The sequence below is a fragment of the Heterocephalus glaber genome, unplaced genomic scaffold, assembly GCF_053883595.1.
Source record: "Heterocephalus glaber isolate CG9 unplaced genomic scaffold, H.glaber_assembly_v1.0 deba00001532, whole genome shotgun sequence".
Taxonomy (NCBI): Eukaryota; Metazoa; Chordata; class Mammalia; order Rodentia; family Bathyergidae; genus Heterocephalus; species Heterocephalus glaber.
In genome coordinates, this window is record NW_028258330.1 from 30,465,737 (window position 1) to 30,537,825 (window position 72,089).

Below are 72,089 nucleotides of genomic sequence, written 5' to 3' on the forward strand. Positions count from 1 at the left end.
GACAGAGTGATAAGGTAATTCTGCAATGATAAGATTAAGCTTAAAAATTTTTGTGGTAGCTGTCTGTTATCTTCACAAGTATTTCTGAGGAGATTCTTGTACCTTAAGTGAGATACAAAAATTAGAGCACTGGAGGTTGGGAAATTTCTCTTCTTTCACGTAAGCTAAGGCTCTAGTAGAATCTTTCCCCTTGTCAGGGATTCCTTTCTTCCAAAAAATGCTCTGGCATATTTTGAAATGTGTAGTTTATCCCTCTTTCTTCCAGAAACCTAAGGATTTTCTCTTGCAAATTTACTATAGGAAACTGGTTGGTTCCTGGAAGTTAAGCACATGAGGGAGTGAAGGCCTCAGTAAGATGGCAATCTGAAGAAATCTCTCACTCTCAAGCCAGTGCGTGCTCTGTCCCCAGCAATTCGGCAAGATTACCATTTATGTGTTACTGTCCACTAATGGCTCCAGCTACCTCTGCTCCAGGAAGGCAAAAATCTTGGCTCTGTTTTTCTTTATTTACTTGTCTCTTCAGAACTCTTGCTGGTGGTTTGCCCTATGACTTCAATTCCCTGATGGATTCAATAGAACTTACTGATTTTTGGTTTGACTCCGAGATATTTACATGAGAGAGATAAAAGCTAGTTTTGTTTATACTAGTGTCAGTATTGTGTATTTTTTGCATCATTATATTTCTAATGTATTTAATGTCTTTGAATCTTTAGATTTGGATTTCTTGTAGTCAACATTTAGTTATATCTTGCTTTTCAACCAATTTGACAATCTTAGGCTTTTAATTGATATGTTTAAGTCATTTACATTTAATGTGTTTAGTAATATATTTCAGTTTAAATATACTGTTTTGCTCTTGTTTTCTATCTAATCTCTTCTGTTTTTCTTTGTTTTGCTTTTATGAATTAAGTACTCCATGATTTCATTTTATATCATTTAGGTGTTATCTATAATTTTTTGTAATCTCATGTTAGGAGTTGCTTCAGAGTTTATAGTTCTCCCCCTTAACTTACCTCAACCTACTTTCAAATGCTTAATAATAAGGAAATATTCTGACAAATGTATTGTTTTATAATTTTGTCATCATCCAAACATCAGAGTATACCTAGAAAAACTAAAATGTCTGTGATCTCAATAGGCAATATAATTTTATAAGATTACTATTTTCTATGCAGTTCATCATTGCCCCAATTGTCATGATGTGGCATATGACTGTAGCTTATTTATATGTATACAAACCTTAAAATTGTGTATTTCTATTTTGTTTCCCTGAGTCTTTGTGCTATTATGGTAATACATTTTAATTTTACATATAAACCATATTGCCTATTTGCAAGAACAATTACCTATGGAGCTGACTATTTTTGTATTATTTATTTATTTGTTTAAATTATATATGGTAGACAGAAGAACTGGTCTCCTAGCCTCCACTATGCCAATGTCCTATTTCCCAGGACTGTGAATATGTCAATTTACACAACAAAGAATCTTTTCAAATATGATTAAGGGTAAGGACCTTGTGATGAGTAGATTATGCTACATTATTCAGATAATCCCAACCTAATCACATAATTTCCTAAAAGCAAAGAATTTTCCTGGCTTAAGTCAGAGTCCAAAGCCAGAAGAAGATGTAATATAGGAAAATAATCATAGGATTACAACTTTACTGGCTTAGAAGATGAAAGACAGCATGAACCAAAGAATATGAGTTGCTCCTTGTAGGAGAAAAGGCAAGGAAACCATCTCCTTTAGCACCTTCAGAAAGAAGCAAGGCCTTGTCCACACCTAGATTTTAAGACCTATGCCAGACTGATGTAGAACTGTAATATGGCAAATTTGTATTCCTTTAAGCTACCAAGTTTGTAATAACTTGTTTCAGAAGAAATAGAAAATTGATATATGATTTATTATCAGTTACAGTATCACTCTCAAGATGGTGAAATTCATTCTTCAACATCAATAAAAATTATAATTTTTGTGTATGTGTGGTACTGAGGAATGAACCCAGGGCCTTCACACTGAGACATATCTCTATCTCATTTTTATTTTTCAACACAGGATAGCACTAAGTTGCTAATCAAAATATTACTTTTGTGTGTATAAATATTACTTTTTACATATAAAATACAAGTCTTCAGGAAGTTCATACGCAGATATGCAGTGTATCTCTGACATTAAAATTCTATGACGTGGAGGTGAGAGGAGCAGCTTGAAGCTACGCGGCCGTCCCGGGCCCCGCCCACGCCACTGTGAGGTCTGTTTAGCGGTGCTGCACCTTTCAAGTCCCAATCCCCCCCCCCCCCCCATGCGCCTCTGGCCTTCTGGCTTTTCTGCTACCTGGTCCCACACTACAGAGGCCCAGGACATTATAAAGACCCTTGTCCTGAGAGCCACAAGATAGAGCAGAAGTTAGCAACAGAAAGAGGGCTTCTCAGGCTCCTAGATGAACACTGAAGCTCAGGGGAAAAGTAAAGAGAATTTCTACAAAAAAGCCACAGCAGACCACTGTACTTGGTCTGCTGCTGGCTTGCAGAGACTCACTGACTCGTATATGCACATGGATTCCTACGTTGCCTACTGTGACAACAGAGACATGCCCTGAAGGAGGCCCATAATTTCTAGTGCTATTTGCAAAAAAGAAAAAAAAAATTTTTTTCTCCTATTTTCAATTCTTAATTTTTACTTTCTCTTTACTCTTCAAAGTTTTACTTTTCTTTCTTTTATCTTTTGTTCCCTCTCTCTCACTCATTCCCTTGCTGTCCCACATTGCTCCTCATCTCCAGATTTGTTCCTTTCTGCACTGAATTTGGATTTCTCCCTTATTGTTTTTTCTTCTCTTTTTCCTTCTCTTGATTATCATTAGGTTTAAAGAAAAGTAAATTTGGTATCTAGCCTCCCTGTTGCTGTTAGGTGATTTTGTTCACATCTTTGTTCTTTCATTCTGCCATTTTCTCTTGCCTTTAACAACTTCTTAGAGTTTATGTGATCTTTCTGTGTCTTCGGGCCTCACTGCTAATCTTACCTGTTCTTTCTACCTGTCCCTCCCTCCCCAACTCCTTTTAACTCCCCACCTGAAGGGGAAAGATGCTATATTGAAGAGCTTATTCATTATAAACTTATGTTAGGTTGGTCCTCGGTTTTAATTTAACTCACATAATTAAAATTGATAGATTAATAACTACCACAAATTGTCATTTTCTAAGCTGTGCTTGATGCTACGGTATTGTTGACTATGTCTTTTGGGCCAATATGTTGTGATTGATCTAATTAGTTTTCCTTCCTGGTATAAGGAAAATGAAATATCCTGAGTCATTTTCCTACCTGGTATAAGGAAAATAAAATAGCCAAACACAAGCTATATCTAGAAGACACCTCTGAAAAGCAATCATTACACAAGGGTTCCAAACACAAGCAAGCAAGATACCTACATTAAGCAATTTTGAAATATCAACTCAGGAATTAAACCAAGGACAGTACCAAAAACAAAAATGAGAAGACACTTAAGGAAGGTACAAATACAGGCTTCCACTCCACAAAAAGGAAATTCTGGGGGAAATGAGGTGGAAAAGTCTGATAAGCAACAACTAGAACACCTTGAACTGATAGCACAGGAAGTAACAAAACAGATGAATGAGGCTCTAGAAAAATTCAAAGCAGAAATAATCTCCCAGATAAATACAGACATGGTGAGCAGAATGAAAGACATCATTAGAACCTCTAGAACAGAAACAGATAAGAAAATAGATGAGATCAGAAACATGCTGGAAGCCAGGAATGCCCAACATAAGAAAGAAATGGAATCCATGAAACAGATTCAAACAGATATTCAGGAGATTAAAAACTCCATTGAAAGCATGCAGAGCAGACTAAGAGAATCTGAAGACAGAATATCAGATATAGAAGACAGAATTGTGGTTAAGGACCACGAAAACAGAGATTTCTTAAACACAGTAAGGCACCACGAGAAATCAATACAACAGCTGCTAGATGATGCAAAGAAGAATAACATAAGACTGATAGGAGTCCATGAAAAAACAGGAGAAAGTACAATTGACGTAAAAAACTGTTCACAGAAGTAATAGTAAAAAACTTCCCAGACAGAGGTAGAGAATTGGATGTACAGATAAGTGAGGCATATAGAACTCCAACCAGCCATAACCAAAAAAAATCTACACCTAGACATATAATAGTCAAGATCCCAGAAACTCAGCAGAAGAACAAAATTCTTCAGGCAGTTAGAGAAAAGAAACAAATCACCTACAAAGGAAAGCCAATCAGAATCACAGCAGATTTCTCAACACAAACCTTCAAATCAAGGAGAGCCTGGAGTGAAGTAATTTCAAGCCCTAAAAGAAAATAACTTCCAACCTAGACTGTTGTATCTGGCAAAATTATCTTTCAAAATCGATGGGGAAATTAGATACTTTCACGACAAAGAACACCTGAGAAATTTCATGAACACCAAACCAGCACTCCAAACAATTTTATGCAATATCCTAGAAAATGACAATGAAGGTCACAACTCCATGAGGGCCAACAGAGAGAAGACACCACGCAAGGTAAGGCTCTAAAGGGAAAGGGGGAAAAATAAGAAATAAAAGAGCCAACAACAATAAAACATCATGGCAAGAATGAGTCAATATCTCTCAATTATAACTATCAATGTTAATGGCCTCAATTCACCAATCAAAAGAAACAGACTGACAGAATGGATTAAGAAGCAAACCCCAGCAATATGCTATATACAAGAAACACACCTAACTCAAAAGGAAATTCATAGACTGAAAGTAAAAGGATGGAAAACAGTTCTCTATGCACCAGGAACCCAGAAAAAAGCAGGGGTAACAATCTTATTTGCAGACAAAGTAGATTTCAAACCAAAACTAATTAAGAGAGACAAAGATGGTCACTACATCCTTGTGAAAGGAACAATCCAAGAGGAAGAGATGACAATCCTAAATATATATGCACCAAATATTAATGCTCCCAACTATACAAAACAAATATTAATGGACATGAAAAACCAAATAAGCACTAATACAATTGTAGTGGGGGACCTCAACACACCCCTCTATCACAAATAGACAGATCAAGTAGAAAAAAAATTAGCAATGAAATTCTAGAACTGAACCAAGTTATTGAACAAATGGACTTAATAGATGTTTACAGAGTGTTCCACCCCACAAAACCAGAATACACATTCTTTTCAGCTGCACAGGGGTCATTCTCCAAAATAGATCACATGCTAGCTCATAGGACATATCTAAGTAAATGTAAAAGAATTGAAGTTATCCCCTGTATATTATCAGACCATAGTGCAATGTGGAGAGCTGCGTGTGCCGCGCCTTAAAGATGGCGCTGGTTTCCGCCTTCCGCCATCCCGACGGCAAGAGCTCTTTATGATAAACAACTCCTTATTTGGCTGTGATGTGTCTGATGCTCTGCCCCCTCTTACGTGTACCTATCCGCATTCGCCACATGACTATCCGTGATTGGTTGGTTCAGGGGTACTTATTCTAGGGACGGGTGCTCCCCAGGGGTAGAAGAAAAAGAATGTTAAGTTTTCCTGAATAAACTGCTAGAAGAAGAGCGTTGGTGTTGCGTCGTCATTGCTGGTCAAAGGCGAACGCGACAGTGTAATACAATTGGAAATCAATAACATAAGAAACTGCAAAACTTCCACAAATACCTGGAAATTGAACAACACCCTCCTGAACAACCAATGGGTGACAGAGGAAATTAAAGAAGAAATTAGACAGTTTCTACAAGTAAATGATAATGCCAGTACAACATACAGGAATCTGTGGGACACAATGAAAGCAGTTCTACGTGGGAAATTCATAGCAGTGAATTCCCATATTAGGACAACAGAGAGAACTCAGTTAAATAATCTAATGCAGAACCTCAAGCTCCTAGAAAAATAAGAGCATAACAAACCCAAAGCTCATACAAGAAAGGAAATTATAAAGATCTGAGCAGAAATCAATGCAATGGAGACTAAGAGAATGATACAAAAAAATTAATGAGTCAAAGAGTTGGTTTTTTGAAAGAATAAATAAAATTGATAAACCTTTAGCCAATCTTATCAAAAAAAGGAAAAGGCTCAAATCCATGCAATTAAGAATGAAAAAGGTGAAGCCACAACAAATCCAGCAGAAATTCAGAGAATCATCAATACCTATTTTGAGAATCTATACTCTAATAAAATGGAAAACACAGAAGAAATGGACAGATTCCTAGATACATACGAATTGCCAAAGTTAAATGAAGAAGATATAGAAATTCTAAACACCCCAATAACAATGAGTGAAATTGAAAATGTAATAAAAAACTTACCAACAAAGAAAAGCCTAGGTCCTGATGGCTTCACTGCTGAAATCTACAAGACATTTAAAGAGGAACTATCACCATTACTCTTTAAACTCATCAAGGAAATTGAAAGGGAAGCAAGGCTTCCAAATTCATTCCTGTAAGCAAGTGTTACTTTGATCCCCAAACCAGGGAAAGACCCAACCCATAAAGAGAACTACAGACCAATCTCCCTGATGAAGATAGATACAAAAATCCTCAACAAGATACTGGCAAGCAGAATACAGAGGGTCATCAAGAAGATCATACACCCTGACCAAGTTGGATTTATCCCAGGGATGCAAGGATGGTTCAATGTTGATAAATCAATAAATGTAATGCACTATATTAACAAAGTCAAGGACAAAAACCACATGATCATCTCAATAGATGAAGAAAAAGCATTTGACAAAATCCAACACCCATTCATAATAAAAACGCTACAGAAAATTGGAATAGAAGGTCTTTATCTCAACCTGATTAAGGTTATCTATGAAAAGTCAACAGCCAACATCATACTAAATGGTCAAAAACTGAAAACTTTCACACTAAAATCAGGAACAAGACAAGGATGCCCACTATCACCACTCCTGTTCAATATTGTTCTGGAAGCATTATCCATAGCAATTAGAAAAGGGAAAGAAATAAAAGGAATAAAGATAGGAAAGGAAGAAGTGAAATTGTCATTATTTGCTGATGATATGATACTTTACATAGAAGATCCAAAAAACTCAGTCAAAAGTCTGCTAGACTTAATTGACAGATTCACTAGAGTAGCTGGATACAAGGTCAATACTCAAAAAACAATAGCCTTTTCATACACAAATAGCAGACCCATTGAGAGAGAAATTCAGGAAATAACTCCTTTTACAATAGCATCTAAAAAAATGAAATATCTAGGAATCAACTGAACAAAGGAAGCAAAAGACTTCTACACTGAAAACTACAGCTCTCTGAAAAAGGAGATCGAAGAGGATATAAGAAAATGGAACAATATCCCTTGTCCTGGGTTGGAAGAACCAATATAGTGAAAATGGCCATACTTCCAAAACTACTATATAGATTCAATGCAATGCCAATTGAAATTCCAACAATGTACTTCACAGAACTAGAGGAAACAATCCAAAAATTCATTTGGAAGCAGAAGAAACCTAGAATAGCAAAAGTAATTCTAGGCAACAGAGACATGGCTGGGGGTTTCACAATCCCCAACTTGAAACTATACTACAAAACTACTGTGATAAAAACAGCATGGTACTGGCAAAGAAACAGACCTGAAGATCAGTGGAATAGATGAGAAGATGCAGAAACAACTCCAGGGATACTCAGCTACCTCATCTTTGACAAAGGAGCCAACCACCCTCATTGGAAGAAAGATAGACTATTTAATAAATGGTGTTGGAAAAACTGGATTTCAACCTGCCAAAGATTAAAACTAGACTCATACCTATCACCGTGCACTAAACTAAGATCGAAGTGGATTAAAGATCTAAATATTAAAACAGAAACACTAAACTTGCTGGAAGATAAGTTAGGTAGAGCTCTTAATGACATTGGCATAGGAAAAGACTTTATGAACAAATTTTCAGTAGCACGGGAGCTAGCACAAAGAATCAGCAACTGGGATCTCATCATATTAAAAAGCCTCTGCACTTCAAGAGAAACCACCAACAGAGCTAAGAGTCAACTTACAATGTGGGAAGAAACATTTAGCAGCTGTACCTCAGACAAAGGTCTACTATCGAGAATATGCAAAGAACTGGAAAAACTCAAACCTCCCAAATTCAAAGACCCAATTCAAAAATGGGCATCCAAAATGAACAGATATTTCTCGGACTAAGAAGTAAAAGCAGCAATTAAACATATGAAAAAATGTTCAACATCACTGGTCATTCGAGAGATGCAGATGAAAACAACACTGAGATTGCACCTCACCCCACAAAGATTGGCTGCTATCAAGAAATCAACCACTAATAAATGCTGGCAGGTGTGTGGAAAGAAAGGAACCCTTCTCCCTTGTTGGTGGGAATGTAGATTGGTGCAACCACTGTGGAAATCAGTATGGAGATACCTCAAAGAACTAGGACCAGAGGTCCCATTTGACCCAGCTATTCCCCTACTGGGAATCTTCCCCAAAGAATTAAAAGAATCATACCACAGTGATATATGTGCATCTATGTTTATAGCAGCACAGTTTGTAATAGCTAAAGCTTGGAAACAGCCCAAGTGCCCATCAACTGGAAACTGGATAAAGAAGATGTGGTTTTAAATAAAATGGAGTACTACTCAGCCATAAAGAATGAGAAACCAGAGACATTTATAGCTAAATGGATGCATATTGAGGTCATACTTTTAAGTGAAATAAATAGGACACACTTGTAAATACTGAATAGTTTCTCTAGTGTGAAAAACTGAAAGTGTAAATAAGGATTAAAATGATTAAAATGAATAATTGATATTTTGAAATAGGAAAAGGTACAAAGGTGTATGAGTGGTGGGAGGGGAAGGGGAAAGGGAAGAAGGGAAAGGAAAAATTATGAGAAAGAAAAAAAAATGGAATCAAACTCTGTGTAAATAGGGAAGGGTGGAGGGGGTAAAGGGTGCACAGATAATGGGAGAAAAAATAAATACTAAGATACAACATGTTCTGGTACAAACACCCAGTGATAAATGTAAATGTATTTTATACCTAAAATATACCAATAAATATATATATAAATATATATGATAAAAATTTTCTTCCAACAACAAAAAAAATTCTATGATGTGTTAATCAGGAAGAAAAGCCTAAAAAGACTCCTTAGGGGATTATAATAAGAAACAGTTAAAATACTTTGGTTTAAATGTATATTTCAATCTGAACCATTTTCCTTGTGCCTGAAATATTCCTGTTATTGTATCTTGTAGTATAACTTTATCATCTGCAGGTGGTAAATTTTTTCAATGTTTATATGCCTGAAAAAAATTTCATTCCGCTTTCATGCTTGAAGGATGTTTTTGTTGGGTATAGAACTCTGCACTGACAGTTTTCACCTTTTTAATTACTTCAAAAGTTTGTTCCGCTATCTTGTGTCTGTCATGTTTCTGTTATGAAATTTGCTGTTATTTTTATATTAGCTCTTCCGTGTTTAGCTCTTTGGTGTGGTTCCTTTTCTTAGTCTATTTTTAAAGCTCCTCTTAATTACTGATGTTGAAAAATTGACTCATATTTTGGCATAGTTCTTGTGTTTCATATTTTTGGTCCATACAGCTTCTGATATGTGTATATCAATAGTTTAGATCAAATTGGAAAAAAATTTTGGTTTTTAGTTTGTCAAATATGTATTTATTTTGGTAATGGGGATCAAATTTGAGGTAGAGGCAGGAGCCAGAACCACTGAGCTAAATCCCCAGCCCTTGTCAAATATTTTTTTTTTTCCTCTGCCACCTTCACTCTCTTTTTTGGATGCTCAAATTTGGTATATGTTGGGTCACTTGATATTGTCCTATAGGTCATTAATGCCTTCATGTTTTTTCTGAATTTTTTCTCTCTGTACTTTGTTTTATGGTTTTTATTGCTATGCCTTCAGGTGTACTAATTATTTTTAGTTGTGCCTAAACTTCAGGTATTGTAAATTTTTTCTCAAACACTTAAAGATTTATCTGTAAATATTTGTTTTATATTCATTTCTGTCCTTTCTCTACTTAGTCTTTAAAAATAGAAAAATGTTATTACTTTTAATGTCTGTGTCTGCTAATTTGGACATGTGTGTCAATTCTGGGAAGTTTTTATTGTTTTACTTTTATTATTTTGCTTAAAAATTTTTTTTCCACTGTGTAGTTCAGGCTGGCTTGTACTTACTATATGCCTTGAACTCGCAGAAATCCTCCTGCCTCAGCTTCCAGAATGTTGGTATTACAGGCATGTGCCACCACACCTAGCCTCAGCATTTTACTTTTTGTTCATATACCTGATAATTCGTGACTGCAATTGTGAAGTTTGTATTATTGGATGTTTGAGATATGTGTGTGTGTGTGTATTAAAAGTTGTTCTGAATTAAGTTACTGGAAAATAGTTTTGTTCTTTTCAATCTTGCTTTTGAGATTTGTTAAGCTTTAGGAGGAACTTGCACAGTGTTTATTCTAGGGCTAATCTCCCCGCAGTACTGAGGCAAGACCTCATGTTGAGAAGAATATTGAGGGCTTCTCTGAGTTTATCAGGAAAAAGTGTTATAATTAATCTACTGGGTATAAATAACTGATCATGCATGACATGAGAGCGACAGCACATGTATCCATCATTGCACACCATACTATGGAAATCAGTGTGATAAGGAGTCAAAAGTGGCTAACCCGGAGTTTCCTTAAGAAGCTGGGATACTCCAATGAGAACAGCAGGGAATGATAAACCGATATTATCATCCACATTTTAAAGAAAGTAAGGTTCAGAGAGGTTAAATGACTTATTTAAGATCAATCAGCTTTAAATTCAAGAACCACTATTTGAATCTCATTTAAGTTGATGTTAATCTCATTTTTAAATTGCCAATTTAATTGGAGAGATGGCAGTAAAATGACATAATTAATTGGATGTTCAGGGCTTTCCAGGAGAACTTCACTGTTTCTCAACTATATTATGTGCACTGTTGTATTACTTTCTCATTCTAGGTGAGGGCCATACCTATCAGAGGGTACTGAGAGAGTGAGTATCAGCATTGTGCAGGTCTGGTAGATATGTAGGAACTATCAAAGACAGACGGTTAGAGAAGTAGTGGAGATGCCTCAGCCTGTTGGAGTTGTTTCTGAGAACACATTTAGGCTCAAACAGAGTATCCTGCGTGATTAGCAGTATCTACTTTGAGCATAGTCTGAGGGTGGTAAGGTACTGTAAATGAAGCCCATTATATTAGCAACTTAGTCCTTCTTCCAAGGGGTCATGTTAGGATGGAATCATGGCCAGACGCATTTTTAATTTTTAAAAGTTTGCTTTTAGTCTGTAATCCCCTATGTGGAACCCTCTTCCTCCTATTCCAAGTGTTTTAGTAGTGAAGTTAATGTCGGTCTCCCAGCTTCTTACAGTGGGATGAACATAGAATCACAGAACCAGTACATATCCTTCTTTCAAATTAATATTCAGATGCAGAGATATAGAAATTCTTTATTTGATATACTGAACTATAAAAGCTGCAAAAATATTTTTAGGGCCAAACATAAGCATCTTTCCTAGTCTTATGCAGGAGGTTATGATGCAGTAAGTGTCTTCCATGAGCCACACCTGAAAGATAACGACTACATTTACTAATCTCTTAATTAAGTCATTCCTGAAACTAACATAAATTTTCTTGTTTTGTAGACCAAATAATTCCATTATGTTTTCAAATTAATGTCTTAGCTTGGGTTTTCACAGAAGCAGACTGAATCAAGGATTCAAGTGTAAGTACTTTATATTGGAGGTAACACTGGGAAACAATAGCATGGAGGAAGAGAAGTGAGACAAAGGAAGGAAGAAAGGCAATAAAAGTCTTGGTATTCAGAAAGCATCCACTGTGCATAACTGGAGTATTATCTCTTTGGAAAACTTTAAGGGCCAGTGTGAAAATATGTCTATATTAGAAGAGAAGGGCAAGGGGGGTTTTATACATTTTGTTCTTTTAGTCATTTACTGAGGCTTAATCCCAGGAGGTATTAATTCTTGGCAGTTCTGACCTGGTTCTGGGTGGTGACATGAGTTCAGGAAGCTGGAGACAGCCTGAAGGCAAAAGAGTACAGGACTAGCAAGATTAAGATGAGTAAATGTGATCTGAGGTGAAAGTGCAGACATAGGAGTGAAGCAAAGAAGGGGCCCACTGCAGGTTCACTGTGATGTGTTCTATCACCTGTGACAGAGAGTGCTAGAAGAATTCAATGCCCCTGACTTGGTCTCAGGTCTCTCCCACACTACAGCTTTGGAAATGGCAGCAATAACTCCTGTCATGAAGAGACACTATCACCACCAGGTGACACATGTAGGAGGCTCCAAGGTTTTGGGTGGCCGGAAGGGGCCTTGGCAGGCTGTCTGCAGAGAAAAAGCAACTAGTGTGGAGACCAGAGAAGGCATCATTGTGGGACACCTTACTATTTTTTACTTACTGATACCTACCTTCTCATGACTGTCCCTTCTGTGGGTTATGCCCTGCTTGATATTTTCTACTTATTTGTCTTGAGTGAGAATAAGCTCTGGCGTCCAGAATTTGTCCTCAGTGTCAGCCATTTTCTCTGCAGTAACTTTGCTGGCTGTATAGCTGGAGTCCTTTCCACACAATTGGGAAGACCTAGAAGCTTCTAGAAGGGCATCAGCCTCAAAAAGAAAAAAAGAAAAGAAAAACAAGTAGGAAAACAGCACAAAGTAAAGGAGAATGTCTGCAGTCTGTGACTATAGTTTTTTTTTTTAAGTTTATTGGTACATTTTAGGTATACAACATAATGACATTCATCATTGGAAATTTGCACCTTTACATAGTCTCTCTTGGTTCTTATTTTTCCCCCTTCCTCTGCCCTCCCTTCAAGCCCTCCATCCCTCCCTGTTTACAAAGACTTTATTTCCACTTTTTCATGTGACTATGGTTTTTGACTGGCCTAGATTTTGTTCTCATCCTTCATACTCTACTCACCCAAATCTATGACAATTGACTATGGAGAAGGATGGAAGGTAGGAAAGAAAGAAGGAAGGAAAGAAGGAAGTCAATTCAGTGTGAGTGGCATGTGGTGAATAAAAGGGAGGATGGTACATAACGTATGAGGTAATTGGGGGCCCACCCTACCTCCCTTTAGGTCTAAAGTCACCCATAGAAGGACATGGGGCATTACCACATGTATATGTCATCATCTCACTTTTTATAGGAATTCTTCTTACAAGCTCCCAAATTTGAAACTCAATTGGGGAAATGTAATTATAGCCCACAGCCTTTCTTCTTTCTTGCCTCAAACACTATCAGTGCCACAAGCTCCATCAGAATATGACAAATCTGAGAAAATTTGGTGTAGAGAATAAGAATTGGGGATGCATTGTTTAAAAGCTGTGTGATCTTTGCTAGCTTTGCTCATTGGAGATGGTTTTGAAGCATCCACTCTATTCCAGGGACATTTTTAGACACCTGCAATAAAATAATGAATAAGAAAGATAGTTCAAATTCTCTTAGAATTGTATTCTGGTCACATGGGCAGAAGGCAAATAATAAAAACAGTTATACAACCTTTCTGTCCTTAGTTTCCTCCATCATCTGTGAAATACAATTAGCATGTATTTCATGTAACAGTCAAATGACCAAAGATAGAATTGATGGAAGAGACTTAAAGTAATTTGGCATTGTTCCCTATGCATTCTCCATAGGAGAGGAGGCTGGATTCAAAAGGTCCAGCTCAAGAAAGTCCTGGATCTCAGTAGTCTGAAGCAATGGAGTTCTCTAAGCTGGCTCAAGACAGGGCATGTTCCTGTACTCTGAACAGAGTTCCCATAGCAGGGGTTTTCTAGGATGCATAGGAAGTCTTTATTCATTTTTGCCTTGCACATAAATGAAGGTAAGAGAAGCCTTGGGCCTAAGTTTTGTTATTCATCCAAAGCTCCTTGCTGGTCCTGTCCTCTCACCTCCTTTACCTTGAGGGCCTGGGAGCATTTCTCTCAGTGCCCCGTGGTGTCTGGATGTACCTCCAGTTTCAGACATTACTATCCCTGTTTTTGCTGCTTTTCATTTCCTTTCCTTGTCTGCTAGGCTTTTGAAATACATATTGCAGCCACTTGTTGCCCTGTTTTCTAAGCTGCCTTGAACTGCTGCCAGAGGCTGTTGCCAGAGGAGCTAATGACTAAGTCACTCTCTTTTCAGCCTCTGGCAAGACTTGGAATTCACTTGGAGATGAGGGCAGCAAAGGCCAAGCCATCCTGAACCAATCAGGAAACCACAATAAAGTGCTGACCAGGGCGTCAGTCATTCACCCTCAAAGCTCAGCGCTGAGCTCAGCTTGAAGGTGACAGCCAGGCTGGGGATGCTCTGGTTTGCTCCTACAGAACCACATCAGAGGCAGAGACTCAGGAGAAAAAGCTGGCTTGGCAGCCTTGGGGGTTGAGGTGGAACCTAGGGTCAACAGGGAAGACAAACTCACTGTGTTTCTGAGCCAGGAAAGACCAGAAAAGAGTACAGAAACACCAGGACATGAGTTAAAGCAGGCAAAGCCAGGTAAGGCAGATTATGAATGATGATAAGAAATAATGGCTAGCACCTGTTGAGAACTTATTTTGTGTCAAGCTTCGTCCAAACACTTCTAAGGTACTGCCTCATTCAGTCCTTTCAGTGCCCCTATGAGGTAGGTTCTATTATGAGACTTGGTTGCCAGGAGCCTGATTTTGCCCTTCTGAGTCTCTCTTCTGTGGGCAATTGTAATTCCCTTCATTGGTCATCTTACATTCTACATATTTTTCTAAGATGGTCAGCATCAGATTGTATCTCGTGCCTATTCTGGGAGCTCAGAATAGAGCAGAGGATAAAGCAATCATGTCTTTTCTCTGTTTTATTCCAATGACCGCAACATCTTTAGCTGCCCGCTTTGATACGTTCTTGTGTTTGCCTTTTCTTTGCAGTATTTATGAGTATTTATGCTGCAGTAGACTAGTTCCTATTTTCTGATCATCTTTCACACCTATTTCTCCATTGGATTTGCTATTACCTAGAAGGTGTTTCTCCCATTCTTTTGGGTCTTGCCTGTCCTCCAAGTATCTGCTATGGCTTCAAGTGTTGCCCCCCTCTTTAGTAAACTTTGCATTAGTTTTCCAAACATGTTTTTTCTTCCTTCTCTAAACTGGGGATAAGCAGCAAGTTTAGGAATTTTACCTCTGACTTCTTTGCATTGTCTGCTTTCTTTTAGACTACACAGAAGTGGCCATATCTTATTCTCTCTTAGTTTCTCCCATATATTATGAAAGCATGATTAAAATAGTTTATGGAATAAGGAAGCAATTTGGGAAAGAGAAAGTGGCAGCAGTTTCAAAGACAGTCCAACAATCCCCAGTATAGGGTTCACATCCTTCTGCAATCCCATCCCCTTGAGTGTGGGCAGAACCCCAGACTTGCTCCCAACTGATAGAATTACAACATTGATGGGGTGTCTCTTCCATGATCAGGTTATATGAGATTATGAATTTCATCTTGTTAAACTGTCTCCCTGACTTTTAAGCAAAAAGCTATGCTGAGGAGGTCTCCATGGAGATGAACTGAGTTGAGGCTGCAGTGAGTAAGAACCTTGAACCCTCGGTCATCTTTGCAGTTCTTGCAGAATAACATTCTGCCATCAATTACACAAGGCAGGAAGCAGATCCCTCCACAGTCCACCCTTCAGATGAGTCCTCAGCCCTGGGTGAAATTTGTTTGTATTTTGAGACATCCTGAAACAGGAGATCTGTCTAAACTGTGTCCAGTTCCTGGCCAACAGAAATTGTGAGATGATAAATTATGTTGTTTTAATCCACTAGGTTTGTAGTGATTTATAATGCAATGGCAGAGAGGTAGTTTAATGGCTGAGCAGGCAGAGACCTTTTAGAAGAACTAGAATTGATTGAAAAGTAGAATTATAAGAAGCAGGGGCCAGGGATTTAACTCAGTGGTTCTGCCACCTGCTTCACAAGCACAAGGTCCTGAGTTCGATGCCCAGTATCAAAATTTAAAAAAAAGTACCACAAGAAGCAAGAAAGTAAGTGATAACATTCCAGACTAGAGACATGGATGAGAAATGGCTGCATGAAAGGTTTATACCAGAGTTCCAAATAGAGCTGGAGAAGTAGACAGGGAGTTGGCTAGAACAGAGTTAAAGGAGATTGTCTTGCATCTTGCAAAGCAAAGAGAAAAGAAAAAACTGAGGATGAAAAGGATTATGAGATATTGAGAGAAATGCACCTTTATTAAAATAAAGAAGGAGTTAAAAAGAAGATACTACATTTATACCAGAAAATTGTGATCTTTAAAAAATCATACTGTCATGTTATCTGCTGAAAGCAAGACAGAAAGAGGAATAAATAAGTGAAAAAAGTATGTATGTATATATATATGTATATATATATATGATACAGTGGCATTTCAATACATGGGGTATGTACAATATGCCAAGTATAATGATCAAATCAGAGTAATTGGCGTATCTGTCATCTTAGACATGTACTATTTCTTTGTGTTGGAAACATTCAAAATCCTTTCTGTTACCTACTTAGAAGGTTTAATTAACTGTTGCCAACCACAGTTATCCTATTGTATATGTTACATGAGTCATTTCACTTGGGTCTCAATACTTCTTTATGAGTGGTTTTACTTCCATCCATGTTTTACAAATAAGGGGTAAAATATTCAGAGTGATTAAGTTATTTGCTAATTTTCATCAGTTCAGAAATAGCAGAATTTGGAAATGAACCTTGGTCCTAGTGTCATGATGTTATGCTGATGTTCTGGAAGAGTTTTTCAGCTGATGCCATAGGAAACAGGTACTCTCTGTTAGTGTTGTTTCATGGCTCTGCATCAAAAGTACTTAGGGCACTGTTGTAGAGGACATTAAGGATCCAGCCTTAGGTGGAGGAGGTTGTTTACCCTAGAAGCTAGATGTGGGCAGACACAGAATAATAGCAGGAAACTTGATCAATCTTAAGTCAAAAAGACAAGACTGTAGAATAGTTTGGGGTCTGCAGAATTGTTATGAAAGTTTACCAGAAAGGATACAAGGATTTTCTGTGAAAGAACAATGATATGTTCACCTGGCTTGTGAGGCCAGGGCAGGGAAGGTAAAATCCTAGGTTACTAAGAACCAGCCCCAATATGATACTATAAGAACCACTAATTTGGCAGCAACTATCTTTCTTTGAAATTTTCCATCTCAATGCATAACTCTGCTTGCCACTTAATAGGTAGTTTATAAATGTGTGTGGAATGAGTGAATCGATGCAGGCATGATTATGTATGGTCCTTGGTCGGTCTCTTTGTAGACTCTTAGGTAGATAAGCATTCTAAAGACTACCAGAAATTTGACAGCACATACACATCTCAGATGTTGAGGGTCTGAGAGGTCCACAGTCCACATATATTCTCTCCTCCTCTGGCTTCACTCCTCAGTTGCAGAGCAAACCAATCTCCTTTCCTCCTCCCACCCTGGGAAGTGGGAGGCCAACTCCAACAGCCTTGGCCCCAGTTTGCTTGTATAATTAATGTGGGATTTTTTCCTCCTGTAGTAAAAAATGACCTTGTCAAACCAGAGACAACAAAATCTTGGTTACTGAGCGATTGGGGGCTCCCTGCTGGGATGGCATCCCAGGCTCTGCAAAGAGAAATCTAATAAAATCGGTGTCAGGGGCTCCCTGGGTGCCAGGTCCCTTGCCGCCTGACCCCATGATCCCAATTTATTAGCCAAGCCCAAGCAAGCAGACAAACCTCACTGGCTCCAGACAGGAGACTTCCAAGCGAGAGCTAATGTGGGGGCTGGGGCCAGGTTTAGCAAAAATGACAAGGGGAATGACAGGAGGTGCCAGCCCAACCAGAGAGCCCGGGGAAGCCCTATTCAGAGCGTCTTGCTGCCTTGACAAGGCTGGTTTTAACTTGGTGGAGGAATGTGTTAGGATGGCCCATTGGGAATGTGTGTTGTTTTTTTTTTTTCTTTTTTTCTTTGCACTGTTATTAGTAGGGCCATTGACTGCATGCTTTGCATGAGCTGTATTCCTGGGAGTCAGCAGGAGTAAGTAGAGAATAGCCAAAGACTAATATTTGCATGGAGATTTTTCATCTTGTAAATTGAGCACAAATTCATGTGCAAGGGAGTTTTAAATGTGCAGTCACTATTTGCCCTCCCCTATAACCCAAACTCTCATTGATGGGAAGCACTGATTAACATTGTACATGAACCTCTCCTCTTGTTAGCTGAATGATCTGGGGCCAGTCACTTAATTTTTTCACCTGTGAAATGGGATAACAAAATTATTCTCATATGGTGAAAATTATAATATGAAAAAAACCAGAATCAATTCACAAAAACAACAACCTTTCTTTACACTGGAAAAAAATCAACTAGGAAAACAATAAGCAAGAATGCATTCCAAATAACAATGACAACTCTGAGGTGGAGGAATTAGCTTAACAAAGACAACACAAAACCAATGGAGAAAATGTTAAAAAGCCACTATATGTAAACTATAGTCTGAAGACTTGGGGGAACATTTATACTTGTGGGTGAGATGTCTTAATATTTAAAATTATCAATTGTTTTCAAAATATATTATGGATTCAATGCAAAGACAACCAAAATTCCAGTTAGATACACTGAAGTATTTAGAAATTTCAAGACATGAAAAATGTATATGAGCTCTCATGATCTACAAAATGAAGCCCCAGTTCTCCAGCCTGGCGTTGGAGACTCTACACTTCTCTTCTTATCTCCTTCCTCTCCCCTGCATGCTCTAGTGAGTAAGGTCCTCCTATGAGCCCACGGCACTGGTTCTTGCCTCTGTGCTCCCTTGGTCTGCAAGCCCTTCTCAGACTGTCACTCCTTCTCAGGGAGGATTAATGAATGGTCCATTTGAAATGTCCAGCTGAACTGTGTCAGCATGGTTCTATGCATGGAAGATCCACCTGTGTATTGCCAATGGCATAAAAGGAGAACAGGAGGGGAAGATTGTATGCTGCTGATTTCACAGGAGAAACTTTGTTGGAGCTGGTTTCCCCCATACGAACTTGTCTGCTCTTATTGGAGGTAGAACTCAGGTCCTCACTGTCTCCAGGGTTGGCCGCTATTCTCTTTGGGGGAGCTCTTGTCTTCTCCTTGAGCATTGCTTCCTGGCTCTAGTGCAGATCCCTCAGCCTCTAGCACAGATCCTTCACCCCACTGGCCCTGATTTTCTAGTTTCCAGAGTTGGCCCTTGGGCCTTCTCAGTGCAGATACTTGATAAAGACTTGCGTGAGACTTCGCTGTGGGCTCTAGGCCTTTGGTTGGACTCTGTAGGACAGTGCTGTGGGATCCAGGTCCTCACTGAATTCTTCGGGTCTCTAGAGCGTGGACAGATCTCTTGCACACTTCTGCATTTGACTTTTTGAGTGAATATTATAAAATAATCCTATAAAGTAAAAACAAATGTATATGAGTCCATAAATGAGTGAATTTTTGAAAAGAAAAGCAAAAAGAAGGGACATAGTTCATCAAATGTTGAGATATATTACAAAGACAGAGAAGTGAGGGCAATATAGCAGTGACTCTCAACACTGATAAACAGGTTAGTGCAATGGAAGAGGAAAAGCTCTTAGGCTGAGACATCCACATCTAAGCAGATGAGATTTAATAAAAGTAACAACAGAAATTGGTAGACAAAACTTTATCCATCAGCTCTGAGTGCTGAGAAATCTGATATTGCATGGATTACAGTGGAAATCCATTCACTGTAAATAAGAGCGCCCAGATGGATTAAAGACAAAAATATAAATGGTTACACTTTATGGTTAATCAAACAAAGTACTATTAATGTGATCTAGGACTGCAGAGGTATTTCTTAAATGTGCCTCAAAAAACATACATTATATGCCATCAAAATTAAGAAATCCAGATCACAAACATGGAATATATGATTAATAGAGAGTTGACAAATAGAGGGAAAATATTTGCAAGTTTTTGCAAGTTTTAGAACTGACATAGGACTAATGTCTAGAATATAGAAGAAATTTCTAAAATTCATCAATAAATGCCATAAAGGCAAAAGGTATGAGTAAGCAAGGCACAGAAGAGGTATTCCTAATGACCAATACATATCTAAAGTGATACAGAAACTCATTAGTAAACAGGAAGATAGAAGTTAAAAAGCAGTGAAATATTATATTACCCTAAACTATTGGCAAAAGCTAACATAGGTAACTGGGTTGGGATTTGGGTAAACAAAAGGGTTTGTTTTTGTTTATGAACAATAGTTAAGAGTATAGACTAACACAGTCAATCAGGGCAAAGCCCCAGATCTGCTGTATGGGCTAATGATTTTTCCATGTACCTTATGAGGTTGAAATTCTACTCTAGTTTATACATATATGTGATAGAGTATCTTGTACAATTCCACAAGGGGATATATAGAGAAGATTCATCACAGTATCATTTGAAGCAAATGTTGTCAAATTATGGCCCATGGGCCAAAACTGGACACACCCTTGTATTTGTGTACTGGCTGTGGCTGCTTTTATGCTATGACAGCAGAGTTGAATATATGCAACAAAAATCTTAACATGCACAAAGCAAAAAATATTTACTACCCTGCTATTTACAGAAAATATTTGCTGATTCCTGGTTTAAAACATAAGGAAACTGTAAGAAATTTAGGACTCCCATTGCTGAGAGGAAAGCTAAACAAAATATGGACACATACTAATGGGATAGCATATTGCTGCTATAAGTCACAGTGAGTTGTATACTCACAAACATGGAAATAGCTTATAAAAGAATATTGAATGTAAGACAGGAAGAAAGAAAACCAAGTATATGGTTCTAAAAATTTTATGAAATTAAGAATAACTACATAATGCCACCACAATATGTTTTGCAAGAAGATCAACAAGATCATAGTATCATATCAAAGACACTGTAATTAATTTTTATTATTAATTTTATTGGTACATTTTAGGTATACAGTATAATGACATTCATCATTGGAGATTTGTAACTTTACATAATATATCTTGATTCTTATTTTTTCCCACTTGCCCTGCCCTCCCTCCCACCCTGCCATCCCTCCCACCCTGCCATCCCTCCCACCCTGCCATCCCTCCCTATTTACAAAGACTTTGTTTCCATTTTTCATTTTCTCTTATTAATTCCATTCCCCTCTTTCCTTTCCCTTTCCCCTTTGTACCTTTTCTTCCTATTTCACATTATCTATTATTCATTTTGATCCTTATTTACCCTTTCAGTTTCTCACACCAGAGAAATTATTCGATATTTACACGTGTGTCCTATTTATTTCACTTAAGAGTATTGCCTCAATGTGCATCCATTTAGCTATAAATGCCTCTGATTTCTCATTCTTTATGGCTAAGTAGCACTCCATTTATAAATAAAAGCCAAATTTTCTTTATCCAGTCTTCAGTTTATGGGCAATTGTGCTATTTCCATGTTTTATTACAAACTGTGCCGCTATGAACATGGGTGCACATATAGCACTGTGGTATGATTCTTTTAATTCTTTGGGGAAGATACCCATCAGAGGAATAGCTAGGTCAAATGAGACTTCCAGTCCTAGTTCTTTGAGGTATCTCCATACTGATTTCCACAGTGGTTGCACCAGTCTACACTCCCACCAGCAGTGGAGCAGGATTCCTTTTTCCCCACAGCCCCACCAGCATTTGTTATTGGTTGATTTCATAATAGCAGCCATTTTTTCTGGGTTGAGGTGGCATCTCAGCATTGTTTTCATCTGCATCTCTTGCATGACCAGTGATGTTGAACACTTTTTCATATGTTTATTTGCTATTTCTACTTCTTTGTTTGAGAAATGTCTGTTCATTTCAGATGCCCATTTTTGGATTGTATGTTTAAATTTGGGAGATCTGATTTTTTTTAAAGTTCTTTATGTATTCTAGATAGTGGACCTTTGTCTGAGGAACAGCCAGTAAAACTTTTTTCCCACATTGTAGGTTATTTCTTTACGCTGTTGGTGGTTTCTCTTGCTGTGCAGAAGCTTTTTAATAAGAAATCTCACTTGTTTATTCTTTCTGATAGTTCACATGCAACTGAGGTTTTGTTCATGAAATCTTTTCCTATGCCAACGTCTTCAAGAGTTGTACCTAACCTCTCTTCCAGCCGGTTTAGTGTCTCTGTTTTAATATTTATCTTTAATCCACTTCAATTTTAGTTTAGTGTATGGTGAGAGATGTAGGTTTAGTTTTAATCTTTGGCAAGTTGAAACCCAGTTTTTCCAGCACCATTTATTAAAGAGGTTATCTTTCCTCCAGTGAGGGCGTTTGGCTCCTTTGTCGAAGATGAACTGGCTGAATGTGCCTGGTGTTGTTTCTGCATCTTCTAATCTGTTCCATTGGTCCTTGGGTCTGTTTTTTTGTCAGTACCATGCTGTGGTTTATTTATTACTGTAGCTTTGTAGTATAGTTTCCAGTTGGGAATTGTGATACCCCCTACCTAATACACTGTAATTTCTAAAATAAGGAGATGGTGCACCTAAATAAAACACCCTCAGAGTAGGTCCTTGCTGGAGTCTAATGATAGAAATATGCTATGAAATAATAAGCATGATTCACTCATGCCTCTTTGCCTGAGATCCAAGAAAGTAAGTGTGGAAGTACTAAGAATAATGCTCAGGACACAGTGAATTTTCATCATCATCCTCATCAACACATTACTACGAGTCTTTTGAAAGTAAAATCCTAATCATGGAGCTAAATTCAATGAAGAAGGGCATGCTTAAAATGATTCCAATGTATCAGTGGGCCCAGAATAATTGACAGGCAGTAACTCTCTTTAGAGGAAGACCTTAGAGAGCAAAAGGAATTCAACTTACAGCTAAAATCCATGAACTGATGGAGAGTAGAGAAAAGGGCTTGTTTACAACATAGTCATTATTTCAGCTCACCAAATGTTTCTGTCTCTTTGCCTTCCAGATTGCATGGCCTGATTCTCCTTTTGTTTAGTAGGCATCATGTGACTCCTTTTAACTGAAGAGTCATTAGTGTAAGAGTTACATGTTACCTGTAGGCTGGAGATCACTGGTCCTAGGCCAAATTTCCTTTTCCCTCTGGCACAGAGGGTAGTTGTATTTGAAATGGTGGTTGCTGACTAAGTTCCTGGGGACTGTAGTGCCAGAGTCCTCTGTAGTCCCATAATGGATATACTGGGATAAAATCACCCAGATTTTGGAGGCTATTACCCCAGCATAGCCTAGATCTTGCCTGATAGATCTTCCTAATCCTCAAAGATCTGGACCTTAACACTTGGAGCAATAGCTGGATGCCATGGAATGAAAGTCCTATCATGATCACAGTAGGTGAATGTCTAGAACAGGAAGGCCTAATCCCGGTAAAGAAGAACCCATATCTCTCACAACAGCTTCTATCATCTTTACTCACCTGTTACCATTATTGGGATCTCTCTGTTTTTAGAGACAGATTTTGCCCCCTTAACACTTCCACCCATTTGTATTATCTCTGCCCTTATCCTCTTTCTCATGATAATCCTTCCGATCTGCGGGTACAATAGGCAGAATAAGGGCCACTGCAGATGTCCATATCCTAATCCTACAGAGAACTTGTAGACTTTCCAGATGTGATTATGTTAGTGATCTTGAGAAGGAATGTTATTCTGGGTTATTTAAGTAGTCTCAACATAATCACAAGGGTCTTTATCAAGGAGGCAGGAGTATCAGAGTCAGAGGAGATGTGATAGGAGAAGAAAAGGTTGGAAGTGTGTTGCTGCTGGAAGAGACCTTGAGCCAGGGAACCCAGGCAGCCTCTTGAAGCTGGAACAGAGTGGATTTTCCACTCGAGCTTCCCTGTCAACACTTTGACTTTACCCCTGCAAGACACATTTCTGCCCTCTCTTCTACACAATTATAAATTTATGTTGTTTTAAGCTACTAAGTTTGGAGTAGTTTACAGAAATAGAAAAACATAATGAGATTTGTGGCTATATTTCCTTATTTTTTTCGGTTTCCAAACTAACTACTGTTTGCTACATCTGTTTTTTTCTGTTAACATACATCCACAAAACTTCACTGTTTGTTGGAACGGGGGTTTGGACTTGGGACCTTGCGTTTGTGAGGCATGCGGTGGCACTACTGAGCTAAACCCCCCTGCCCCTACTCAAAATTTTAAAAACCTAACTTCACTCTCCAGTTTGTAAAAAGTAGGGTTCTTAGAATTTATTTTTTTTAAACTTTTTTTTGGTTTCTTAGAATTTTGACTTTGTTTTTATTTGAGTTGTGACCTAACAAAGGAAAGCGGCAACAAATTAGCCATGCCTAGAGCTCATCAGCTTGCAAGCCAAAGCAACAGGGACTCTCTAAGCAGCTCAGACTCTAAATAAATCGTTTTCATAGTTGATATTACTGTCATTTAGATTGATCTCCCAAATTCCATAGTTGTTCATTTAAATTATAAGGAATTAAGCATAAATTATTAGCAATTCCTTCAGATCACCAAGTCTGAGTCAATTAACTCATGAATTGTGTTATGTGGTCAAAATTAACTGCATTTAACAGTCTATGTTTCAGCTGTTCAGGAGAAGTCAAGAGTTTGACAAAATATCAGACTAGATAGAAAGGCCCTCTTTTTTAAGGTCAAATCATATGAATATACTTTTTTCTGTATTGATTGGTGTGTCCTACTCCCATCGCTTTGAACTGTCCATTATTGCTTTATCAATTCTCAAAACAGTTACATGACACTGTTGCTGTTTTGAAGATAACAACATGGCATTAAGGGATGAATAAACAACTTGCCCAGTTTTCACAGCTAGTGAGTGAAGGAGCTGGGCTGAACTCAGGCAGTCTCTGAGATTTGACTCTGCAAATGGTGTCTCAAATCCATGCCCCAGTGTCACTGATATATATATGGGGGTCCTCACAGACCCGTGGTGTGGATTTGTCTCATTTCAGGCCCAGCCTGGAGTGAGCAGACACTGTCTTATGAAATGAAAGGACTTGTCAGATCATTTCTGATGGATCACATTTCTTAGAACAAGTACAGAACATTTTCCATTTGCTGATTGATTTTATCATGCCTCCCTGGGCTGGGATTTGGAGGAGGGAGAGGAAGCAGGTTTCATGGTTAAAGCCTGAGAAATACCTCTTGGGCAGTCATGGGTGAGGGGTTAGTAACGGGTGACTTCGGCCTGTATTTATGCTCACCTGGCGCAGGAAACTCCGGGTAGTTTGGCACCAACTCCTAACAAGCTCCCCATTTACCCTCATTCACCCTGACTTGACGGTCTGGTGGAGAATTTGTCTGAAGGAATTTGTTCCAGGAAAGGCTCCGCTGCATCTGACAGGAAAAGGAGAAAAGAGAGAGATAGAAAGAGAGGTATAAATCTTTGGTTGCTGTGCCTTGCTTGGTAAGCTGTTCTCCCCGGCCTGAAAGTGTGGAAATGAGTAAGTGGTGAGTCTCAAAATCTGGCTGAATATCATACCCCTGGGCAGAGATGTGGGCCCCCTGAGGAGAGAATTGTTGTTGTGGTAGAAATCATCTTTATTGAACATTAAAATTTGCATCAGTCATTAAGCACATGAAAATATTCAGCATCATTAGTCATTAGGAAAATATAAATAAAACCACAGTGAGATACCACTTCACACCCACTCAGATGTCTAGAACAACAACAAAAAAGACAGACAATAACAAGTGCTGGTGAGAATATAGAGAAAAATGGAACCCTCACACAGTACTAGTGGAAATATAAAATGATATAGCCACTTTGGAAAACAGTCTGGCAGGTCCTCAAATGTTAAACATGGATTCAGCAATTTCATTCCTAGATATGTAGCCAAGAGATTCAAAAGATATTGGTTAGGTGTAATCTCTTGAAAAGCCTCAGTTATCTTGTTAATCAGTGTCCCCCAATTCTCTCTTCCTGTATTGATTTGTTGACCCATTGCTGGACAAAATATCTAACACTTCTAATTTAAAGGAAGAGAGGTTTACTTAGCTCATGGTTTCAGAGGTTTCGGTCCCTGGTTGGCTGGCTCCAAGGCAGAAACATCATGGTGGAAAGGCATAGCAGAATACAACTGCTTAGTTCACAGTGGCCAGAAAGCAGAACACAGGGAAACAGTGCTATCCAGAGATATAGCCTCTAAAAACATGCCCTCAACCGGACCTTGTATCATGAAAGCACATCCAGCTATAAACATTAATGGATTAGTAATCAATCACCTTATCAGAAATCTCTTAATCCAGTCAAGTTAACAATTAACCCTAACAGTCACACTCCCTTTTATTTTATGCCATATTCCATGTCTTAGTCTGTTTTCTATTGCTATAATAAAATGCATGAAACCAGGAAATTCATAAAGAATAGAAGTTTGATTGGTTCAGGGGGCTGGGAAGTCCAAGAGCATGGTGATAGCATCTTCTCCCTGCAGTATAACTGGGCAGAGAACACCACACTGAGAGACAGAGCAAGGATACCAGCTCAGATCTCTCTTATTACAAAGGTGGGAGTACCACCCTATGATGCTAATACTATCAATATATAAATTTTGGGATTAAGTGCTCAACACATGAACATTGAGGGATGTATTCATATCATAGCTTTCCTTAATGATAAAAGTCTGCCTGAAGTGAATTATCAGCTTTTCATTACCCACCCCCTTCCCACTCAGCCAGTTTCTCTTGAACATTCTATCTGTCTGGTTCCTGGAGACAGCTGGGTTTGATCCTGACTCCTCCAATTAGAGGGAAGCATTTTGTGGAGCATCAGAGAAGAGGGGGACATTGACTAAATCACATATGTAATTAGCGGCTGCCAGACATCAGACATGGGCCTTGAGGAACAGTCACAGTCATGGAGTAAGAGACTGGGAGCCAGATTCTAGGGAGTAGTAATGGAGAAGAAAAGAAAACGAACTTCTCTAGTACAAAAAAGGAAAGAGCTCTGTACTAATGGTCCAATCAACAGCAGGTGAAAGAAAGCCTAGTGGAAGAAATCTCTAGGAAGAGTAAAAGATGAAGCATCACCTTAGATTTTTGGAAATTGATCCTTGGAACGTTTGGAGGTCTCTGGCTCCTTGATGAGCAACTCTCTGTGAAGTGTTTCCTCTTCATAGTTATTATTTTCAAGTAGAATGTTTATAGTTATCCAAAAGCCAGTTCTAGGAAATCCATCGACTTGTCTATTGGGTGTGAATTTACTCAGAGACAGGGCTAAAATTCTGTCCCATGAGAATGCTGGGTCTCAGAGTAATTAGCTAGAGAATATCAGGGAATGCAAGGGGGTGTTCTCTAATTTCACATGCTGACATATTTGGCTGATAGAATAATTTCTAATTTTTAAAAGTTTCTTCAAGTTTTTGTTATCTTTGATCAAAACTAAAGGTAACTAGTTTATCTTTCTTGACCACTTAGAAGTATTTCTAAGGTTTATTATTCACATTTCACATTTCTGTCTAGTGTGTCAACATTTTACATTTAGTTATCTAACAGATGTAAATGTGCTGCTACTGTATTTTCTGTTTATCATTCATTTAATTAGTTTAATACCCACCCTATTTTAATCTTTTTCATGAAATAATGTAGCTGATTTTGTGGTTTTTGTTTTTCTCTATTTGGAATTTACATATTGTCTATTATTTTTGTGGTTCCTCATTAAAACTTATACCATGGATAATTTTCTTAACAAAGTTTAAAATTAGGCAAATATCTCCTTTGTTAATCTCAAATTTAAAAGTTCTTTAATTTGATTCTTTTTATTTTCTACTTTTATGGTATTTTCAGTATCTTACTTCCCCACTGTCGGCTATCCATTAAATAATGCATTATTTCAATTATTACATTTTAAAGCAACTTTTAAAAGATTTATCATTATATTTACCAATTACTTTCTTCACATTGTTTCTTTTTCTTGTATATCCTTTTATTGGTACATTTTAGGTATACGATATAATGACATTCATCATTGGAGATATGCACCTTTACATACTCTCTTGGTTCTTATTTTTTCTCCCTTCCCCTGCCCTCCCTTCAACCCCTCCATCCCTCCCTATTTACAAAGACTTTGTTTCCTTTGTTTTTCATTTTCTCCTATTAATTCCATTCCCTTCTTTCCTTTCCCCTATCCTTCCCAATTCCCCTTCCCCTTTGCCACTTTTCTTCCTATTTCACATTATTTATTATACCTTTTATACCTCATTTACACTTACAGTTTCTCACAGAGAAACTCTTCAGTATTTACACGTGTGTCCTATTTATTTCACTTTAGAGTATCGCCTCATTGTGCATCCATTTAGCAATAAATGTCTCTAATTTCTCATTTTTGATGGCTGAGTAGTACTCCATTTTATTTAAAAAACACCACATTTTCTTGATCCAGTCTCCAGTTAATGGGCATTTGCCCTTTTGCAAGTTTTAGCTATTACAAATTGTGCTGCTGTGAACATGGGTGCACATATATCACTGTGGTATGATTCTTTTAATCCTTTTGGGAAGTTACCCAGCAGGGGAATAGCTGGGTCAAATGAGACTTTCAGTCCTAGTTCTTTGAGGTATCTCCATACTGATTTCCACAGTGGTTGCACCAGTGGACACTCCCACCAGCAGTGGAGCAGTGTTCATCTTTCCTCACAGCCCCACCAGCGTTTGTTATTGATTGATTTTCTTTCTAGAGTGAGGTGGAATCTCAGGGTTGTTTTCATTTGCATCTCTCGAATGACCAGTGAGGTTGAACATTTTTTCATATGTTTATTTGCCATTTCTACTTCTTTGTGTGAGAAATATCTGTTCATTTCAGATGCCCATTTTTGGATTGGGTCTTTAAATTTGAGAGATCTGCTTTTTTAAAGTTCTTTATAAATTCGAGTTAGTAGACCTTTGTCTGAGGGACCACTGGTGAAAATTTTTTGCCACATTGTGAGTTGTCTTTTCACACTGCTGGTAGTTTCTCTTGCTGTGCAGAAGCTTTTTAGTAAGAAGAGATCCCACTTGTTGATTGTTTGTCCTAGTTCAAGGGCAACTGAGGTTTCATTCATAAAGTCTTTTCCGACCCCAATGTCTTCAAGAGTTCTACCTAACCTCTGTTCCAGCTTGTTCAGCATTTCTGTGTTTATATTTAGATCTTTATTCCATTTTGATTTTAGTTTAGTGCATGGTGAGAAATATAGGTCTAGTTTTAATCTTTGGCAAGTTGAAACTCAATTTCTCCAGCACTATTTATTTATTTATTTATTTATTTATTGGTACCAGGGATCGAACTTGGATCCTTGTGCTTGTGCAGCAGGTGGCGAAACCACTGAGCTAAATGCCCGGCCCTCCAGCACCATTTATTAAAGAGGCTATCTTTCCTCCAGTGAGGGTGTTTGGCTTCTTTGTCAAAGATGAAGTGGCTGAGTGTGTCTGGAGTTGTTTCTGTATCTTCTAATCTGTTCCACTGGTGCTCTGGCTTCTTTCTTTGCCAGTAGCATGCTATTTTTAACCCAGTATCCTTGTAGTATAGTTTCAAGTTGGGGATTGTGATATCCCCTACCTTGACTTTATTGACTAGAATTGCTTTTGCTATTCTAGGTGTCTTCTTTTTCCAAATGAACTTTTGAATTGTTTTCTCCAGATCTGTGAAACATGCTGCTGGGATTTCAATTGTGATTGGACTGAATTTATATAGTAGTTTGCTAAGTATGGCCATTTTCACCATGTTGATCCTTCCTACCTAGAAGCAAAGGATGTCTTTCCATTTTCTGATATCCCCTTCAATCTCTTTTTTCAAAGTGCTAAAGTTTTCAGAGAAGAGGTCTTTGATTTCTTTTGTTAGATTGATTGCTAGGTATTTCAGTTTTTTGGATGCTATTGTGAAAGGAATTGTTTGCCCTATTTCTCTCTCAATGAGTCTGTTGTTAGTGTAGAGGAAAGCTATTGATTTTTGTGTGTTGACCTTGTATCCAGCTACTTGACTGAATTTGGTTATTAAGTCTAGAACACTTTTGGTGGAATTCTTGAGATCTTCTATATAGAGTATCATATCATCTGCAAATGATGACAATTTGACTTCTTCACTTCCTGTCTTTATTCTTTTTATTTCTTTCTCTTGTCTAATTGCTGTGGCTAATGTTTGCAAAACTATATTGAACAGGAGTGGTGATAGTGGACATCCTTGTCTTGTTCCTGATTTCAGTGTGAAGGATTTCAGTGTTTGACCATTTAGTATGATATTGGCTGTTGGTTTTTCGTAGATGGTTTTTATCAGATGGAGGTAGAGACCATCTATTCCAATTTTTTGTAGGGTTTTTATCATAAATGCGTGTTGGATTTTGTTAAATGCTTTTTCTGCATCTATTGAGATGATCATATGGTTTTTGTCCTTGGCCCTATTGATATAGTGTGTTACATTGATTGATTTGCTTATGTTGAACCATCCCTGCCTCCCTGGGATGAATCCCACTTGGTCAGGGTGTATGATCTTCTTGATGAGCTTCTACATTCTATTTGGCAGTATCTTAGTAAGGATTTTTGCATCTATGTTCATTAGTGAGATTGGCCTATAGTTCTCTTTTTCGGTTGGGACTGTCTCTGCTTTGGGGATCAAGGTGATGCTTGCTTCCAAGAATGATTTCGGGAGTATTGCCTCCCTTTCAATTTCGTTGAAGAGTTTAAACAGAAGTGGCACTTGTTCCTCTCTAAAAGTCTTGTAGAATTCAGTGGTGAAACCATTAGGACCCGGGCTTTTCTTACTTGGTAAGTTTTTAATTACATTTTAAATTTCATTGGTTGATATTGGGTCGTTTGGAATTTTTAGGTCTTCTTCATTCAACTTTGGTAGTTCATATGTATCTAGGAATCTGTCTATTTCTTCTGTATTTTCCATCTTATTGACATTTAGGTTCTTGAAGTAGGTATTGATGATCCTCTGAATTTCTGCTGTCCCCTTTCATTCCTAATTGTATAGATTTGGGCCTTTTCTTTCTTTTTTTTTTTTTGATGAATTTGCTAAGGGTTTGTCAATTTTGTTGATTCTTTCAAAGAACCAACTCTTGGCTTCATTGATTTTTTTGTATTGTTCTCTTAGCCTCCATTGCATTGTTTTCTGCCCTGATCTTTATAATTTCCTCCCTTGAATGAGCTTTGGGTTTGTCCTGCTCTTCTTTCTGTAGAAGCTTGAGGTTCAGCATCAGGTTGCATAATAGAGATCGCCCTGTTTTCCTAATGTGAGTATTCAGTGCTATGAATTTCCCTCATAAGATTGCTTTCATTGTGTCCCATAGATTCTGATATGTTGTGTTGTCATTGTAATTTATTTGAAGGAACTCTCTGATTTCTTTTTTAATTTCCTCTGTGACCCATTGGTTATTCATAAGTGTGTTGTTCAATTTCCATGTGTTTATGAAGTTTTTGCAGTTTCTTTGCTATTGATCTCCAGTTTCATCGCACTATGGTCTGATAATATTCAGGGGATAACTTCAGTTCCTTTGCACTTACCTGAATATGTTCTATGAGCGAGTATGTGGTATATTTTGGAGAATGACCCATGTGCACCTGAAAAGAATGTGTATTCTGATTTTATGGAGTCAAACACTCTGCAAACATCTGTTAAGTTTATATGTTCAAGAGTTTGATTGAGTTCTAGTATTTCATTGCTTGTTTTTTGTCTAGTTTATCTATTTGTGACAATGGGGTATTGAGGTCCCCCACTACTATTGTATTAGTGTTTATATGGTTTTTCAAGTCTGTTAGTATTTGTTTTATATAGTTAGGTGCACTAGTGTTTGGTGCATAGATATTTATGATTGTCATCTCTTCCTCTTGGATTGTTCCCTTTACAAGGACGTAGTGTCCTTCTTTGTCTCTCTTAATCAGTGTTGGTTTGAAATCCACTTGATGTGCAAAGAGGATAGCTACTCCTGCTTTTTGGGGGGTTCCCATTGCATGGAGTATTGTTTTCCACCCTTTAACTTTCAGTCTATGAGTTTCCTTTTGAATTAAGTATGTTTCTTTTGTGCAGCATATTGTTGGATCTTGTGTCTGGACCCATTCTGCCAGTCTATTTCTTTTGCTTGGTGAGTTGAGACCATTAACATTGATGGTTATGACTGATACGTATTGACTTATCATTGTCATGACTTTTTCTTTTTGTTTGATCCTCCCCCTTTGCTTTTAATTTCTTGTCGTGCCTGGTGGATTCATTCTGCTGGGCTTCCTGGGATTGTGATCCTCCTTGTCTTTTTGTAGGATTTGTCTAAAATTTTTTGGAGTGCTGGTTTGGTATTCATGAAGTTCCTGAGGTGTTCTTTGTCATGAAAGTATTTTATTTCTCCATCAACTTTGAAAGATAGTTTTGCAGGGTATATCAATCCAGGTTGAAGGCTGTTTTCTTTTAGGGCTTGGAATACATCACTCCAAGCTCTTTTTGGCTTGAGGGTTTTCATTGAGAAGTCTGCTGTGATTCTGATGAGATTTCCTTTGTATGTGATTTGTTTCTTTTCTCTCACTGCTTGTAGAACTTTGTTCTTCTGTTGGGTTTCTAGAATCTTAACAATTATATGCCTATGTGTAGATATTTTTGATCAAGGCTAGTTGGAGTCCTATATGCCTCGCTTATCTGTATGTCAAATTCTTTTCCCCTTCTTGGGGAGTTTTCTGCCATCACTTCTGTGAACAGTTTTTTTATGTCATCTGCACTCTCTTCTGTTTCTTCATTGACTCCAATCAGTCTTATGTTATTTTTCTTTGCATCTTCTAGCAGCTGCTGGATTGATTTCTCGTGGTTCCTTCCAAATTTAAAGAATTTTTTCTTTTCCTGGTGACTAATTGCAATCTTATCTTCTATATCTGAAATTCTGTCTTCACATTGGCTCATTCTGCTCCATAGAGTTTCAGTGGAGATTTTAATTTCCTGGAAATTTGTTTGCTTCTGTTTTATGGATTCAATTTGTTTCTTATGTTGGCATTCCATCATGTTCCTCAGCTCCTCTATTTTTTTTAATCTGCATCCTCTCTATATTAATCATGTCTTGTACTATGGGCACAATCTTTGCTGTTATGTGAGAAATTATTTCTGATTTCATTTTTTCCAGATCCTCTTTCATTGCTAGTTTAGGGAGCCTAGGTGGTTGAGTATCACACTGTTCCATCTCATTTCCCTTTGGGGTTGCTGTAGGTGATCTGGAAATCTGGTTCTGAGGCTTGTTTACCTATATTCTCATTTTGATGGGGGGGGTGGCAGGGTGGTGGTGGTTGTGTTCCTGGCACCTGAGCAACTCACCTCCTCTGTGCTGGGAGCTGTGGCATGCTTACCTGGAAGCTTCCTCCAGACTGGGAGCCACAGCAGGTCTACCCAGCAGCCTCCTGCATGCTGGGAGCTGTGGCATGCCTACATGGAAGCTTCCTCCATGCTGGGAGCCCTGGCACATCTACTCAGAAGCCTCGTGCATGCTGGGAGCCATGACATGCCTCAACCTAGTTTCTTATATACTAATTTTATTGTGAATCACTTTCCTTTTTTCTGAAGTATGTTCTGGTTGAAAAAATAAACCATTTTGATTTACACTAAATCTATCTATCTTCTTTTATAATTGTCTCAGCAATTTGCCAGAATATGTATTATTTTCATTCTAGAATGAGAAAAAAAGGCACAGAGAGGAAAGTGACATATTTATACAAAATTAAAGAACTGGTATATTTCAGATGCAGCCAGAGATTCTGGCCAAAGACATATTGGGGTGACTGTAAAGGAAGCATACAGTCAAACAGAAGTCCCTCTGGCTAATTATGAAAATAATTAGGGAAGTACAGAATACTTGTAGGCAGACTATGGTGCTTAAAATCAAGTTATTTGTACAAGAAACCATCCATTATCTCTAAAAATTACCTCAACAGAGAGTTTTCAAGCCTGAAGATTTTATTTGACTACAGATTAATTTGGATCAAGTAAAAGTGCCATGGTTTGGAAAGATAATGATCTTAAGATGACTAACTTGGCTTTATTCTCCCCAAATATCTGAAGGTTACACATAAGAGAAAGTATTTGGGAGATAATCTCTTAAAATTTATAGCTACCTAAGTTTTTGTTTTAAGTTCCCAAAATATATCTGAGTCATATCCTGAGTAAAACACATTACACCAAATTTCATTCAAGACAGATATATGGTGGCTAGAGATGTTTGTGAGGATGACATTAGGAAATTTGCAAGGAGCAGGACAGAGACTTTACTAGTTCATCAGTAGTCATTACCTTGGGTGGTGTTTGACTACTTATGACTTGACGCTCTTAGTAATAAAAATAGTTTTCAGAAGTCACCCAAGCTTTATGCTAAGCAAGCAGTTCACACACAAAACAACACTGATTGTTAGACACGCAGCACTCAAGATAATTCACTCAATCTGTCCATAGATTCCACACTTCTCACAAACATGAGACTCACTTTCACAATTAAAGCTAAATCATTAAAATTACAGTGGATTGGTGGTGACACATTTTGCAGTTCAAATCCTTTTAAAAACAAAACTTGTAGTCATTAGAACAGTGACAAAGTGCTAAAAACCCACATCAGCCCTCCCCAGGGACCCTGTTCTTTCTGGCTTGCAATTTATTAAGTTGACACTGGTTTTGTGGACAATTTTTTTAGTAGACTGTACACTCTGGTGACCATCTACCTCAGACACAATCAAGCAGATATTTTATCACCCTCAACAAACACAATTTACCTATTTCAAGGGACTTTTATATTGAGGAGTCAATGTACAGGTTCCTACTGCACACAGCCTTTGGGTGGTGTGAGAATATTAGAGTCAAGTGGGTTCCCATCACTGAGTTGCCAAGCCACATTATGGTTCTAATGCAGGCCAGCTGTCTAATCTTGACTGCGTGACTCAGTGTTCCTATGTCTTGTTTTTTTTTATCTCTAAAATAAAATTGTAATACTTATTCCTAATACTATTAAGAAGGTTCAAGGGATGCAAGTGAAGCTCATAGTGAGTACATGTTGGTTACCGCTAGTTTTCAGTAACTGAATTAGCTGAGGATCTATGTTGGTGCAGGTTGGGTTAAGGCAAGGTAAGGTCAGGTCAAACAGTTATAAGTTTTTGATTTCAGGGGTCCTGTTGCTTGAACTTCTTTGAGCACAATCAACTTCCTTTCACAGTACTACTACTTCAGCACTGCTACTAATGGAGGGTGGTAATTCTAAAAATCACACAAAAAGGATCAAGAAACCAATTACATTATTAAAATTTATACAAGGAAATAAGTGAATTAGCCATATGCTCATCCAATTTTATCCCACCATAGCACCGCTTTGAACAATCTAATGTTGTTCTGACTTTACACATTGGCATCTTCATCTACACCTATATTATCTATATCTATCTCATTGAAATTTTCAAATATTCGTTTTGCCAAGGGTCATGCAGTGTATGATGATCTATAGCGGGCAATATTATGGGCACCTCAACCTATTAGTACATGTGAATCTTGCTCATTATTCCTAATGATTACATATGAGTCTTATCTTAGTAATCTGAGTTTTCACCTGGGAATTTGTAATTTTCTGTGGTTTACTTGCTTTTATATAGTGCCCAACAAGAAAGTTTCAAGTGAAATCAACTTCAAAAAATCCATTTATTGAGTTAAATGTATTCACCAGTTCATTAAGTGGGGACAATTAAGCTGCTGCATGTTGTTGTGTTTCTTGATGCCTAGGCATCTATTTCTTCCCAACAGTTTGGTGCTTTGGTCTGCTTTGGTCTGATGGATGGGTCAGTGTGGACATACATACTGGGTCTGAGAATAGTTTCTATGTATGAGGCCCATGAAATACAAGTCCACATAGGCAAAAATTTCTGACTCTACATATTCAAAGATTTTGGGGACTCGGTGTGATGGAAGACCTTTTTCTCTATAAATCACAAAGGCCCTGTAAAAATTGACTGCATGTTCTCAGGTTTCCAGTTCCAATTTCTCCTTGTTCTTAAATGTACATGGCAGAGCCTGCCCTTGCATTTGAGAAGTGGAATATATGAGCCTAGTACTCATAGTGGTTAACACTTTATGAGAATTCCGGAGGAAGAAGAGAATGGATGTACTAAATTAAATATATGCTATCTTTGCAAATAAATGAGCCATAGTAACAAAAAGATCTATCATACCAAGGAGTCTTGAAGCAAAGAAGAGGAAGGACAGAGGGAAGAAGGGAAAAGAGATGAAGTTTTCTAGTGTTATGTTCTCCAATATGGTGTTCACTAGACACATGTGGCTATACGCAGTTAAAATGTCACTGGTATGCACTGAAGTGTGCTGTAAGTATAAAATATACATGGAATTCCAAAGGCTTGGTATGAGAAAAGGAATTTAAGATATGTCATTAATAATTTTTATGTTGATTTTGTGCTGACATGATATTTTGCCTATATTGAGTCAACTTTATTATTAATAATAATCTCACCCATTTCTTCCCATTTTTTAAAAGTGTGGCCATTAGAACATTTTGAATTTCATATGTGGCTTGCATTATATATTTCTATTAGACAGAGCTGCTTTTCTGCTTTCTTTAATAAATAGATAAGGATGATTTCTTATTTAGTTTATGTAAATAGCATCTTCAAGAGCATGAGAGCAAGTTGTACTTTATTTAGGCATGTTTGCTAAAATACTCAAAAAGCTTTTCTCACATCCTCTCAAGGTAAACCTAAGCCTTGCCCTGTCCTACACTCACAAATTACAACTTAGTGGAGTCTGAATGGAAATAGGCTCAATGCACTGAGCATGTGAGATCAAAATAAATTTGTGTGACTCATCTGTGAGCTTAAGTTTGGTTTAGAAAACAGAAAAGAAACATGACAGCCCTCCTTCCCATATATCCAAAATGGAAAAATCAGAAACAAAGCAATTTAAGTGGATTTAACCTGACTCAGAGAGGTCCCAGGTTTTGATGGAGACTTGTGACCACTGTTACCCTTCTGCAAATATACACAGGTGTGATGGTTTTCCTATTAGAGCTGCTTCCTTAATCCCATAGGATGTTTCACCAGGGAAGACCCCAATGGAACTTCCTTTACTCAGAGCTGACCGAGCAGAGACTGTAAAAATGACAGGATAGCTTTGGTCAATCCTGATTAAGTCTCTCACCTCTGTTCTCCCCATTGCAGACCTCTGTAAAAAAGGACTCTCTTTTCCTGTCCTGTGGCATGCTCAGCTCCTTCTGTGAATTCTCTCCATGTCACTCCTCTGTGCAAATGGCAGTGTTTAAGAAGCCTGGGCATGCAGAGTTTTGGAGGAGAGCACTTGGCTCAGTGACATTCGCAGCCTGCTGCCAACTGCTAAATAGCAGCCCTGCTGGCCAAGACTGAGGATACCTGTTACAATAAGACCTCTTAACAAGAGAAGGCACGCCAAAGACACAGATCCTTGTCAGAAACAATTATCAGAGTTAAGACAATGGTGATGGTAGAGGGAAACATTCCATGTTGCCAAAGATGAGCAGTATTTGTATAGTCTTATTGTTAAATGCTTAGGGACATAATGCAAAATGTTCCAGAAAATATAAATATTTTGTCTCTAGGAGTCAGACCCAGAGATTAGGAAAGGATAGAGCAGATCAAAGTTTAACCAAGGAAAGGAGGGTGATGGTAGCTGGCAGTAATTTCAACAATAATGTTAGCAGAACATTCTGCCTTATTGAGTACTTACTTTGCATCAGATACTGGAAGCACTTCACTTGTACTGGATCATGTACCCTTTATAATCACCCTGCTATTGTTCTCCACAGTTTATAGACCAGGGAAGTTTGCACAGTTAACTTGCCCAGGATCACACAGCCAGGAGGAAGGTAAGCCCAGGATGTGAACAAAAGCTTGTCTGACTTTAAATCCTCTAAATTTTCCACTGCGATAAAAGGCTGAGTCATGAGCACATGATATCTTCTCATTCTTTACAAAGTTAATAGTTTTGTGAGAGTTGCTCATGTAATTACTATAAATCACATTTGGCCAAGGCATAGCTCATGGAAAGTTGATTGGACTTTGTCTACAATTCCAGATCAGTGACTCTTCACTGAACCCTAGGGGACATTTGCCAATGTCTGTAATCAGTTTTGATTGCCACCACTGGGGTACAGGGCACTATTTATATCAAGGCAGTTGGAAACTAGGGAATATGCTAAACTTCCTACAATGCATAAGACAATTATCCAGCTCCATATCCCAGTAGCATCAATGCTGAGAAACTCTGCTGTAGAAAACAGACATGGACATCTACATAGTCACCCTGGCTCTCAACCTCACACACCCAGGTCACTCCTCAGGTTGTGAGAATTCTGTCACTCAACACATATCATTAGGCACTGACCAAGTGTCAACACAATGTGAAGCATTATTAAATACATTATTAAAACATCAAATGACATGATTCAATATTTTGTCAAAATTAAAGTTTTGTTATATAAAAGGGAATTTAGTGAAGCAGTCAACACCCAAATATTTTTGACACTGCAACATATTTGGTTAGCCACTATATGTTTAAAAAGGATAATAAAGAAGACTGAAGAAAGTCTATCAATCAGTTACGAATTCTGTGGAAGCTAATGAGGATCAAACCCAAGGGTGCTCTTCCACTAAGGTATACCATCCAATTTTACCTTTTTGTTTAACTTTAATTTTTTTGAGACAAGGTTACCCAATGAGATTCAAATTTATCATCCCCTTGCCTCAGTCTCTCTCAGTGCTTGAATTACAGCCATATGTGAGTGTATCCAGCTTTGACACTAAATTTTTAGTAACATTTAATGTTAAATCCATATTTATTCTGTATCTCATTACTGTAATGTTATTTTTTTGTCACTTGAGTTTTCTACAAAGTACAAAGAGCTTTTCTATAGCACTTAGAAATTTGTTTTAAATGTATTTTCAAAGAATATTTACTTATAATCTTTGGTTTTTCTTGCTGGTTATTAAAAATTATATATGCATCTTGTTGGAGTATGTATTGTAGAGAATGAAATATATTGTCTTACATATTAAACAACGTTTGTCATAAGAGTGAGTGAGTGCTCATCTATCTTGTATTTATTAGCCTATTGACTAACATTTCCCTCAGATTGTTGTCATTAAACAAGCTTGTGTGTGAGAACAGAGATAGTAAGTTAACAGCATTTCCAAAAGTCTTGTGCTTGATATTGATTTATGTGAACAAAAATTCAAATGTCTATTGAAATGATTAATTTTGTGAGATACCTCACAATCTTCCACAGTACTAGCAACTCAATAGTTAGGAAAAAAACAAAAACAGGTACAGTTCTTAACCATGGGAGCTATCTGACAAAGGAAACACAACTCAAAGGAATAATCATATGAAGGATTAAATCTACTACAACAGGCCATACCACTGCTCACAGCACACAGGAACAGAGTCCCCCCACCCCAGTGCTGAGGTGAGGCTTTCAGGCTGCTGTACCACCACCCCCTGTGCTGAGGAGCAGAGGCCCCCAGTATGGAGGAGCTGAGCCTTTTGGGCCACCATACCACAACTCCAGCACAGAGGAGCAGAAACACCCCCCCCCCCCCCCCCGCAGAATAGAAGAGGTGAACCACACAGGCACAAGCAGCACACCACACCCCTAGAAATGAGAAGACATGTAAACAAGTCTCAAAACCAGACTTCCAGATCACCTAAGGTAACCTCAAAGAAAAACGAGATGGAACAATCTGATATTCAAACACTTGGACTCCCTGAACTGACAACAAAAGAGGATCTGGAAAAAATGAAATCAAAATAATTTCTCAGATAACAGCAGAGATGGTGCCCATAGTGCAAGACATGATTAATAAATATAGAGAGGACACAGATTAAAAAAAAATAGAGGAGTTGAGGAACATGATGGAATCCCAACATAGGAAACATGGAATCCATAAAACAGATGCAAACAGATTTCCAGGACATTAAAAACTCCATTGAAAGTCTACACAGCAGAATGAGCCAAGGAGAGGACAGAATTTCAGATATAGAAAATAAGATTACAAATAGTGATCAGAAAAAGAAAAATTTCTTTAAAATAGAAGGGACCACGAGAAATCAATCCAGCAGCTGTTACACAATGCAAAGAAGAATAACCTAAGACTGACTGGTGTCAACGAAGAAACAGGAGAGAGTGCAGACAACATAAAAAAAAACTGTTCACAGAAGTAATGGCAGGGGAAAAGTTCACAAGTAGGGTAAAAGAACTTGACAGACAGATAAGTGAGGCATATAGGACTCCAACTAGCCTTAATCAAAAAAAAATCTACATATAGGCATATAATTGTTAAGATTACAGAAACACAACAGAAGAACAAAGTTCTACAAGCAGTTAGACAAAAGAAATAAATCACATACAAAGGAAATCTCATCAGAATCACAGCAGGCTTCTCAATGCAAAGCCCCAAGGCAAGAAGAGCATGGAGTGATGTATTCCAAGCCCTGAAGGAAAACAGATTCCAACACAGATTGATATACACTGCAAAACTGTCTTTCAAAATTGATGGAGAAATAAGATACTTTCGTGATGAAGAGCACCTTAGGAACTTCATGAATACCAAACCAGGACTTGAAAAAATTTTAGACAATATCCTAGGAAAAGACAATGAGGATCACAATCCCAGGAAGCACAGCAGAATGAATCCATTGGGCATGAAAAGAAATTAAATGCAAAGGGGGACAATCCAAGAAAAAAAAAAGTCATGACAATGATAAGTCAATACATATCAGTTATAACCATCAATGTTAATGGTCTCAGTTCACCAATCAAAAGAAATAGACTGCCAGAATGGGTCAAGTAGCAAGATCCAACAATATGCTGCATACAAGAAACTTACTAAATTCAAAAAGAAACTCATAGACTGAAAGTTAAAGGGTGGAAAATGATACTCCATGTTACAGGAACCACAAAAAAAGCAGGAGTAGCTATCCTCTTTGCAGACCAAGTGGATTTCAAACCAACACTGATTAAGAGAGACAAAGAAGGACACTACATCCTTGTAAAGGGAGCAATCCAACAGGAAGAAATGACAATCATAAATATCTATGCACCAAACACTAGTGCACCCAACTATGTAAAACAAATACTAACAGACATGAAAAGTCACATATGCACTAATACAATAGTAGTAGGGGAATTCAATACCCCACTGTCACAAATAGATACATCAACTAGACAAAAAATAAGTAATGAAATACTAGAGCTCAATCAAACTCTTGAACAAATGAACTTAATAGATGTGTACAGAGTGTTCCAACCAACAAAATCAGAATACACATTCTTTTCAGCTGGACACGGGTCATTCTCCAAAATAGACCACATACTCATTCATAGAACATGTGTAAGTAAGTGCAAAGGAATTCAAGTTATCCCCTGTATATTATCAGACCATAGTGCAATGAAATTGGAGATCCATAGCAAAAGAAACTCAAAAAATTTCATAAACATGGAAATTGAGCAACACACTTCTAAATAGCCAATGGGTCACAGAGGAAATTAAAGAAGAAATTAGACAGTTCCTTCAATTAAATGACAGTGACAATACAACATATCGGAATTTATGGGACACAATGAAAGCAGACTTATGAGGGAAATTCATAACACTGAATACTCAGGAAAACAGAGCGAGCCCAATTAAACAACATGATGCTTAATCTCAAGCTTCTAGAAAAAGAAGAGCAGGACAAACCCAAAGCTCATTCAAGGGAGGAAATTATAAAGATCAGAGCAGAAATCAATGCAATGGAGACTAAGAGAACAATACAAAAAATCAATGAAGCCAAGTGTTGGTTCCTCAAAGGAATAAACAAAATTGACAAACCCTTAGTCAACCTTATCAAAAAAGGAAAGAAAAGGCTTCTCTTTTAGGAATGAAAAGGATGAAATTACAAAGGTCCCAGCAGAAATTCAGAGGATCATCAATACCTACTTCAAGAACCTAAATGTCAATAAGATGGAAAATACAGAAGAAATGGACAGATTCCTAGATACATATGAATTACCAAAGTTGAATGAAGAAGGCCTAAAAATTCCAAACGACCCAATATCAACCAATGAAATTTAAAATGTAATTAAAAACTTACCAAGTAAGAAAAGCCCGGGTCCTAATGGTTTCACCACTGAATTCTACAAGACTTTTAGAGAGGAACAAGTGCCACTGCTGTTTAAACTCTTCAACGAAATTGAAAGGGAGGCAATACTCCCGAAATCATTCTTGGAAGCAAGCATCACCTTGATCCCCAAAGCAGAGACAGTCCCAACCGAAAAAGAGAACTATAGGCCAATCTCACTAATGAACATAGATGCAAAAATCCTTACTAAGATACTGCCAAATAGAATGTAGAAGCTCATCAAGAAGATCATACACCCTGACCAAGTGGGATTCATCCCAGGGAGGCAGGGATGGTTCAACATAAGCAAATCAATCAATGTAACACACTATATCAATAGGGCCAAGGACAAAAACCATATGATCATCTCAATAGATGCAGAAAAAGCATTTAACAAAATCCAACACGCATTTATGATAAAAACCCTACAAAAAATTGGAATAGATGGTCTCTACCTCCATCTGATAAAAACCATCTACGAAAAACCAACAGCCAATATCATACTAAATGGTCAAACACTGAAATCCTTCACACTGAAATCAGGAACAAGACAAGGATGTCCACTATCACCACTCCTGTTCAATATAGTTTTGCAAACATTAGCCACAGCAATTAGACAAGAGAAAGAAATAAAAAGAATAAAGACAGGAAGTGAAGAAGTCAAATTGTCATCATTTGCAGATGATATGATACTCTATATAGAAGATCTCAAGAATTCCACCAAAAGTGTTCTAGACTTAATAACCAAATTCAGTCAAGTAGCTGGATACAAGGTCAACACACAAAAATCAATAGCTTTCCTCTACACTAACAACAGACTCATTGAGAGAGAAATAGGGCAAACAATTCCTTTCACAATAGCATCCAAAAAACTGAAATACCTAGCAATCAATCTAACAAAAGAAATCAAAGACCTCTTCTCTGAAAACTTTAGCACTTTGAAAAAAGAGATTGAAGGGGATATCAGAAAATGGAAAGACATCCTTTGCTTCTAGGTTGGAAGGATCAACATAGTGAAAATGGCCATACTTCCAAAACTGCTATATAGATTCAATGCAATCTCAATTGAAATCCCAGCAGCATATTTCATAGACCTTGAGAAAACAACCCAAAACTTCATTTGGAACAAGAAGAGACCCAGAATAGCAAAAGCAATTCTAGGTAACAGAGACATGTCAGGGGGTATCACCATCCCCAATGTGAAACTATACTACAAAGCTACTGTGATAAAAACAGCATAGTACTGGCAAAAAAAAAAAACAGACCTGAGGATCAGTGAAGCAGATTACAAGATGCAGATACAACTGCAGACACACTCAGCCATCTCATCTTCGACAAAGGAGCCAAACACCGTCCCTGGTGGAAAGATAGCCTCTTTCATAAATGGTGCTGGAAAAAATGGGTTTCAATTTGCCAAAGATTAAAACTAGTCCTATATCTCTCACAATGCACTAAACTAAAATAAAAATGAATTAAAGATCTAAATATTAAAAGCAAAACCCTAAACAGGCTGGAAGAGGGGTTTGGTAGAACTCTTGAAGACATTGGTGTAGGAAAAGATTTTATGAACAAAACCTCAGTTGCCTGTGACCTACCACAAGCAATCAACAAGTGGGACCTCTTCTTACTAAAAAGCTTCTGCACAGAAAGAGAAACCACCAACAGTGTGAAGAGACAACCCACAGTGTGGCAAAAAATCTTCACCTACTGTTCCTCAGACAAAGGTCTACTATCTTGAATCTATAAAGAACTTAAAAAGATCAGACCTCCCAAATTTAAAGACCCAATCTGAAAATGGGCATCTGAAATGAACACACATTTCTCAGACAAAGAAGCAGAAATAGCAAATAAACATATGAAAAAATGTTCAACATCACAGGTCATTCAAGAGATGCAAATGAAAACAATGCTGAGATTCCACCTCACTCCAGAAAGAATGGCTGCTGTCCTGAAATCAACCGATAACAATTGCTGGCAGGGCTGTGGGGAAAGAGAAACCCTGCTCCACTGCTGGTGGGTGTGTAGACTGGTGCAACCACTGTGGAAATCAGTATGGTGATACCTTAAAGAACTAGGACTGGAAGTCTCATTTGACTCAGCTATTCCCCTGGTGGGTATCTTCCCCAAAGAATTAAAAGAATCATACCACAGTGACATATGTGCACCCATGTTCATAGCAGCACAGTTTGTAATAGCTAAAACATGGAAGCAGCCCAAATGCCCATCAACTGGAGACTGGATAAAGAAAATGTGGTGTTTTAAAATAAAATGGAGTACTACTCAGCCATAAAAAAATGAGAAATTGGAGACATTTATAGCTAAATGGGTACACATTGAGGCGATACTCTTAAGTGAAATAAATAGGACACACATGTATAAATACCGAATACTTTCTCTGGTGTGAGAAACTGAAAGTGTAAATGGGGACTAAAAGGTATAATAGATAATAAGAAATAGAAAAGGCACAAATAGGAAGGGAAAGTGGGAGGGGTAGGGGAAAGGAAAGAATGGAATGGAATCAATATGAAAAAATGAAAACAAAGTCTTTGTAAATAGGGAGGGATGGAGGGGTTAAAGGGAGGGCAGGGGAAGGGGGAAAAATAAGAACCAAGAGAGATTATATAAACTTGCAAATTTCCAGTGATGAATCCCATTGTATTGTATATCTAGAATGTACCCATAAAATTAATAATAAATTTTTTTAAAAACACTACTACAACAAGCGCAAGTACAATGAAAGAGTCAGAGGACAATGAGTAATGAGAAAATGGAACATGACCAGGCTGATGGGAAGCTTCTCCAAAAGTGGTATTTGAGCTGAGAATTCGGTGATATGCAGAAGTTATTCCAGGCAGAGTGAAGAGCATATGTGAAGGCCTGTGTAGGTGTCAGTTTGTCAAGCAATGTCTCTGGAGCTGATGAAGTGTAGTGTGTGATTCAGTTGGGAGGGCAGGTAGGGACTGCACATGATGGATCCTGGCAGGACCCAATTCTACTGAGTTTGTATCTTGCAATTCATGTGGAATAATGAAAATGTTCAAATCAAGGAAGCAAAGGGAGACGACATGCCTTTTGAGAAGCTCCCTTTGGCCACTGGCTGATGAAAGTGTCATTCCAGAAGCAAAGCAAAGGCAAAGAGACTAAGAGACAGCTTCAGCCACCAGTATGGTGATGGCATAGAGTTGATGATGGACAATGGGATGGTGGTTATGGCAATAGAGGGGGGTTCGTGGATTCAAGAAAGACTTGAAGGGCAAAATGTACAGAGATTTACATAAAGAATTGGCTATGACGGGGACACATAAGGCAAAGGAAGGTGTGAAGTGCTTGCTGCTGGGTTCTGAGGTTTATATCTCATACACTGGAGACAACAGACAAACAGGCTTAAAATGGCAAATGTCTGCCCAGTCTCAAAAGAGGAAAAACATTTTTTATCTTTTATGTCCAGCTGCCTAACATGGCCTTTAATCAGCATTAAATAACCATCAGCTCTGAAACAGTAGGGTAATTCTGGGACATCTGAATATTTAAGTAAAGGAATTCGAGCCTTGCCAAATCCCAAATCTAATGCAAATCTTTCTACCCCATTTCGCCCTGTGTCAATCATGACATTTTCTAACAAGAAGGAGAAATCTACTGAAAAGCAAGATCTCCCTCAGTGAGCACACTGGTCAATCCTTGCCGGGCTGTCTGCTTCAGCTGTTAATTTGCACAAAACAGCTTCTGGAATGAGTCTGTGATGGATCTGTTGCTAAGATCAGCCATCTAAAGTGTACTCATATTTCTGCTTTCTGGATATGATATCATAGGGCTAAGAAAGAGTAGAGAGGTGCAGAAACTATAGCCTGAAGAGGAAGGGGGAAGGGACAGTGGCCACAGGCCAAGAAGAGGCGCAGGAACTACTATAGGTAAGGCAAGAATCCAGAGTCTAGTTTGAAAGAGGCCAGGTCTCAACATGAGTCCAGGCAAGAAACAACCACTCTTCAGGGGCCAGCAGATGTGCCTCTGAAAGAACTTTGGAATCTGACCTCAGTTCCAATCCAGCTGAGTAGGATGGGCTTCAGACAAGTTGCTTCTCCTCCTGGAGCCTCAGTTTCTTTTGAAAACATAAAAATCCCATTTTCTGCTTGGGACGCCCTATGCAGATGAAGCAGTTGCACCACAAGTTTGGGAACCCCTTGCCCTGGCTCCAGGTCCATTTGGTAAACACCTAGTTTCAAGGAATGAAAGGCTCCAGACAAAAGCTTATCTCCAGGTTTTTTTTCTTTCTTCTCATTTCCACTCCCCAACTCTCTCGGAGGAAAACTGTATAGGCTCCTTGAGTCCAGTGCAGTAGCTGGCTTAGCTTCCTCACTGACCAGAGGCAGAGTGACTGAGACATTTAAATGGACTTTCCTGTGTGATGCACGCTGCTGTCTCTGAGTCAGTGGATGAGGTCACTGGCTATCAGTCACATGCACACTGAGCTGTTAGGGGATTTTAAACAACATCATGCCAGTTGTTAGCTCATCTGTTAAAATTAAGGTTGTGCCTGAAATGGATTAGTGACAATACTCCTGGACTTTCTTCCAAAAGCCATAAAGATGGCCTCTTGAATTTAGAAAAATGCTGAAATTGTTGGAAAGTTTTATTAAGCTGTTTAGAATTTAAAACAGCAGCTTACAGCAAAGCAGTTAAGAAGTAAACAGCATCTCAGGATGTTTTCCAGTTCCTTCATGAAGCAATAACTCAACATCTTGTCACATTTGGAAAAGGAGGCAGATCGAGTGTCCGAACATCCTAAGTGCCTTTAAGGAAAATACTTCTCTGTTGGGAATAATAAGTCCAATATTAAACTACATGGTTACTTGGTGGGCTACTTAGTGTAGCATCTTAGACACGGGGTATATCTTACAAGTCATCCCTCAGTCTTTTTCCCAAGTCAGTTGGAAGGAATATCACAGGTTTCTCTTAGAAAATTCTTAGAACCCTATTGCATCCATTGCAAGCAAACTGGACTCTGTGTTTCATTTTTTATTGCTCACTTCTGCCTGTATCTATTCTGGCCCAGAACCCCATAGCTGGAGAATTTTTTGGAAGTTTTGTTCACACTGGGAATCTCTAGCCCTTCTACTATTCCCTGTGGATGGAATGGGGCTGAGGTTGATGGCTCCAAACTTATAATCATGACTTGGACTTTCTGGTGGTCAGCCCTCATCCAGGAGCCCGAGAGTCATCACCTTAGCACAGAAGATGCCCTTATAACCCAGGAAATTCCAAGGGACTTAGGAAGGCGCCCTATTCGAGAAACTAGAATTGAAGATGGAAGACTGTAATAAGACAAAAGATGCCCCTAGCACCCTTGTTGCTCAGAAAATTAATAAGGGTTTTGGAGCTGTGTTCTGGAAACTGGGAACAAAGACTAAACACATATTTCTTATTATATCACAATATCATAGCCATGTTCCTGAATGGATGAATGAATGGATGGTTTATTAAAGTGAACTCTGAGCTAAAGCCTTTCCTATAACAACACAACACAACACAACTGATTTTACTTCAGAATCAAGATCTTAAATATTTTTCTTAAGGAGTAAGAAGACAATGAGTTTGCTTATCTCAAACTTAATGTCTTTTATAGGAAATTACTAGTCTCTTCTACTTCTAGAAATGATATTCTATCCCAAGTCCTTATAAGACCCAGTGTTTTGCAAAACCATTTGTCTTTTTATGATGATTTGCCCATCTCTTGCTAAAGGTTATAGGAGAGACTCCTGATGCAGAATCCATCTTTTTAAAAAACTATTTATTTTTTATTTTGAAATAATTCCAGATTTGTGAAAACAATTCAAAAACTGAACAAAGTATTCTTCTATGTCCTTTACGTAGATTCTTAGCAAATTCTAAAAATTCACAAGTTTGCCTATCTATATATTGATCATCTATCATCTATATACCACTATTTATAAACACACAGGGACTTGATTTAATGTTTGGATGAAGGCTGCACATGTGATATGCTTTCATGCATTTTCTTCCATAATCACCATTCAATGATCAAAATTAGGAAATTAACATTACTTTGATACTATTATCTAATCTGCAAGTCTTAATAAAAGTTCACTAGTTGTCACCCTAAATCCCAGGGTCCAGATCTAATGTAGAATCACACATAGCATTTGGTTGTCCTGTCCCTCTGATCTAGGTTGTCCCTTTGTTTTCCTTTAATCTACAATAGTCCTCACCCTTTCTTTGTCTTTTGTAATCTTGATACATTAGAAAAGTAGAAACTAGTTACTGAGTCAAATGTACCTTAATTGGGGTTTGTCTAAGGTTTTCTCCTAATTAGATTCAGACTATGCAATTTCAGCAGGAAAACCACAGAAATAATATTGTATCCTGCTCAGTGCATTATATCACAAGGCATGGGATGATTTGTCCCCCTTTTTTGTGATGTTAACTTTAATTGCTGCATCAATGTGGTGTCTGCCAGGCTTCTCCACTGTAAAATAACCATTTTACTTTTTGTAATTAATCAGTATTTTGGAGGGAGATACTTTGAGACCATACAAATATTTTGTTTCTTGTTGTACTTTCACCCACTTATGTTAGCATTCATCGATGATCCTTGCCTAAAACAATTATTACTGTTGTGGTTGCCAGTAGGTGATTTTCTGTCTTTCTTGCTATATTTATTAGTTGGCATTCTGATGTGTCTTTTCCATCCATGTCCTCATTGCCTAGGTCAATCTGATCCAGGGAAGACATTATTTGGGTGAGTTATTTTACTTAGTTACTTAATGTTATTGTTAGGCCATGAGAAGCAAAGACATTGTTCTACAAGAGAAAACATGCACACATACTACAATGTGCTGTTCCATAAATTTTAAATGAATTGTGACTTAAATAGGTCTTTAAAAATTAGCGTAGGCAAAGGAATTTTTCAAAAGTCCTCAGAATAAATAAACTGTGGTTCAAAACCCCTTTCCTAAGCAGGGTAAATGTGTTAGCATGAAGCCTTCCATCCTCTCCCTTCTCCTGGGGAGGGTGTCAGCTCTCTTAGCAGCCGAGGACTGAATCACATCTGGCACCATTTTTTGCTTCTAGATCAACAAATTACCCAGATAAAACTTAACATTGTGATGGCACAGTTGAGGAAGACTGGACAATTTTCACTGACAACTTCTTTTTACTCTCTCTGCTCTTTAACTTCTTGCTTTTTTGTTTCTCCATAGTCCACTGACAAATGAAGCTGACCTATTTGCTCCCTCTATTGTTCTTTAACTCTCAGGAGATGGACATATTGTCACATTTAGATATATATGTTAGGATCATAAGAAGGATTAAATAAAACGATAGTGCAGATGATACTCACAACTCCTTGGGGATACAGACACCACCCTCTCTGTTCTCGAGCTGCTTGGGCACTGTTTCTTTGTCCTAAAATTGACCCTCACTGCTGAGCAGTTTCCCTCATGACTCAGCAGCCTTTACCTTCACTCCTCTGGGGTTTTGCATCTGGGCAAGTGGCTCTCTTTCCTGGCCAGTCTCTGATCTTTCTTCCTGGAATCCTCTACTGCCACATCTGTCAGCTTGAGGTCTGTGACCCCATCTGGCTTCTCTCCTGGGCCACTGGCTGGCTCCCAAGGACAGCCAGAACTCCCAACTTAATGATCTAGGGTCACATTGCTTCCCTGTCTATCCTGAATTAATAGGGGGGAAAAAATCCATCTTCCTTGTGGTTTTCCAAAGAATTTAGAAGTTCTCCAAAAGAATTTCTACCAAGAAACAAAACAATGATAAAACAGAGAGCAAATGGTTAACAAATATCTTAAAGGCATCCTGAATTATATACTAAATTTAATTTTGAGAACAAGTTTATTAAGTGGCCAAACTAAGAATACTAGAGCTCACAGAAGTAATCACTATACCATCCATCAGTTTTTGTCTTTTAGGGAAAACCTTTGGCAGGGTGGTATCATTTTTGAGTTGTGAGTGCTTTCTGCTCCTATTTTATAAGAAAGAGAACAAAGCATAGTCTCGCAATATCATAGGCCTCCCAACTTAATAAAGTTCAAGTCTATGCCTGTGCTATTCACAGACAAATCTTCTAGGTCTCACCCAAAGTCTGGAATAAAGTAAGTGATCCAGTGAAAAATGCACTTGAATTTTCTCAAAACACTAATTTCCTAAACTTTGTCAATTCTCTGAATTTCCAACAGCTGGGCACCAGAACTATAGCTTCAGAACTAGAGATAAATGCATATGCAAATAGACATCTCTGGTTGAGTATTAGAAACTTACAGCTGTTAAAGAAATAACAAGGAAAAGTGTCTGGTGTCCACCTATTAGTTCCTTAATATATTGGAAAGACTGAGGGAAAGTTATAGTTTATTGCACATAAAAATCCCAGAACCTGAGATCACCAGAAGATTGAGTGAAGACAACTGGAACTGTGGAAGCCGGAATGATATGGTAAACAGATGTCTTGAGTGACTTTGACAATGACTGCATCATTTCTCATGAAGGAAATCAAGCCGATAATTGCTGTCTGATTTCTACATTCACTATGTATCTTCTATTATTTTTAGACAAAACTATGAAGTCATCTATTAGACTTACTAACATTGAGGCTTTGGAAAAGTAGTTCAATGGCTTCTTTCTCCCTTCTAAAATAAGAGCATTACTTACCAAATGATATTGTTATGAAGGTTAAATGAAAGATGGTACACAAAACCAGTTTGGCCCTTTGAAGAATGTATTAATTTATTCTTTCTTTTCTCTTTTTGTCCATCTTGGTGTAGGTAGAATTCTAATAATGGTCACCGAGTTATCACACCTTAATATTTGGAACCTATATTACATCACCCCTGATTATGTTATATTAAATGGCATGGTTGCCATTAAGATAGAAAGATGACATGGGAAGATATCTAATTCCTATGAGCCTCTTTAAAAAACAGAGTTTACTCCACCTGCCAACAGAAAAGGAATGTGAAGATGTCCAAGAGCTTTTCATCATCAGCATTTCATACTGGTTTTGAAGATATGATGGGAAATGAGAAGCTGAACCTTCCCTTTCTGAAAGCTACTGAGGAAATGGGGACCCTGCTTTTATCGCCACAAAAAACTGGATACTTCAAACAAGCTTAGTGAGCTCAGAAGTAGATTCTTTTTCAGATCCTCCATATAGGTTTCTCTTCTTCTCTTGATTGGATCTTTAAAGGATTTTAAACAGAGAAACCCTTGAAGTACACAGAGACCTCCAAACTGGCAAACATGTGTGATAAAATGAGTCTTGTCTTAGGTCATTAGAGCTTGTGGTTAATTTGCTAGCCAGCAATAGAAAACAAACCAACCTTCCTTCTTTTTCCATTAATAATTGTTTATTTTTGTCATAATAAGTGCTGGCCACTGCTTCGGCCACTCTATAAAAATCAGAGCATTCAATTCTCAAAACATCACCAAGAAGTAAGTTTCACATCTCCATTTTCACAAAGTGAGCATAGGGTCATACAATTTGGAAACTGTATGTTGACTCAAATCCTCTGCAACACTTGCTGCCTCCATTTTATTCTCTTTCCTGCAGGATTTGGATTTTGCTGCACCCACCCAGATAAAGAAAGTGAAAGGCCTTAGGGAAGGGGAGAGGTGAGTGAAAAGAAGAACTTTACACTGACTGTCTTGGAAGTTGTGCTGAGTGAAATCCAACACCTTTTGCCCAGAGTATCATTAGGAGATTTTGGGAACACCTTGTCACTGTCCAGCTCATTCCCCCCATCTTCCTTGTATTTCCTCAGAATCGTGTTGTGAACAGTCAGCTGGAAGTCCTGGCTCTGCTTTGAAGGACATACAAAATTGGGATAATACTGATAACAATTAGTATTCACTAAATCTTTATTTTGTTCCAGGCATTCCTTACTCTTCCAATCTACCCTCTCCCTTGCCCAGGGTGCTGCTGCATCAAGCCTGAGGCAGGAGGAAAATAGCTGTTCCGACTTTAATAGAAGCAAACACATGGACACTATTTTCAAAATCTACTTCATTGCTTATCTCGTTATTGACTGTCATGTTGACAATTTCTCTTCATATGGCAACAATTTTAAGTAATTACTAACTTAAGATGAAACTGATCACAAATTCCATTTTGTTATAAATAAAATACTTAAATTGAATATAATGTCCATTTTAATACATTTATATTTTAACTTTTTGCTATTTCCCCAACTACTTTAATGTTCTGAAAAAAAAACACCTAGCAAATACATAAAACCATGCATATAGATGTATATAGTTTTTGTTTTACCCCAGACTCAATATGGCTTAGTGGTTTTGATTTAAAATTTTTATATTTTGTCTCATACATTTTTGAATTAATTTTGATTTCTATGAAAATATTGCATTAAACTATTATTTTATATCAATTACCAAGATTCTTGACACCTCTTTAAATTTTCTGGCTAAGTTGACTCACTTTCTTTACCCCAGTCCTGGCCTACAGTCAGAAAAAATACCCTGGGCTGAGGATTTAGCTTAGCGGTAACATGCCTGACTCACAAGCATAATGTCCCGAGTTCAATCCCTGGTACGAAAGAAAGAAAGAAAGAAAGAAAGAAAGAAAGAAAGAAAGAAAGAAAGAAAGAAAGAAAGAAAGAAGGAAGGAAGGAAGGAAGGAAAGAAGGAAAGAAAGAAGGAAAGAAAGAAACTAAGAAAGAAAGAAAGAGAGAGAGAAAGAGAGAAAAAAACATATCCAGCTTCTCCCAGAAGGCCTAGAGACTCCTTTGACTTTTGTGCACATTGAAGAAGACTTTGGTATGGACTGCTTTATTCTCTAAGGCAGCCACTAGCAGATTCAGCCATTTAAAAAGTTTTAAACTGTCTAATTTTCCTGGTAATTTTAACCTATTCCTGGCTACATTAGAAAAACACAGAACTTTGCAATGCTTTGATTAGAAAAACTCTCCTGAAGACTGTGGTTGCACAAATGTAGCAAAATTGTAACATTGGGTTCAGATGCATTCAGCCTAATTTTGAGGGGCATCCAGAAGACTACCAAGGGCCAATTTACATGAACATCAAAGGAACTTCCTGCAAAAGAGAGAAGGTGGTAAGCAGTTTTTCCCATCGAAAAGGCATTATTTGACCAACAGAATATTTGTTTTGATAATAATAGAAAAAACGGTGATACAGCTCTATTCTGGATCATGAAGATCACTGCTTTTATTCTTCATTTTATTTTTCTATGCTTGCACTTATGTTTTTATCAAAAAGGAGGGGGAGGGAGGGAGGGAGGGAGGGAGAAAAGGAAAACTGAAAAAAATTAAAAGATGAAAAGTCTTGCTGACCTTTCTGTTCTAAGCCCACTGTCCATTCCAGGTAAAGATCAAATACTGTCTGTAATCCATTTGTATCATGAGCAAAGCTTTCATAATAGTTCAAACAGGCAAACAATAGCATGGGGCATGATGAGAATTGAATCATCACACAGTGCATTGTATTATCAGCTTGCCAGAATGAAAAGATACTGTAGAAACATAACAATCATTGTCAAGTTCAAGTTTCAAATAGCAATTTAGTCTCAGGAAAGAAATACAAGATGCTACATTGAATTAAAATTGATATTTCAAATGTAATGGCTTTTGATGCTTTGTTTCTATTCAAGTTTTGTGTTTTGCAATATACTTGTATATGAGCTATTAAGATAAATAGTTAATATAGAGCTTTATGGTTACATATATTGACATTATATTATAAAAGAAATAATTTATATTAATACTGGAAATATATGTAATCCTTTTCCTTCATAAAGGCCATTTTGTTAGCCTATTTAAAAAAACCTGGGACTCTAAGAAGTGTCCTAGTGATCTAGAGAATAGTTGGAAAGCTGAGGAAAGGCAGCATGCAATAGCCTTCACACAGCAACTGATGTCTGTAATGGAAGAGATATTTGTGAGCCTTGAGTCTCTTTGAGTCTCCTTACACCTAAGTCCAAACTTCACTTGCAACGAGGCTGGTTTAGCAACTTTATAGTCTGTTCACAAAGTATTGCAGCAAAGTTAGAATCGCTCTTGCTTCTTTCTCACACCAAACAGCCTAATGAGATTGTTAGCAACTTAGTGAGAACCTGTTATCATTGTTACATCTTAGCAAGAAGGTGTGTATGTGTGGGCGGGCATGCCCACATGTGGACAAGGTGTGGAATTGTCACTGCTGTTAAACTTCCAAATTCTGGGAGCTGTAAATTTGGCTGGGTAGGGTCTGGGCTTCCAGCCAGCCACTAAGCTGTCCAGGTAGATGACACACTAATTAGGAGAATTGCAAACCAATTAGCACTTGGGCTGGATAGGTTGATGTGTCTTAGAGACATCTTCATTGAAGATTTTGCAGTAAGGACAGCTTAATGGACCCACTATGGCTCCACATTCTGGATGGGTCCACCAGTCTGTCCTAGAAAGGGGGTGCTTTCGCCCTAGGTGCATTGTTAATTTTTCAAGGGAGCTTTCAATCTTAAAATCTTGACCTTCCTTTAGAAGGTGAAAATTCTCTCCTGAGTGATGATTATCATGCTTAGGGGAAGGTGAACTAAACAGGATACTGAAAAGTCAAGAAAGGTCACAGCAAAGCAAGTTGCCTAGAAGATTGGAAGATCAGCAACTCCTTGGTGAACACATTAATTCACGTGGGTCACTGTCACTTTTGATAGATTCTGGAACAGGTTTTAATTTTTTTTCTTCTGAAACATCCTTCGTCTTCACCTTTTGCAGATTGGTCCCTCTAAAGTTCCTGTTCTCCTCCCTTATAGCTTTGCTTTTCCTTTGAGATGCTAGTCCTCACCCTGCCCTCTTGACCTCTGCAGGCCTTGTAGTTGAAGAAGAGAGGGAAAGTCTCCCAGAGGAACACCTTTTGCTTACTATTTTCTTTTATTTTTAAGACAGTATTTATGAATCTGAAGGAATTTGTTAACTTCTGGATGGTATTTTTCTTAATTTGTGACCCTCCTTCTGAGTTGCAATAAAACATCCAAGAAAAGGATCAAGGGATTGTATCTTGGAATTCTTGCCATCAGAATCTTTAATAGGAATACATAACTCATGTAACACCTCTGGGTACCTGATTCTAAATGTCTCTCTCTCTCTCTCTCTCTCTCTCTCTCTCCGTATTACATGACCACAGTCAGAATTGTACATAAGATTATGCCAGTTAGGCCTCTCTTATTCTATTAAAAATAGAGTTACAGTTTGCATAAATCAAATGTTAATCCTATACCCCTTGTGTGACCAGCCTCAGTGGTCCACAATTTAACCTTTCAGTATATCCAGGCAAGCCAGGAGTGTTTATCATGGTTGGAGTTAGGACTGTAGACTGGGGACACAGGAACTTCTTAGGAAGTAATTGACTCTAGCTGATGTTTATTTCATGTGCCAGACCCAATCAATGTGAAGTGATTCTGTGGAACATTGCATTGAGAAAGGTGCTGAAGTGTGTTCCAAATCATTTATAACGAATGAGGGACTTTGTTCACCAAAATTGGCATGCAGGCAGAAGTTGGAAAAGGATATTTGTGATCTGAGCCTTGAGGACAAGAAAAAAGGAACATATGAAAGATTGACTTATGGTGGAGGCTTCATAACTGACTCTTATACTTCACAAATGTACTGGTGGGGCTGGTAGATTTTCTTGCCTCTTGACTTTGAACTTGACCATTTATTTGCTTTACTCAATGGCATATGGATAGAAGTGATGGTGCGTGGATTCAGAGGCCAAGACTCATGTGGCCTCTTCTTTTTCCATTTGCTCGATTATGTCTTTGTCACCATTGTAAGCTAAATATGCCCTTGCTGGCCCATAGTTCCAGGAGGACAGTGAGAGACAGACACGAGATCAGCTCAAATGCAGCCATACTGTAGATGTAGGAGTTTGAGAATTGTTTGTTAGACAAGAGTGGTTAAAAATACAGCTCATGAACTAAAACCTCGATTACCAAAAAGAGTGATTCTGAGTGCAGAAATTTGTCATTTTACCAACTGAAGACCAGGGGATATATGTTTGAGTTCCAGGGCAAATGGACTGCAAGAAAACACTGCCAATAAAATGGTAAGAGGTGTTTCATTAATAAATCATAATAAAGACTCAGAACATGCTAATGCCAGGCAAAGCAGGTTTTTAGCCCATGTTGCAGAATGTAATACTTATGGGGTTGCGTGTAGGGGTGTGGTGGTTTAAAATATGTCTATAAATTTTTGACACTTCTACCACCAAGAAGTAGAGTAATTTCCTTCCCCTTAACTATATGTCACCTTCAGAAGTTAGAAGTGTCTTATTTTTAACAAATATTATGTACTGCAGTGACACTGTGTGACTTCCAAGGACAGGTCATAAGAGGTAAATACAGCTTTCTCTCTAGTGCACAAGAAATCACACGCATCATGCCCAGACACCATGCTATGCGTGTGTAACTAACCCGCTACACATAAAGGCCACAAAAAAATGCTCTGGTCCCAGCTCCAGATAAAGCTTCAACTTTCAGTCAGCATCATTTGTCAGAGATGGGATTACGTGAGCTTCCCCATGACTCCAGTCTTATCTTTAATAGGAAGTAAGACTGAGATGCCTTTCTACTGAGCTCTGCTCAAACTGTAGATTTGTGAGCAAAATAAATCTCATGCTCACTAAAGCAACATGGCTTGAGGGTTGATTTTTTAAAGGCAGCCATGCATAATAGAGCCAGTGCATTTTCTTTTGGAGGGATACAATTTGCTTCAGAGAAGGACATGGAAGCACAGACCAGCAAGATTCATGACCAGCCGAAGAAAATGTGACTTTACACAGGCTTGATCTGGAGGAGACCCTGGAGAGGTCCACATGAGCAGGAGTTGTACCCACACACTCACTATGATTGAGGGCTCCAAGCACCCCAGGCATAAGGGCAGAAGTTGAAACAAAGAACTTTAAAAATCTTATGGAGTGACAGAGAAGTCTACATAGGTAAGAATCCAAAGACACCTTGTGAGGACACCCCAAATTGCCTGAGGAGCACTGGGATCTTCATACTCTTGGTTGGGCCAGAACCGGAGGAGATCCACATGTGTGACCTGTTTTGCTTTCCGGGGCTGCCTCAGTCTAGAAAGCAGAGCTTGCACATTTGTTACTGCACCCTTGCTTCCCCAAGCCCTCCCATACATCATGTGTTTCAGTGCTCACATTAACACCTGTGGGGTAAGTATTATGACTCCCAGTTCTTGAAGCCCATAAATGGCAGCTCTGCCAGGAAATCGAGTCCTGCTTTTTCCCCTGTACAACAGCTGCCCCAGCAAATTAAATCTTACTCTAAAGGGAGGTACACAGGAAGCTTCTCAAATTAAACTCAGGGTGAATTCTGAACCGCACATTAAACTTCTACTGATTTATCTATTCCATGAGTTCATAGTTCTGCCTTGTAAAATCTCATTAATTCAATCTCCATGAATGTAGGGTTTGAGGTAGGAACCAGAAAGAGTGGTCTCTCCTTAATCACTTTGCCACATTTAATTCAGCCATTGATTCAAAGGTTTTGTGTCAAGACCTTTCTTTAAAATAATCTCTAAGGCAGCCACCTTATAAATGAGGACCATCGTACCCAGCTAAGCCTGATTTCTGCAGGTTTAGTGCCTTTATGTTGCACACATATCTTCCCCACCTACCTGAGAAACAGGCTGCCTACACATGCAGAGGGTCATCCCAGCTTGTTTTCAGGATCATGCAAATGTAGAACAGCTCTGGACTTGAGGATACTGATCCCTGCTCAGTGGCCTTACCTGTTTTAGAACCTCTCTGCAGAGGCAGGGTGATAGCATGCCTGCTTCTCTCAGAATCTCCCTTCAATGTTCAAACACTATTATGGTATTAACTACAGATGTGGACCTCAGATATCTGCCAGGCTGCTTGGGCCAGTCAATATAAGGACACAGTTGACCCAAGTTCAGTCTCCCTGTACTCACTGGGAGAGTCAGACACTGGGAAAGTCCCCCAAGCTGGTCCATGACCAGAATCATTCACCAAATAATCACTGTTCTACAGATGGCTACAGTGCCTCTGCAGATACTGAACTTATGGTAGCAATACACAGTCCATCCCATCCTGAAAGTTGTTCTTCCTTAGATGAAGTGGAAACATTTGAAATTTATGTTGCAAAGTGCTGAAGAGACTGGAGGGAAATGGCCCCTTTCTAAGCTATTTGCAGAGAGGATTGCAGGGCAGTTTGCCAACACCTATCAGCTTTTGAAATGCACATACACTTTGCTCCAGCAATTAGATTTTCAGGAACTTATCCTAAATCTGAGTATAACAACACATATATGAGGAGATTTATTATAGCTTTGCTTAAAATGGCAAAGTATCAGTAACAACATAGATACCCATCAATGAGAACTGGTTGAATAATTTCTTTCATCAATATGCAGGAAAATATCTAATCTCTTTGGAGAATGAGGCAAACTTTAATAAACTTTGTAACACACATTTTCAAGTTAAAACAAACAGAAAAACAAAGAAATGAAAGCAGCGGTATGATTCAGAAGCACACATAAAAGAAAACATAAAGGGCACATACCTGTAACAAGTCAGCATCATAGTAGAAATTTTGAGAAGGTAAAACAGAAACTATTACAATGGTTACATCTAATATTCTGGTATAGGAAGAGATTTACTTTTATCATACTATGTAGTGCAAGTTGAAGTTTTGGCTGTATTTCTTTCTCTTGTCTAATTTTCTCTATCTCAATGTCCCTGCCTTTCTCACTGTTTTAAAGTAAAAGAACTCAGAATCTAAAAACAATATTAACACAGAAAAGTTAGTTCAGAATCAGCACCATATAAAATTTCAAAGCACAGGTTTTTTAAAACTAGGCCACAGGAAGATTAAGGAATGCCTGCTCTTTGGAAAGCAAATAATTCCCCAGTTTCTTGGAGGAAATAGATGAGTCTTATTTGAGGACTTGAGGACTAGAGGATTTTGCCATAAATGTTTTCATTCTATCCTAAAGTGCATGTGGTCCTAAGGTTAAATACTTTAAATGTTTTATCAATTCACTCTTTCATATAGTAAGATGATACTCTACAATAACGATTCCTAGACAATATTAGGCTACTTTCCATCAGCGGAGTGAAGGCCAAACTCTGACTAGCACAACATTGTGTTGCCTGCTGGTCAACAGTTCAGATTTAACAGTTCAGATTTAATAGGTACCATCTCTATTTTTATTTTTGTTTCCTCCTTCTTCTCTTTCTCTGTCTCCTTTTCTCCCTCTCCCTCTTCCTCCTCTTCCTTCTATTTCTCCTTCTTTAGACTGTTATTGGGGTTCTATTACCCACAGTTTCCCTATAAGAAAATCTGGGCGAGGTCAAGGAGGAGGAAACAGCTGCCAACATCTGTACATTCTCTTCTCGCTCCAGCTCCATTATCCTCCATGGCCTTGACCTACTCTTCCCAGTTTAGTTGGAAGGGTTCAACTTTTTATTTATCTTGAGATTTAGGGTAAAATATTATGCACATGATTGAAATCTGCTAGTAAAACATATTCAGCAAAGAGTCTTTTGTTGCAATTTGCACATAATATTATTTCAAATTGGGTATAACACAGACAAATTAATCTACTAATGCCACTACTGAAAATTTTAAGTTTCCTGGAAAAAAATTTAATTGAGATAAAGATGACAAATGTTAGACTTGCAAAAAACCAACTATGTAAACAGAAGAACTGTAAGGTAGGGATAAGTACAAGGTTTTTATAGCGAGAATGCCTGGGTTTAGACTCTAGTGCTGCTAATTATGGGCTATGCAACCTTGAAAAACCACTTAATAATTTTTGTTCTTCATTTACCCCATATACAGCATAGGAACAATTCTGACGGTAGTGCTGTCTAACAGCTTTGTTGTGTAATTAAATCAAGTATGTGCAGGACTTAGACCATGCCCAGTGCACAAGAGCATTATGTAAACATTAGCTCTTGTCATTACCTTTAATCAGATGCTCCTCCATGGGCTTAGAGCTGTGTGCAAAGGTGAATATGCATGCAATATTGGACATATATTAATATTATTTGGAGTTTTATAATCTATTTTGGCTTTGGACGGAATTGAATCACTTTTATGGTAGGCAAATCAATTATTCAACTTCCACACATTTGAATTCCATATATTTTTTTCAGGAACACACTAAATAAGACATTAGAAGTCTTTCCGTGAAAGTATCTTAATATAGTTTTGCAGTTTACATAAAATTTACAAAGTCCATAAAGGCCACTGTGTGGACTGCTGCACATACTTGTTTAACCTCCAGTCACAATAAAATTGGGAAGGATATAGCAACCCAGAAGGCTCTCTTCTGCTCTTTCCCAATCAGTATCTTCTATAGTGAGATCTCAGAACTCTGTCCATGTAATTACCTCTTCCTGTCCTGAAACTTCCTATAAATGAACTCATTCAATATGTTATCTTTGTGTCAGAAAGCCTATGACATTTATCTATGTTTTTGTGTGTACTAGCTTCATTGTTTGATATTCGACAATATTTTTATCTGTTAGTAGACCTTTGGTTTGCTCCCAGTTTGGAGCTGTTTGAGTTCAACATTTTTGAGCTCTTCTGTATTGTATTTTAGAGAAAATAGCACCTCAATCTTTTCAGGAGTGGAATTTCTGGATCACAGTGGAGGCCTGGGTTTAATTTAGCATGTACAGCCCAACAGTTTTTCTTAGCGTTTCCTAAAGCAAGTTGCACCATTCCTATCTCACATGGGAGACGAGCTCTCCTTCAGCACTGGGGCATCATGGCCTGTACAGTGTGTAAGTTCACAAAGTAAAGAATCTTTAAGCACCCAGGGGAGCAGTGCACTCACAGAGGGTGGAGGACCAAGGAGACATCTGGGCTGGAAACTCTGACTCCAGGCTCCAAGACCACAGCTTCTAGGGAGAAAGGCTTCCGCTGTCAGGCCAGGCCCCTGCCTACAGGGATGCCTCAGGCTGTTTGGGTGCACCTCTCCCTTCTGGCAAGGTCAGGCCCCACATTTTCTGAGCACGGCAGAGAGAATAATTTGTGAATTTATGACAGAGAAAGATACTCTCTAGTCAGAGTTCTACCTGATTATTGGAGCAAATCTGGATGCTAGAAACTGCTCTTCCTGCTTAGCTCCTTGGTAGTAGAGTCTCTCACTCTGTTTAACCCCTAAGGCACTGCTCCTTGCCACAGAAAGTGCCTAGCAAATGCTTAATGGGTTAAAAGGAAACAATTACCTCTTCTTTTTAAATGTCTCCTCTGTATTGCCTGTTATGCACAAAGAGCAATGCTTTATGTTTATTTTTTTTCTTCCCAATCATCAAGGCTTTTTTCAGTTCATCTGTCCCTTTGCATTTGGGACCAGACAGAGACATGGAGTAATGGCGTTGAAAGCATCAATTCATGGGCCAGGGAATAGGATGCACAAGTTGGAAACCTAGTATGAACATGGGATCTTTTGGACATAATTGAAGGATACCTGGATTTTCTTGTGCAAATAATAAACACATTTTTTTAAAGTTTATGTGTCTGTACATACATCACCTCACACACACACACACACACCAAACATAAATGTGAGCAAATATTATTAAGAGCGTAGAGGGATGAAAGTGAGCCTCTCTTTTTGCCAGAGTCATTCTTGTGCAGTTTCCTACTCAGGAAACACCAAACTTAACCACTCCCAAGACAATCTTCAATATTGAGGACTAGGGATCTCTCACATTTCAGTATACTACCATTGAAGCTGGCAAACACTTCATATTCCAAATATTCTGGATAGTTACAAAAAGTTTTGGAAAAATGGGAAGGGTTATTGCCAGTATTGCAGAAACTGAAGTTCTTGGGTTTTCTGTCACCCAGTTATCTAATCCTCATCCACCCATTTGTGTTTCTGTAATTTATACTTATGCTCCACCCCAACTCAACCTCATGTACTCTGCCCATACTTCTGGACAGCCAATCAGAGCCCAGGTCTTCTGACACCCATTCACTTCTGCTCCCATGGCCAGACCACAGTCCTCTGCTGGCTTTCATTCTCTCCTCACTTCTCCATCTCTGTTGTCTGTCTCTTCTTCCCCCATACTTCCGTCATCTGGCCATCACATTCACCACATTTAAAGAGAAATCATTTACTAGCTTAATCGCTTAAGAGAAAATTACATATTTTCATTATACTCTGTTTAGTATTTAACTGAAAAACAAAAGAAAGAAGATAAATGATAAATATACAGTATAGATGCACACAAGAGAGAAAAAGAAAGTCCACATAGCCATAACTACTATAAAACGGTCTGATATTTTCATAGGGTGGCCACAACTTTTATCTTAAAAATGTATGATATATGTATAGGTATATATAATTTTAACAAAATTAGTATTATAATATGTATAACATTTTAAAACATGCTTTGTAACACTAGTACCTAGCTTTCCATATCAATATATATTTACCAACAACATCAATTTTAATTTACTGAATAATGTTGCATAATATAAATATCCTTTATTTAATTTTACCTGCACATTGTTATGTCTTTTTATAGAAATGGTTTCCTATTATAGACAATAATCATTAAGATCCTTGAATGTATTTTTATTTTCACTTACTTATTTATGTATTCCAGATAAATTATAATTGGTGACATTGTAGAAACAATTTGAAAGCTTGTGATAGCTTTTGCAAGACTGTCTTTTTTAAAAAGGCTACTAACTTGAGGGTATCCATGACCTGCCAGCCCTGGTATTATACAAACAAACAAAATAAAAATAGCAAAATATCCTTGACAATTAAATAGAGAATTTACATTTTAAATTGTATTCATTTTATTACAAAAGAGATTAAGCATATTTTCATGATCTTATTGTTTATTGTTTCTTAGGTTCTTTGTCCATTTTTTATACATTACTTTATAGAGTTTTTTCAAATTGATTTATATGATTTCAGGATTTGTTTTAATATTGAGGGTAGCAGATATTTGCATTTGCATATGTGGCTAATATCTTCCCCATTAAGATGTTTTATTTTATAAGTTTAGTTGTTAATTTTAATAGAGTTTAAATATTTATGCCTCCATTTTAGTCAGTATATTTGACAGGTTTTGTTAAATACTTAATTTCTTTCCTACTCCAGGAAGATTTCTTTTTATATTTTTACTTTTTAAAATTTGTCATTACATTTTTTATGAAAAGATAAGCTAACTTTGAAAGATAAGCTAACTTTGTTTTTCTCTTTGTTTAGCCACTTTCCTTTGATTTGTGGTTAAATTCTTCTGGTATAAACTATCAGTGGTTCTTTAAATGGCAATGCGTCCGGCCTAGCATGTGTAGCCCACACTGTCCTCTTCTCTGCCATCCCATCCCTATTCTGGCTCTATCTAACTTTCTACCATTCCTGGGACCCAGCTGGTCCAGAGCTTTATGTGTCTGCCTGTGGTGACCACCCTCCACTCCCCGTACTCATCCACCCTTCTGCCAGGGAAGGCAGGTATCTTTGATGATTCAAGACAGTGTCCTCTCTACCACACATTCTTTAACTCTTCAGATGGTAACCTCCTTTGGGGTTCTCACAGCAAACTATACTTGCATTAGTGTCCTGTTCCAATGGAGAGTGATTAATAACAGATTTCCAGCTCTTCACCAGCAGTTCCTATTTTATTCATGTCTGTATTCTAAGCTCCTTTGATGTATAATATGAGCATATACAGAATAGGATAGAATAAAGTAATTTAGATGAACAAATCAACAATTGGCTGGGATCTCAATGAATCCATGTGATTGTATAGGTAGCCCATAGGAGGAATATTTATTGCTTTTCTTTCTAGTGTTCACTACTGATTTCTCTAACAATGTGCTAATTTCTAGTTTGGAATGAGGCTAATGGGCAGTACAGAATCTCTGGTTGGCTTAGAACAATCAGCCCCTTCCACATGGCCACATAAGGATTTTAGGACTTAGCACTTAGCCCAAATAGTACCCTTGGCCTCAGTGAATGTTTTCTGGGGTTGCAATAAAAGGATGATAAATTTCTTCAGAGAATGAAATCAGCTTCTTACATCCCACTCCCAGCCCACACACAGTGGATGTGAAAGAAGAAGGGTATATACCTCAGAAGCTGCTGGTAATCTTCAGCAGACCTAGAGGTGAGCTTTTCAAAACCTTTGCCCACAGTGAATAAGAAGAGCCAAGAAATGCTAGCCAGAACTCAGCCATTGTGATACCATTTAAATTATGGACCATTCTGTACTTAAAGTATATACCACTGGGCTGTTTATTTATATGAACCATTGAATTCCCCTTATGACTTAAGAAAGTTTGAGTTGACATTTTTCTTTCCTTTTTTTAATTTTTAAAATAAGAGAAAGGGATCTCACTCTGTTTCCCACTCTGGCCTCAAACTCCTGAGCTGAAGAGATCCTCAGCCACCCAAGCAGCTGGGACTATAGGAATGGACCATCATGCCTAGATTAGAGTTGATTGTAAGCAAAAGAATCCTAATATAGGCCCACCATTCCATCCATAAGTGTGCACTGATCTCAGGGAGCAGGTGTGTGGGTCAGACAAGCACAGCTGCAGGTGGATCCCAACTGGAGCTCCGCCCTGATGCCAGAGGGTGGGGACACCTCTCCAAACCAAAAGCTCACCCAGGAAAGAACTGCACAGGTGCACAAGCTTCAGCCAGAGGCCCACCATACCACTGGCCACAGCCAAGGAATTGCCAGAAAACAGCTACACAGGCTCACAAGCAATAGCTAGAGGCTTGCCCTGATATGATTGATAAGTACATGGAGACCCTAGCCAAAGGCCCTCCCAGACAACAGCTACATATGAACCCAGTGAGAGGCACAATTAGATACCATCTCAAGTGTGCACAGGCCCCAGCCAGAAGCCTGCCTAGACAACAGGTCAGCTTAGGGATCCAGAAGGCCACTAATATGAACCCAGGAAATGGTGTACTGGTCAGCAGTAGAGTAAAGGCTGCTCAGTGGCTTGTTGAGAATTCAAGACCACTGGGTGAGCAAAGTTGCCTCAACAAAAGCACAGCAGGCTGCATCTGTTGAAATAAGAAGACACATAAGTAAGTCTCAAAACCAAAAAAAGAGATGATACAATCTAATACTCAAACACCTGGACTCCCTGAACTGACAACAAAAGAAGATCTGGAAAAATGAAATCAGAAATAATTTCTCAGATAACAGCAGAGATTGTGCCCATAGTAGAAGACATGTTTAATAAATTTAGTGAGGGCACAGAAAAAAAATAGAGGAGCTGTGTAGCATGATGGAATCCTAACATAGGAAATAAATGGAATCCATAAAACAGATGCAAACAGATTTCCAGGAGATTAAAAACTCCATTGAAAGTTTATGCAGCAGAATGAGCCAATGTGAGGACAGAATTTCAGATATAGAAGATAAGATTGCAAGTAGTGACAAGGAAAAGAAAAATTTCTCCAAAATAGTAAGGGACCACAAGAAATCAATCCAGCAGCTTCTAGACAGTGCAAAGAAGAATAACATAAGACTGATTGGAGTCAGTGGAGAAAGAGGAGAGAGAGTAGATGACATAAAAAAAACTGTTCACAGAAGTAACTGAAGAAAACTTCCCAAGCAGGGGAAAAGAACTTGACATACAGATAAGTGAGGCATATAGGACTCCAACTAGCCATGATTAAAAAAAAACTGACACATAGGCATATAATAGTTAAGATTCCAGAAACCCAACAAGAGAACAAAATTCTAAAAGCGGTTAGAGAAAAGAAACAAATCACATACAAAGGAAAGCCCATCAGAATCACAGCAGACTTCTCAACACAAACCAACAAGGCAAGAAGAGCTTGCAGTGATGTATTTCATGCCTGAAAAGAAAACAGCCTCCAACTCAGATTGATGTACCCTGCAAAACTATCTTTCAAAATTGATGGAGAAGTGAGATACTTTCATGACAAAGAGCACCTTAGGAACTTCATGAATACCAAATCAGCACTCCAAAAAATTTTAAACAATATCCTAGGAAAAGACAATGAGAATCACAACCCCAGGAAGCCCAGCAAAATGCATCCAGTGAACACGACAAGAAATTAAATGCAAAGAGGGGAAATCCAACAAAAAGAAAAAGTCATGACAAGCATGAGTCAATACATATCAGTTATAACCATCAATGTCAGTGTTCTCAATTCACTAATCAAAAGAAATAGACTGACAGAATGGTTCCAGACACAAGATCCAACAATATGCTGCATAGAAGAAACACACTTAATTCATAAAGAAACTCATAGACTGAAAGTTAAAAGGTGGAAAACAATAATCTGTCTGACAGGAACCAGAAAGAAAGTAGGACTAGCTATCCTCTTTGCACATCAAGTAGATTTCAAACAACACTAATTAAGAGAGACAAAGGACACTACATCCTTGTAAAGGGAACAATCCTAGAGGAAGAGATGGCAATCATTAATATATATGAACCAAACACTAGTGCACCCAGCTATATAAAACAAATGCTAAAGGACATGAAAAATCAAATAAGCACTAATACAATAGTAGTGGGGACCTCAATACCTCACTGTCACAAATAAATAGATCACCTGGACAAAAAATCAACAACAAAACACTAGAACTCAATCAAACTCTTGAACATACGAACTTAACAGATATTTACAGAGTGTTCCCCCCAACCAAATCAGAATACACGTTCTTTTCAGTTACATGGGTCGTTTTTCAAAATAGACTACATAATCACTCATAGAACATGTTTAAGTAACTGCAAATGAATTGAAGTTATCCCTTGTATATTATCAGACCATAGTGCGAAGAAATTGGAGATCAATAGAAAAAGAAACTGCAAGAATTTCATAAACACATGGAAATTGAACAACACACTTCTGAATAACACACCAATGGGTCACAGAGGAAATTAAAGGAGAAATCGGACCATTCCTAACAATTAAATGACAATGCCAACACAACATATTGGAATCTATGGGATACAATAAAAGCAGTCTTACAAGGGAAATTCATAGCAATGAATAAATACTCATGTGAGGAAAACAGAGTGAGCTCAATTACATGACCTAATGCTGAACCTCAAGCTTCTAGGAAAAGAAGAGCAGGACAAACTCAAAGCTCATACAAGGCAGGAAATTATGAAGATCAGGGCTAAAATCAATGCAGTGGAGACTAAGAGAATGATACAAAAAATCAATGAAGTCAAGAGTTGGTTCTTCAAAAGAATAAACAAAATTGACAAATCCTTATCCAATCTTATCAAAAAAAGAAAGAAAAGGCCCAAGTCCATACAATTAGGAATGAAAAGGGTGAAATTACAATGGACCCAGCAGAAATTCAGAGGATCATCAATAACTACTTCGACAACCTATATGCCAATAAGATGGAAAACACAGAAGAAATGGACAGATTCCTAGATACATATGAATTACCAAAGTTGAACGAAGAAGACCTAAAAATTATAAACAACCCAATATCAATCAATGAAATTGAAAACGTAGTTAAAAACTTACCAACCAAGAAAAGTCTGGATCCTGATGGCTTCACTGCTGAATTCTACAAGACATTTAGAGAGGAACTACTGCCATTACTGTTTAAACTCTTCAATGAAATTGAAAGGGAAGCAATACTCCTGAATTTATTCCCGGAAGCAAGCATCACCTTGATCCCCAAAGCAGAGACAAACCCAACTGAAAAAGAGAACTATAGGCCAATCTCACTAATGAATATAGTTGCATAAATCCTTAACAAGATACTGGCAAATAGAATGCAGAAGATTATCATACACCCTGACCAAGTGGAATTCATCCCAGGGATGCAGGAATGGTTTAACATATGCAAATCAATAAATGTAATACACTATATTAATAGAGCCAGGGACAAAAACCATATGATCATCTCAACAGATTCAGAAAAAGCATTTGACAAAGTCCAACACACGTTTATGATAAAAACCCTACAAAAATTGGAATAGATGGTTTCTGCCTCAATCTGATAAAGCCATCTATGAAAAGCCAACAGCCAATATCATACTAAATGGTCAAACACTGAAATTCTTCACACTAAAGTCAGGAACAAGGCAAGGATGTCCACTATCACCACTCCTGTTCAATATAGTTTTGGAAACATTAGCTAATACTTGAAAGCAACCCAATTGCCCATCAACTGGAGACTGGATAAATAAAATGTTGTTTTTTAATAAAATAGAGTATTACTCAGCCATAAAGAACAAGAAACTAGAGTCATTTATAGCTAAATGGATGCACATTGAGTCAATACTCTTAAGTGAAATAAATAGGACACACGTGTAAATGCCGAATAGTTTCTCTAGTGTGAGAAACTGAAAGTGTAAATAAGGACTAAAAGATATAATGGATAATGTGAAAAAGAAAGAATAGGTACAAAGGGGAGGGGTAGGGGAAAGGAAAGAAGGGAATGGGATTAATATGAGAAAATGAAAAAATGGAAACAAAGTCTTTGTAGATAGGGAGGGCTGGAGGGGTTGAAGGGAGGGCGAATATAATGAATCGGAAATATATATGAAGAAATATAATATGAATTGGGACAATATAAGAACCAAGATGAATTATGTAAAGGTTCAAACTTCCAATGATGAATATCATTATATTGTATACCTTAAATATACCAATAAAATTAATTTTACAAAAAAGGATAAAAGAATCCTAATATATGTGAGGCTACTGGATGGATAAAATTACAATGAGACATAAAAAGCCTGAGCATATCGTAAACAAAACGTAGAGTGCAGAAGAAAGAAGTGGCAAATTAATATGCAAGACTTAAAGCAACTATATCAAACTTTAGAAGCTAACATTTCAAAATAACTTTCCAGATACAGGATTGCTGTTTGCAAAGCAATTTTCCATCAGTTGCTTTGAAGCATATAATGTTATTTGCCCAATTCATGGCATAGAGTGGCCTCCTTGGAAAATAATAATTTTCATAACCACACTTTTACTCAATCCTCTTCAGTGACAGAAGTCAACAGTTTATCTTAGGGTAATAAAAGCATGACTTATTTTCATCACTGACAGAGAATTCATGGCGTTTAAACTGTTGTCAGGTAAGAAAATATAGAATTTGAATCATTTCCCAGCAAAAGAGTGAAACAAGTGATCATTTCTGGAGGAATATGAGTCGTCACAGCCCTGGGCAAAAAGCAGGGTGCAAGACATACTGCTTTACTGGTATCTTGTTCCCAGTGAATACAGCCAGTATCAGGCACTGAGGAAAGAGTGATGGAAAGTCAGAAGTTGCACTTGGCCTTGTGGACCTTATATCCCAGTGGAAAAACCAAGCAGTAAAAATAACTGTAGTCATGTAACTTGTAATAAGCTATGTGCTTAAGACTACATTGGTAGGGTTCCTGCAGAGAAGGCCTCTTGCTTGGCGTTGATGACTTGTCAGCTGAGATGCAAAGCACGAGAATGGACCAGCCAGGCACAAGTCTGGGGAAGAAAATCCAGGTCACTTTGCTCTTCGTAGATGATGCCTTCTGCTGTGAGCTAGAAAAGGAGAAATACAAAGTGCCATCGGCACCCAAAGAGGGCAGACGTGGCAGTTTACAACTTGTAAGAGTCTAGGATGTGGTTATGGTCAGAGGCCTGCAAAGGATCAAAGGTGTGGGCCCCCTAGGATGGGCCATGACTAGGACTAACGAATGTCTTTAAACCTGGGCCAGCAGTGACCGCAGAGAGGGAGGAGGCCACTGACACTGGCATGACCCAGGCTGGGTGGTGCTGACATTCCTTCCCTGTGCGGTTCCCACAGAGCCAGGCTTTTCATCAGGAGAGAGCATTATTAGTGATCAGACTCAGGAAGAGAAGGAAGACACATGTTCCAGGAAAAGCAAGAAGGAAGGAAAGAGGGAGAAAAGGAGAGCTGGACGTATGACTCCAAGGACCCAGGTCAAGGATGTGAAGTGCTGATGTATGATGAGTGGTAAGAACTTACTGGGTGACAGTGGGTCAGAACATGCACACTTGAACCTAGGTGTACCCACTTTGTTCATGAAAGAGGTGTCTAGGATATTGGAGTAAGCAGTTGAGTGGGGAGGCACGTCTTTGTGAGAGACTCACCTTACCTGAGAGGCTACAGATTTTTAGGAATTGGCACCTCACCCTGAACATAACGCTGCTCCCCAGGGAGGTGTGTGTCTTCATGTTTTCTAGTTTAACTAATACTACTCAAGAAACTACTGTGTTTCAGGTACTGAGGCAAATAGGGCCACTCCATGGCATGATCGTATGAGTGTCATTTACATTGGAACTTTTCAGGGTGATGGGGTTAGGATGAATCCTAAACCCAGTGGAAAACAGAGACAACAGGCACAAACCGGGTAAACTGCTGTGGCCTTGCCTGTCATTCTGCTCCTAGGGAAGCCACTGCTAATAAGCTATTAACTGACTTACTGATGTAAACTACAAATGGAAGAATTGTGAGTAGAGTATATTCCAGTGCTCAGCCCTGATGTGATGTGGCATTCTCTTTAGAGTGTATCTCAAGCTTAGTTAGTTCTGAATTCAAATCTTACTACAACTGTTTACCCTGAGAAGTTTTCTCAGCTTTCTGAACCTCAGCTTGCTCATGTGCAACATGGAAATGATAATAATGACAACTACTTTTGGGGTTAGATATGAAATGTCCCTCCAGTTCTCATGGATGTGGAAGGTGATTGGATTATGGGGGTGCAAGAACTGACTCGCTGTTAGGAGAAGAGCCTGGATGGAGGTGGGCCATGGGGGGCGTGGCCAGCAAGGCTATAATCCTGGTCCCTACTTCCGCCTTCTCTCTCTGCTTCCTGGCTGCCATGATGTAAACAACTCTCCTCTGCCACTGGGCCTTTCCACAGTGCAGTTTCTGCCTTGGAGTCAATGACCATGGACTCAGCCTGCTAGAACTGTGAGCCAAAAGAAACCACTCCACCTTTAAATTGCAGGTGTCAGGTATTTTGTCCCAGTAATGAGGAAAGTGATCAAGACACCTACCTTACAAAGAGTTATAAGTCTGAAATGAGATAATGTCCATAACAGGTTTAACATGATGTCTGTTGCCTAATAAGCAGACTTAACTGGCAGTTAATGTGATTATTCTTACATATGGAGAGAAAATAATGAAAGGTTTCACTGAGACTTCTAACACATTTCTAACGGATATGTATCACCCACCTCTTTGATGCTCCTCCCAGGGCCTGGCATAGATATATGTGTGTGTGTGTGTGTGTGTGTGTGTGTGTGTGTGTATGTCTCTTTTAACACACATACACCTATCTCCCTAAATCTTGTCTTAACTTCTTCCCCAGAAAACATGGTTCTCCTACCTTTCTGGTATGAAGCTGAGAAGAGCAAGTAGGAGTGAACTCTGGTCATTGACACAAAAATACAGAACTCCAGTCTTTCCAGGAACTCACTCCGGATTTATTCACCATGAAGCAACAGATGGGAATAACTAGTAATTAGAAGCCTGGAGAAAGAACACATATTCTAAAATGTTCCCAGTACTGGTTTGGAATTACTGAGCATTGCTCACTTCAGCATTTAGCAGACTGTGCTACCCTGAGCTATCCTACGCTCTTCTAGGGAAGTCTTGAGATTAACTCAGAGGCTTAGACTGGACTCCAGAGATTTGCATCCCACTTCAGGCCTTAGCCAAGTTCCAAACTGTGCTTTTGGTGTTTTAGCTTTTGCAAACTTATATACCAATCTCTGCCTTGTTTCCTTCCTTCAACACTTAACAGTTCTCTCAAGTCTCAACTATAGAAAGAATAAATGTGACAAGAGAACCATGCAGAGAACCCTGTGGAGCATAGGTGCCGATAGACCAGAGAAGGGTAAACAGAAAGGATGTGGCATGCAAGTATGGCCTAAAAAATGATTATGGGTATAGAATTTAAGAAAGAAATAACATTGGAAATACAGGAACAGTATGAACACAGGTAGAAGAAAAGA

General features: G+C 38.2%; 1 long non-coding RNA gene across 1 annotated transcript; it reads right to left on the reverse strand.

Annotated features, from left to right (window-relative positions):
- Window positions 1-12,472: 12,472 nt before the first annotated feature.
- Window positions 12,473-46,457, reverse strand: LOC110347354 (uncharacterized). Its single transcript, XR_015442036.1, has 3 exons — window positions 46,140-46,457; window positions 25,208-25,340; window positions 12,473-19,435 (listed from the first exon to the last, which is right to left on the reverse strand). It is a non-coding gene; the product is annotated as an uncharacterized LOC110347354 (long non-coding RNA).
- Window positions 46,458-72,089: the final 25,632 nt, after the last annotated feature.